This window comes from Onychomys torridus, chromosome 9 (genome assembly GCF_903995425.1).
Source record: "Onychomys torridus chromosome 9, mOncTor1.1, whole genome shotgun sequence".
NCBI classification, from domain to species: domain Eukaryota; kingdom Metazoa; phylum Chordata; class Mammalia; order Rodentia; family Cricetidae; genus Onychomys; species Onychomys torridus.
The window spans coordinates 76,306,678-76,378,766 of record NC_050451.1 but is presented as its reverse complement, the minus strand read 5'-3'; the positions used below and the strand labels follow the sequence as shown (position 1 = coordinate 76,378,766).

General features: G+C 36.3%; 1 non-coding gene across 1 annotated transcript; it reads right to left on the bottom strand.

Moving 5' to 3' along the window:
- Positions 1–53,005: 53,005 nt before the first annotated feature.
- Positions 53,006–53,112, bottom strand: LOC118591708. The gene has a single exon (XR_004945998.1). It is a non-coding gene; the product is annotated as a U6 spliceosomal RNA (small nuclear RNA).
- Positions 53,113–72,089: the final 18,977 nt, after the last annotated feature.

Sequence of the window (72,089 nt, the reverse complement as noted above, 5' to 3'; positions counted from 1 at the left end):
TGTATAGCAAAAATATTTCTTCAGAACATGACATAAATGGTATATTCAAGAACTCACAGTAGATGTGGTTATCTGCACAATTGTCCTGTAAAAGTTCCTTATGGGTGCAAGAGAGGCATATGAGACTACACTTCTTCCTGAGGAATTGTGGGCAGCTGACTGAATATTGGCATTATTGGCAAATGACTGAAAGCCATTAGGCAACTGTATAAAATTTTTAAAAATTGAAAAAAAAATAAAGGTTAACACAGATGCTCATCCATCAGAGCTGTTGTAAGATAACTTCTCCAATTTTATCTTCATTGGAAAGGTATATTACGATGCTTACAGAGACAATAGACCAGGTGTCAAATTCTCAGAGATAAAATGTCATCTAATTAGTCAATCAACATAAATTATTAAGTGAACAGATATATATTTCCCCATATTTACAAGGGAGATAACATAATTTAAAAATGAAACTCCTTGTACTTTATAAATAGAAATAAATATACAGGAAATATGAAATAAAGCATTTGGAAAACTTATTGTCAGAAAACAACAACAAAAAGTTTAACTAAAGAAAAAAGGTTTTATAAGCCCTGAAGGAAATGAGAAGTAATAAAATTGATTTGTAATAAGGGTTAAATATTGTACTTAAAATATTGCATATCATGTTTATAAAAGTGTGGTTATAATGCGATGACATTGGGAGTAATTAATTTTAAAATGAAGAGATTTACATTTTAACCAAAGGAATAAAAGTAAAAGCAAGAAAGCAGAAAAAAAAGAAGTGCTTTTGTTGTTAGTCAACTTGAAATTACATAAATAAAAATCACCTTTAAATAATAATTTTAAGAAGCAAACAGAAGACCAGGCTTTGAGGATTACAGGTAGAGAGACAAATATGGAGGGAAATCCTGGATGGCTCCTCTCAGGAGCACACAAACTCAGTCTGTGGACTCCAAAGGAGTATGGGGTTACAATTTTTCCTTTCAGGTTTAGAATACAATACTATCAAACTTTAGCAAAGCTAAACACAATGTATAATATACATGAGTCAATGTAGCCAATATGTTCAGTCAATGCCTTTAAAAACTGGTTATTGTGCTGGGCATAGAAGTAAACTCCCTTTAATTTTCTTAAGAATTATTCTTTAGTTTGAAAGAACCAATAAAACTCTTTGTATATAAGGTGGGATTTGCAACTATCCCATCAACTTTCCACTGTGACTCTCCATAAACATCTGTACTCCAAACAAGTAAGAACCTTATGGCAGATAAGATGCTTTCCAGAGGTAAGTGCTACAAATTAAAAAGCTACTTAGTGGTACAATATTTATAACATATAAATTACAAAATAAAGGATGATTACTTTCTTTACAAATGATGAACAAATTTAAATATTTGATAACATTTGTTTCTGATATTCTTTAGGAAAATGAATTCATTATAACTCCTAAGACCAATATTTCTTAAAGAAGCAAGAAATGTATGTACTGGACACTGTGGACTAGACAGTCTCCTGAGAAAGATTTAAATTTACTTGTCAGCACAAGTAAAATACAATTATTATGTTAATTAACCTAGACTATGTAAAAATAACCCTGTAACTATGCTCCAAGAATAGCACTGATTTTCATTTTGCAAATATACTTTCTTTCATTTCTAATTAGGCTTTGTGTTTTCTTAGTGTGTTTTCCTGGCAATGTGAGTTTTTTAATTTACTATTGTATAAAACAGACTTTGGAAACAGTCGTGCAAAGTCTTTGAAATAATACTATATAGTATTATTTTAATGCTAAGATACCTGGTGAAAGCCGGGCAGTGGTGGCACATGCCTTTAATCCCAGCACTTAGGAGGCAGAGCCAAGTAGATCTCTGTGAGTTCAAGACCAGCCTGGCTACAGAGTGAGTTAGTTCGAGGAAAGGTGCACAGCTACACAGAGAAACCCTGTCTCAAAAAACAAAACAAAACAAAAGATATCTGTTGAAATATGATGAGGGATAATAACACTAATGCTAATATTAGTACAATGATTGTATGTGTGTTCATTATGGACAAAATTTCCTCCAGAGAAAACAACTGTAGAACAGTCACAGAAAAAAGGTACCATTGGGCAGTGGTGGCGCATGCCTTTAATCCCAGCACTCAGGAGGCAGAGCCAGGTGGATCTCTGTGAGGTCGAGGCCAGCCTGCTTTACAGTGCAAGATCCAGGACAGGCTCCAAAACTACACAGAGAAACCCTGCCCCCACCCCACTCCCCAAAAAGTGAAAAAAAAAGTACTGCAACTGGATGAAGAGTAAAATAAGCTAAGCGAAGGAAGACAATCCGATGAACACAGCTTTTAAAATTATGAATGGAAGGGTTGTGGCTATAATTCAAGGTTTAGCACTTGCTTAGTATGTTTGAGACCATGGGTTTAACCATCATGAATGCCAAAAACTAAATTCTGAAAATAAATACAATTTCTCTAATGATAATTTCCTCCTAGAAAAATCATCTATCCACTATTTTCCCCTTATTTTATTTCTTTATATATGAGGAATAGTTTACTTCATGGAATTTTATATTTAAATTATAAAATTCTAAAGTTTTCAATCTCAAATACTGACAGTGCTAATTCTAAGCCATGTGCTGAAAGCATCTCTTCTTAAGGCTGGATATGGTGGTGGAGGCCTATAACCCAGTACTCTGGAGGCAGAGACAACACAAGTACTACAGATTCAAGACCAGCTTGGTGTACATAGGCACAGACTAGGCATTGCTATATAGAAGACACTGTCCCAAACAGTTTTCCATTTATGATACTTTGAGTCTGTTGTTTTCAATAGTTTCAAGTTCAACTTCATATCTACTCCCCCTTCTTAGTACTGGGATTTTTTTCTGCCTTGAACCTGTGCAGGTTTTGTACATGTTGCCACGGTCTCTATATATGCATCTGTCAATATCTGTACTGTTGTGTGTGGAAGACACTGTTTCCTTGGAGTCATATACCACCTCTGGCTTAAAAAAATTTTTCCCTCTTCCTCTTTTCCATAGATCCCTGGGAGTGAATATATTCCATTGAAGACTGAGTGCTCCAAATCTCTCACTCTCTGCAAATTATCCAGTGAAGTCTCAACCCTAAACAAGAAACTATTTATAGGTGATACATGTTAGGAAAAAGAAAATCAGTTTTATCCAATTGAGTGTCACTGGGCACATCAACAACTTTTCAGGACAGACTATTTGCCAAGGAGTAGTTGACCAACACAAAATGAACTCCATATTTTTCTGCACTTTTCCTTTTTTTTTTTTTGCTTGCTTGGGTACTTTTTTGCTTATAATTTTCTTCAGTTTGCTTGTTTTGTGTTCGCAGTTTTTTGTTTGATCGATGAAGAAAAGAAGTTGGATGTGTAGAGAGGTAGGGAAGAGTACAGGGAGGGATAGCTTCAAAATATATGAAAAAAATGAAGTAAAAATTTCTATTTTGTAGATTTTTCTTATAAGTAGCAGTTGACATATTCAGTGCAAGAACTCCTATAACCTCTATTTGGCTTCTTGCTACAATACTTACCTTAAATGATGAGCTCAAATTGAGCAAAAACAAGTATTTTGTATGTGCTTGATGTCTCAAACTGACCCTTTAAGAGACTATTTCCCAACAAAATGAACAAAATGAACTGTAGTGTATCCCCATCGCCTTTTATCAGTATATTCAGCATCTGAGTGCATACATTTCTGTCATGAATAGCTGAATAAGTTGGCCTATATGACACCTTTGAATATTAGTCTGATAGAACTTGGGTGAAGTAAACTTCATTTTTCTTTGATTGACTCAGGAATTGCTCTTTAAGTTTCTATGGCATATCAAAGTTTCCACTAAAAATATCTTGGGGGAAATTCATCAGGTCATTTGAAAAGGATTTCTAAAAGACTGTACTTACGAATATATATATGGGTAAAGTCTCAGAAGGTATGCAAACTGTCTCTTAGAGCCAGGAAGAATTATAAAATATTTTGTATTTTGTTCTTCCCCTTTCTTTGTGAATACTCAGTTGGCGTGCTGTTATTCCACATAGTAAGCATTTATTGTTCTAATCAGTAGGCAGACTATTCCCATAAAGTTGCCGATGCCTTAAGCCATGGAACCTGTGAGTATGCTCTATTATATGATAAAGGGAAAATACATTTACATCACAATACAATTGACAAAGAAAGGTTTTCCTGCTATATGTAGCCCAGAAAATTCCCTGGCAGATATAACAACTGCTCTAGTTATTCTTTTCTGTTGCTGTGATAAGACACCATGGCCAGCAATAGAGACAGTGTTCGCCAAAAATATTTCACTATCCCAAAAAGTACAAGAAGAGTCCATAAAGGAAAAGGTTTAGCTTACTCATATATATAAAACATTGTATGTGAATAAACATTATAATAGATATTTGAACTGTTCTCTCTAAAAGAAAAGCATTAAATAGATGCCTAATTATTTGCTAAGTGAAGGAAAGTAAACAAATCTTAGAATAAGTAACACAAATAGAAATGGAAAATAAAGTGAGAGACTTGTAACTCTGCTGGATAAACAAATTCACACTAGTTAATGAAGTCACAGTGTTACATAGAGTACTGCAGTTGTTTTTATTTCTGTGAAAGCTTTTGCTAGTTGATTAGCACTGACATGAATAACATTGGATTTGAGAATCCAACTCAGAGACAATTTAGAATGAGATAAACTCAGTGACAAATATTTGTAATTGAGATAAGTTAGATGAGCATGAAGAGATTGCATTGTAAAAGGTTGCTGGAATTAAGAAAAAGGTATATGTTAATGTATGTCTTTTTATACCATTACAGAAAAACACCTGTGTCTCTAGCAGATAAGTCTCCTTAATTAATGGATTATCTAAAATGGTTTATAATCTCTAATTTTAAAAAAAATAAGCAATCATCTTGGAAATTTTTTCTCCCAAAGCCTTTTTATTCCAATTTTTATCTGCCCTATTTCCAGTTCAAATATTACACATTATATACAATACATGTATAGAAGAAGATGAAGTTCATTAGAATCATTGTTTTAGATGGCACACTTCCCAAACCTAACACATGTTAGAGAACACATTCTGCAATAATAAATGATATCACCCTATAAATGTAGTCCAATACATTGGGATTGATATGTAGTCTCTTCCCTCTGATAAGCTAGAGCACAAAGCAGTAGTCTCTCCTCATTTTAGAGGAAGGCGGAATCACTTCTTAAACCTGCATATTTCTTTGTCATTTTTGATAACTGAAAGGTGTTTTTCATAAATTTTGATATGGAGCAAAAATGGGGACACAGGTTCAGATAAATGAAAAATGCAAACAGAAGAAAATATACCTAAAAGATAAAATTTCTACACAGTAAATGCAGAAAGAATTGGGACAGGGATAAAGATAGGACCTAAGAAATAGTGCATGACACATTTCAGAAAGAAATTGGATGATTACATGTGAGGCTAAATATTTGAATTCTAAATAATGCTCCCTCTCTCTTTCTCTCTCTCTCTTTCTCTCACGCACACAGACCGACAGACAGATACCTGGATACACAGACATACAGACACAGAGAGACAGACAGACAGAGAACAAACACAGAAACAGAGAGATATAGAGACAAGGATAACATGCCTTTCTCATAATCTGTGTTTGTTATCACTAGACAGAGGAACAAGCTCTGGTGAGAATGCTTTTTCATAAAAAGAATTTATACTTTGAAGATGCTACATTTTATAAAACTCTGCTAACTATTTTTCTCTCCCGTGAGGCTTAATTGTTGATTAAGTATTAAGGTGGATGTGCGGATTCTGCCTCCTGATGCATGTGAAGACCAGTTTTCCTAGATGTATATGCTCTGCAAGTCATTTTGGAGTAGGAATGAGTCTCGGCTATGCCGTTAATTAGGTGGTTAAAGAATAAGCAAAATTGCTTCTCCCAGATGTGAAAGTCATCAGTGGAAGAAGAGCATATGCTCATAGTTCCAAAACGCTAGGGTCTGCTTTCTTATTCATGATTCCATCCAGCTGTGCTCTCATCTGTCAGAGTGAATACTAGCCTCATCTATGACGGTTCTGTTTTTCTGGATGGAATTACTTTGCCAAAGTTCTCAGTACCTAAAAGAATGCCCCATGTGGGTTTTGGGGAAAGAGATCTTTGTGCCAAAGAATGGAGTGTTTGGAAACTAAGCAACCAAGGACATTAGAATCTCTTCTCTGAATGTTTTCAGGCTTCCCTGGAGCATGGATGAGTTTTCACAATTCTCAATTGGTGTGACAATGAACCACCACTTGGAAAAGACTAGAGCTTTTAAGCATCTTGACAAGGAGATAAGTGTTGGTTAGCACATTACTCCACAATGTGTGACATACATATAAGCAGATAGAGCACCCAAAAGCATTTTTTGACATGAATAATCCACAGTCATCCCCAGACATTTCAAATCAGGAACTTAGCAATATTCTTGGATGATTTCTCTAGATACTCAGGATAAAAAAATAAACATGGTTGTAACACTTCCTCTCTAATTCGTAAAAATAACACAAAGCTGTAGTCAAAAGTTTCCTCAGTCCCACCCGGCCCCGAGGTCCAGCAGCCACGTACAAAATAATCATTCAGAGGCTTAATATTAATTACAATTTTGTGATCTAAGGCAAGCTACCTTGTATGTGTTAAATTAACCCAATTCTATTAATCTATACTTTGCCATGTGTTCCATGGCTTTACCAGTGTGCTGGCCTGTTGCACCTTATGTGACAGGCTGGTGTCTCTCCTTCCTCCCTTTCTTCTCTCCCTATATCTACTTGGATTTTCCACCTGCTTCTAAGCTGCCTTGTCATAGGCCAATAAAGCTTTATTTATCAACCAATCAGAGCAACACATATTCACAGCATACAAAAAGACATCCCATAGCACTTACCCTTTTCTGTCTAATCAAAAGGGAAGGTTTTAACTTTAACACAGTAAAATTATATATTACAACAGTTATCAAGCAAGAATAACAGTTATAATATCTACTCTATTTGTATTTGGCAAAATTAATGAAAATATTTTATCATCTAATCTATATTTGTGAGTCTAAAGTTTCATATATAATTTTTAACATAACCAAGAAAAATTATAATTACAACTATCTAGTCTTAAACTATATCAAAGACCCAGAAGGAAATAATATTATCTAAGTAAACAGGAAATGTATTGTAAGCAACTTCTAAAATTCTGCAAATGACAGAGACAAATGGCTGCCTGGACAGTCACCCAAAGTTTCTCTGCAGTGTGAGGCATCCATATTAAGCCTATAAGACTAGAGTCTCTCAGTCACTTCTCCCTGTGTCTTGTAGAAGGTAAAGCGGGAACCTAAAGGACCATCTTGCCTTGTTCTGGCAAAATTAATGGTTACTTTTCCATGGGTCCTGCATGTCTAATCGATATAACATTTTGTCAAGCAGTCCAGGCAAGAACACTTTCTTGTCCAAATGGCTAACTTTTGCCATAAGAAAAGAAAACTCTGTATAGAGTTTCTTTAATGCCCATCATCTTGTTTAAAGTAAATTGATGCTGCCAGGAGCAGACATGTCTCATTGTCTACAAAGTCTAAGTTTATAAAACATTTTAAATACAATATTCTGTAGGCTTTTGAAGAAGACCTTGAAAACTTAACTAACATGACGGTAAGTTTTATTATCATAGATGATTAGTTATTAATCTGTATTTCTTAATTATACATTGCAATTTTAAATGAGCTTCATAAACATAATACTTTAAACAAGAGTAGCAATATACATACAGTATAACAAATTAACTTTAAATCTGTAACAATCTAAAATTATTAGTGATTTTAAACATTTTAAACAAGTTGTTGCTCTTTAAATAGATTCAATAATCTACCATTTCATCCTATCATATCTATAGCATCACATTTTCTTCTTTAGAAAAAGGTTGCATTTATAATCAACACTCTTTAAATAAAAATAAACATTTACAAAAAATAATTTATGAATTTAGGCATAGTTTTTCATACATACTACTTCTTGCTGCTTGGGAGTGCTGGCAGTCTTATGGAAATCCTGAGAAAATTAAGAATTATGGTTGTAGTCTGTGAGGATGGATCTTTCAGGGAGTCTTTGCTGATCAAACCATTTTAATCTGGAAGCAACCCACAGCTTCTCATCTTCTTTGGAAACAAAAGCATAACCTCTTTTTCAAATTACCTTAGACACAAATTTGGGGGTCAATATAACTTTAATACATATATATATTAGTTTATCTGAGTAGCCTTTACAATCAAATGTCTTTCTGCAGGTAAAAGTCCCAAAGACAATATAATCCAGATTCTCTGTGTGATTTCCATCTTTATGTGGCTCATTTTTTATATTACTTTTACTGTCTCTTTAAAGACTTTATTTTTTTAATTATCTATTTCTTTATTTAACTATTCTCTTTTTCCTCTCTCTTTCAAGCCTATGTACATTTTTACATATAATGCAAACCATTTAGAGATTTATTCCATTAGAATCTATCTTTTGTGTATCTATAATCCTTTTCTGATCATTGCAAACTGCAGCATGGCTAAGATTGAAGCAGCAGCCATGGTTGCTGACTCCACCCACTTCAGCTTTTCAACATGGTTGAAGTACCCAAGAGAGCCACACTTACTCTGCCAACTCTGGGATCCATGCTGCCATCAGGTAGCGTGCAGTTGGCCCATAAACCCTTTTTGTCCGTATGAGAAAAGGCTAAATTCAATATGCAACGTACTGTGCAGCTAAGAGACACCTCTGTGTACCAATGCAGGAATCTGCCATGCTGCGCTCAAGCTCGAATGCTGCAGCGTCTAGAGGCCGGCGTGAAGCATGAAACAGGAACCTTTTTTTTTTCCCCCCTTTGGTCCCATTTTAGAATCTCTTATTAAGTTCTCTCATGTTTTAGGTGGAAACTTGAGCCAACATGTTGGGTAGCCAAATGTAGCTAGAAGGTTTTCTCTAGTCCTGCCCTGCCCCACAGTCCTGCAGCCACTTGTAAAATAATCATTCAGAGACTTAATATTAATTACAAACTGTATGGTCTATGGCAGGCCTCTTGCTATCTAGCTCTTACATCTTAAATTAACCCATTTCTATTATTCTATATTTTGCCACATGTTTTGTGACTTTACTGGTCTGCTGGCACGTTGCTCCTTGGGCAGCAGGCTGGCCTTTCTCCCTCCCACACTTTCTTCCCTTCACCTGCCTCTAAGCTGCCTTACCATAGGCCAATGCAGCTTTATGTATCAACCAATCAGAGCATAACATATTCAGAGCATTCAGAAAGACATCCCACAGCACAGAGCATTTCAAAAGACAACAATGACAAATAATGACTGGGTTCTTCCAGAGTTCCCATTTCATTTGTGTGGTATTGAAGATGAGAATCTGTTTTTTTTTCTAGAAGATGTGTTTGTATATTTATTTTATGCATATATGTATATCCCTGCATGTCTGTAAGTACACGATGTTCATACAGTGCAAGTGTAGGCCAAAGAGGGCATCAAATTCTCTGGAACTGGAGTTACAGCACTGAGCCTCTGATTGTCAGTTCTGAGACTGAACTGAGATCCTCTGAAAGAGCAACAATTGCTCTTAACCACTTAGAAATCTCTCCAGCCCATTCATCAGAGTGTTTAGAAAGTTCCCAAAGTGATTCAATACATAGAAAACTTTGAAACTCAGTAGTTTATAGTCTTGTTCTCATACTTGGCCACTTTCCATCAGTATGGTAATATGCATATCAAATCTATTATAAAAAAGAATATCAAAAAAGACTATATAGAGACTTAAATCAGCACTAAAATCAGTATTTTTCTTTCACATAACCACCACCATCATCATTACCACAATATTGGTATAACCCTCACCAAGAGTAAACATATTAACTAGAATGTCTGCTCCTGCAATCTGGATATTTTCTTCTAGGATGGATTATTTGCTGAAATGTAAGCCTAGTAAGCATAGTAATTCTATTGTCTACTTGCAACCCCAACTGGCTCCTTTCCTCCTTATTGCAACAATCTCAAAACCTAGTATAGTGACTGACACACAAAGTAAATACAAGAGAAATATGTGTGGAAAAAATGAGTTAACACTAAGTGGCAGATAGTTCTAACACATAAACTAGAGTGATTGTGTCCTTTAGAACTCTCCTGTCCTGACCTTTGAAGGCAGTGTCATAGTAGCTGGGAGCTACATCTGCAGGTGCTATTATGAAGATCTGCAATGAAAATAGATCATGACACAAGAATTATGAACCAAAAGCTGTGGAGCTCCCAGCTGGATCAGGCCCTCTGGATAAGTGAGACAATTGAATAGTTTGAACTGTTTGGAAGTCACCTAGGCAGTGGGACCTGGACCTGTCCTTAGTGCATGAGCTAGCTGTTTGGAACCTTGGGCTTACACAGGGACACTTTGCTCAACCTGGAAGGAGGAGACTGGACCTGCCTGTACTGAATGTACCAGGTTGAGCTGAATCCCCAGGGGAGTCTTGGCCCTGGAGGAGATGGGAATGGAGTGGAGGGGCTGAGGGGAAGGCAGGGGCAGAGGCAGGAGCGTGGAGGACAGGGAACCCATGGCTGATATGTAAAATTAAAACACAAATATAATTAAAAAAGAAAAAGAAAAAGAAAATAGATAATACCTGTGATGTCATTTTACACATGTTTAGTATTTGAATAGATAACAAGACATAGGCCAGAGTGCACAAGTGAGGAACAGACATAGAAGTCTGTCAAAAAAAAAAAAAAAAAAGAAAAATATATAACCTTTAGGAGGCTTTCATTTCCATAGTTGTAAACTATTTCAGTTATCAAAAGAAGTGTTTGGCAAAGAAGAATATAAAATATAAAATGAACTAAGAGGAAAGTATAATGTTAAAGCAATGTAAAAGTTAATTCTAGACATAAACCTGAAGCAGGGGTTGGAGAGAGATTCTGTCCCCTGTCCCATCAACACCAGAGACAGGGAAGAGAGATGACCACAAGGTCTGAAAGGCAGGAAAGCTGCTTCTGCCTACCACCAGCTGCAGCCCTCAGGAGAGCAAACCCTATATATCATGTGGGCAGCACCCACATTGGCACCCCATTGGCAGAGGTATGGGTGAGCCAGCTCCGAAGTTATGAGCATGGGAGAGCTGTCTCTATTACTCATCTATTGTGTAATGGTATGGGTGGGGGAGAGATGCCTGCCCACCAATCAATGCCTGAAGCAGGTAGGAGAGCTGGCCTTGGGGTCATAAAGTTAGGAGAGCTGCCCCTTTCCGCCACCAGCTTCAACACTCTGGAGATGAGGCCCTGCACCTCACTTGGGCAGCACAACAGAGCCAACCCCATTGACAGAGGTGTGGGTGAGCCAGCCCCGAAGTTGTGAGCATGAGTGACCCCTATGCAATGCTTGGGCAACACAGTCGAGCTAACTGAATGTGTAAGCGTGAGAGATTCAACTCTAAGGACATGAAATCAGAAGTACTGGCCCTGGGCCTTGCTCATTGCTGCAAGGGATCAACTCTCCAGGCCAATGCAGGGGAGCTCACCCTGGTGGGAAGGACACAAGGGCGAGCTGGCAAGCTGACCAACCCTGCAACCACCCAGGCCCAGAACCAGAGTTAGGTGTTGGCCTACCCCAACACCCACCCCATCTGGGATCTGCTAGAGCACATGAAGAGACCTCCCCTGCAGACCCAAACTTGAAGGACCTCCACAACACAGGGCAACAGCTGAAAAGCCAAGGGAGTTCCAGTGAGGGCAGAGCGTAGATAGTGTAGGAGAAACCAGAGGCCTTAAACCAGACCAATGACTCTTTGCAATGAACACTAGCAAGCAAAGATACATGGACAAAAGGTTTAACTGTATGGCTCACTGTGTCACACTACAGAGTCTATGACAAGATTAATTTTTTTTCTTCTCTATTTTTTTCTTTTTTCCCATAAGTTCTATTTTATTTTGGGGGGTAGATTGCAAGGGCAGAAGGCAAATATGAAGGGATGGAGAAATGAACGGAATAGAGATGCATGAGATTAAAGACATAAACAATAAATTTTAAAAAGGAAAGAGTGAAATAATATAAAAATAAATATAAAATAAAAACATAAAATGAAAAATAAATATTTTTCTCTTATTTTTCTTTCCATTAATAATAATAATAATAATAATAATAATAATAATAAAGCAATGTAAAAGTGAATCCTAGGCATAACCCTGAAGTAAACTAAAATAGAATTTCTACCAAAAAACCTCATAATTGTTAAGAATCTCACTAATTATATGATTTATTTTATATAACTGAAATGAAAATTATTGCTTAATTTGCTGGAGACTAAAAACATTGGGCCAGTGAGATGGTTCTTTGGAGTAAGGGTCCCTGTCCCACAACCAGGGGGCCTTAGTTTGATTCCTGCTACCCAGGTAAAATGGGAGGAGAGAACTGACTCCACAGTGTTAATCTCTGGCCTCTATGTACGTGCTATGGTACATGACCTACACACACACACACACACACACACACACACACACATGCATTCACAGGCACATAATACACAACTACAATAACAATAATTAAAATTAAAAGGAAATGATTGAGCATATCCATCAAGGAAAAAAACCTCTGTGTTCACAAGCTAAGTCTTATAACCACTGGTATTAAAATTTGGAGAAATTTTCACAATTATCTATTTACCACATTTCTCCCAAATGTCCACCTAGAATGAGCCTGGGAAAATAGCTAGTACTATAGAAAATGATGCCAAAAATAGCAGTATTCCATGTTCATATCATTCAAATATCAGTCCCCTGCTAATTTCTCTTCTGTCTGCTCCATCCTCTACCTAAGGAGGGACAGAGAGTAAGGGCCTCAGGCACATAGATATTCGAGGGTCATATGTTTTGGATAGTCACAAGTTAGCACCAAATTTTATTGAGTGAATAAATACAGATAATGAGTATTATTTCAGGTATCAATTGTTTTTAGTGAACATGGAGACACTGTATCAAGATATGAAATCAATTCATAATTTAATTAATTTTCAACTCCTCTGCAGAGAGTTATTTTTAAAATACCCTTGTGAAACTATTTTTTGGAGACCAGAGTTGAGTTAAGGACACTGCAATGAAACTTCAACTTAATGAGATAAATGTCTTAATGGGAGATAAATAAAACTAAAAGAATTGATTCGAGCATTTGGTTTACAATATTTTGTGTGCAGCTGGTTTCAATTTTGAAATTATTAATAATCTCAGGGCTGAGTACATTTCAGTGGGTGTCCACATGTATTGTCACAGAAGAACAGGCAGGAAATGCAGACTGAAAGGTCTGGGGACATGGGAGGACAGAAGCATCATCTGTGCCTTATTTCCCAGACTTTTCTTTTCTTTTCTCTGCCTCCTGCTCTCTAATTACATCCAAATGGCTCCCTCATTTGTTTTCCTGGCCACTCCATCTGAGGCATGCTGCCAGCAATCTATGCCATCTCATTCTGGCTTCTCCCTTCCTTATTTGCACTGCTAACCTATGGAGATTTGCAAAACTATAGGACTTATCACTTATGTCTCACACCTGTCATACTACTTCAGGTAGCCACATAAAAAATTATTATGAAGAAAAATAAGTCTAAGATAGTGAAAAATGTGCATGCACACAAAAATCAAGTATGGATATTTTTACTTCATGAAAATATGAGTAAAGATATCTTCTTCTAATAGAAGTTTATGACTATCTTGAACATTATACAGATCCGTAATTTCAGGGGGCCCAAGCTGCTACAAAATTGATGTAAGAACAGATAAGTAAAAATTGGATTTACTTTCTCTGGAGAGTTATTAGTCAGTGCGTTTACATTTAAAGTGGACACACTCCTTTACTTTTTCACTTCCACTTCTAAAGTAACAGACAAAATCACTAGTAATTCAAATCTAACAAAAATCTGGCTTCTCTCTATAAGCTTACTTACTGCAGAATGATGAGTAATGAGAAAAACCTTAATTTCCATTCATGCATAATAGGTTGAGTAAATTAGTGTGTGTGTCCAAAATAAACTATAAAAAACTCTGATTTTATAAAAACATATCCAATCACAAGCCCCTAATAACTTCCCACTACTCTGTATCACTTTTGTAATAATAAGTGATCTTAGTTTTCTCACATTAGTTTATTATACCTGTGAAAAATATGTCCCATCAGTCTAGAACAAAGAGTCCTTAAGCTGGTATATATGCAACAGGAATATGTATAGAAAACAGAAATAGCATCAGATAGGACAGTAAAGCTCATATCACCAAACATTTTGAATATTATGAAGGAGTTGTCCTAAAATATATGCAGACATTGGAGTCCAGCAATGCCGATTGCACTTAGCCTAGGTCTGTTATGTTCTATCACTGTTTCTTTACAGTAAGCATGGTCTGTGTATCACACCAACTATGAAGAAAATTGAGAAAAAAGACAAACAAAGAAGAAAAAGGAAGGGGGGAAGAAATAGGAAGGAGATAGATTAAAAAACAGAACTCATAACATCTTTGAAACCACCAGCTCCATCTGTGCTGTGGGCTGCCTCCCAGCTATGTTCCAACACTGGAAGAGTGAACATACCCTCCTGTCCTTATTCCTCCAAACTACTCCCAAGAATTTAATAATGGTTTCCCTCTTGATTGTATTCTCAGAAGTCTCAACTTGTGCTTCATTAGAACTGGTTCTGGATCTCCACACACTCCATCGCACCCCAGTCTCTGCAGCTTGTGACCACTTACTTGTCCAATTAGTCCTAGTTTCTTTTTTATTTATCAGAAAAGTATTTTCATTCCTTAAATTCTTAGCTGAGGAGTCCACCTTTTCTAGAAAGCTTGTCTCTGAGAACTCCTTTTCTTCTAGTGAATAATGATATATTTCAGCACTGAAGCAATTAATGGGAAATTATTATAAATCCAAGCTTTTCTTATGCATAAGTTTCATATCAAAAAATACATTCATCAATGAAAAAGGAACTGTGTAGTTGAAGAAAAGTAATTATTTCTTCAAATGAATTCAGAGATATATTAGAGATCAGCATTTGACTTTTTAAACTATCAGATGAAACTTTATCTTTGCAGTATTTCCCTTTATATTTTACATGAATTGATTTACAGAACTTAACACAATTTTTTATGATATGTTTATTCTCTTTGTCATTACTTGGACATTGACAAGATAAACTTCAATCCCTAGCTTTGAGTGATACTCATATATTTCTGAATACAGATTATTAATAATTTTAAACAATTGAGCTTTTATCCTCAATAGAGTTTATAAAATATTTGACCTCAAGTAAAAATTATGTTTCAAGTAGGCATGAAATAATGAATTTAACAATATATACTGAATATATATGCAGGAGCTGTAGAGGTGGCTTAGCTGTTAAGAACATATGCTGCTCTTGTAAAAGATTGAAACTCAGTTCCCAGCGCTGATTCAATTGGCTCACAAGCACTTGTAACTCCAGCTTCTAGTAGAATTGTTACTTTTGGTGCCAGTAAGAATCCACAACCCCCTCACACATACATGCACATAAAAATAAAAGAACTATTGCACTTTGGTGTAGGATCCTGAGTCAGAACCCATTCTTTCCAGATCAATAATTGCTTCCGAAAGTTATAATTTTGCAGTTTTGAATACATTATGTTTCAGAATCAATTGCTCGTTTCAAACACAAAAAGGTAAAATAATACTAAAAAGGAAATTAAATACAGTGAGATAATTTGTATATTCGAAGTGCCTGACTGGTCTGGCAGCCTGTCGCTTATGGTTAACCAGAAAAAAAAAAAAAAAAAAAGAAAAGAAAAAGAAAAAGAAAATGAGTTCTAGTGAAACAGAGGACATGTAGCAAATGCAGAATTTTAAGTTAATAGAAAATGAATAAGGGCAGACCAATAATTGAAGGACTTTTTATGAGAAAAAGTAAAAAGAAAAATTGGAAGAGAGGGATGTATGAAAGTTTTTTGGTTTTTGGTTTTTGGTTTTTTTTACCTTCACATCCTCAAAGGGAGAGAAGCACACACACACACACACACACACACACACACACACACACACACACACAGAGAGAGAGAGAGAGAGAGAGAGAGAGAGAGAGAGAGAGAGAGAACATGTGAAACAATAAGGAGGAAGACAAAGAAACAGAGAAGAATCACTCCTCTTCAGTTGTTCAGGATTGCTTGACATTCAGAAAAGAGGCCAGGTCAGTGGCTATGGGCAGCATGAGAAATGCTTCATAAAGAGGAAGAAGCACAAGAAGGGTCCATTTGATGAAGAAGTTAGGACTTGTGGGAAGTGAAGTTCCCAGAGGAAGCAAAGAGAGAGCTACACCAGTGTCAAGGGTTGCATTAAGGCCAAAGCACTGGAATTGTGACTGTGTACAAGTTCAATGACAAGACCGACCGAGTTACCTGGAACAAATGTAGCGCCTTTGAGAGTCATTCATTGTTCAGCTTCTTCTCACCTAAATTTCTTACTACTACCACAGACCCAAAATGTACCCTTATGAAAATTAATAATGTCAACAGATGGGACCCAAGGCCTAGAAACCCCTCTTTTCTATAATCAGCCTCCCTAAAGTGTCTGCCAAGATGTTTGGAGTGTCTTGAGTTGGATTTAGAGTCTTTGGGGTACACAACCAAAAGTGGTACAGCTGGATCAGGTGGTAGATCTATTTCTGGCTTGTTGAAGAACCTCCACTCTGATTTCTAAATTGGCTGCATGTGTTAACACTCCTGTATGTGAGTAAATGCTCCCTGTTCCCCACGTCCATGCTAGCATTTGTCATCATCATTTTATTTTTTTTAAATCTTAGTCATTCTGACTGGGATAAGATAAAATTTTAAAGCATTTTTAAGTTGTATGTCCTTGGAGTGTAAGGATACTGAACAGTAAAAAAATATATCAGCCTCTTGCATTTTATCTTTGAGGAATCTCTGTTAATTTTATGCTGATTTTTATTGGGCTTTTTATTAATATATGGGTTTTTTTTAGTTCTTTGTATATTCTAGATAGTAACTCACTACTATCATACATATCGCTTATAAAGATTTTTTTCCCATCTTATACGCTTCCTCTTCTATCAAATGTTATTGACTTTTGGTATATTTCAATTTCATGAGGTCTCATTGATGAATTGTTGTGTAATGTCTGCACTATTGGGGGTCCTTTTCAGAAAGTTATTTCCTGTGCCAGTAAGTTCAAACATACCACAGACTTTCTCCATCAGATTCAGAGTACCAGACCTCAAGTAGAGGTCCTTGATTTATTTAGAGTTGGTTTTGTACAGAGTGAAAAATAGGGATCTAGTTTCATTCTTCTACTTGCAACAATTCAGCTTGACCAGCACCGTTGAAGATGCTCTCTCCACTAAGTATTTTTGACTTTGTTGTCAAAACTAAGGTCTCTGTAGGTCTGAGGGCTAACATGTGGCTTCCCAGTCCTTTCCCTTTGGTTAAAATATTTGATTTTATGTAATTATTATGTTGTTTTATTACTAAAGCTCTGTAACACAACTTGAAAAGTGGAATGGTGATAATTCCAGACATATTTTTATTATTCAGGATTATTTTGACTATCCAGTATCTCTGTTTTTCCTTGTGAAAGTTAAGATTTTTTTCAATTACTGTGAACAAATGAAATGGAATTTTAGTGAGTATTGTAATGAATCTGGAGATTGCTTTTGATAGAAGTGCAATTTTCACAACATAAATTCATGAGCCCATCTTCTGGTACCATGTTTGCAGAGGCAATTATAACGTCCAAGAAATGGAAACAGTCTAGATGTCCTTCAGTTGGTGAATGGATAATTAAAATGTGTTACATTTAATCAATGGACTACTCTTCAGCTGTTATGAAATGAAATTTGGACCAAATGGAGAGGGGGATGGCAGAGGGGAGTAAAGGAGGGGTATGGGGAAAGATAGATAACAATAAAGGCCATTTGAGAGATTGTACAGAACACTAAAACAGTGGAAGCTTCTGAAAATGTCTGCACATATGAAAGAAATGTAAATGGAATCACCAATCAACAGGGGAGACAAAGCCCCAGCACAACATTTCTTGCCATGAAGTGAAACCCCTGTGCCAGAAATATGTTTTGTCTAACTGGGTTGTTGGGCAAAAGGAACTCCATGTAAACCCCTATATGATTGAGGCTGTTGTCAAGGCTATTGGTTGCTTTCCGAAAACTGATCAGAGGACCTATTTCTCAATAAAACACCTACATATCTTAAAAAGACACATTAGTGAATGTTTCTCTAATGTGTAAATGTTATCTTAGAATCCTTAGATGCACATATTTCATTTGAAATGTCCATAGAGGTAAAGAAAACATTAAAGGGTCATAATGGTTTCCAAAGAAGATGAGATAGAATTCAGTGACATGAATGGGAAAAAATAATGAAGTAGAAAGGCTTAAATGGGTTTTAGGCTGGAATAGAAGTGAATATAAGTGTGATAAGTAGCACTATATACATTTCAAAAAGTTATACAGAAACCTACTACTGTAGACGTTTCCTAAAATGTATACATATATTTTACATATAGTGCAACTGAAATAAAGTTGCACTATAATGGGGCAAGAAAGCATCCGTTAGATACCACAGCCTGACAAACAGCCCAGTGCCAAGACTGGGTTATCTCTTTTGAAGTTATTTGCTAGTGAAGTTCAATAGATCTGAAAATATTACAGGCTATTGCAGATACTCTTGGTGAACCCCCAGAACTTGACAGTAAAACTTCACTGTTAAAGGCATCATATATTTGAGTGGTAGAATATGAAGACATCAAGCTGGTACCCACTTGGAAGCTTTAACTGTGCTGTATGTATTTCAGAGTATTGGAAGGTGGTATTCATATTATATTGGAGGAGAAAAGTAATCATCGATCTTACCTGCTGTGATCCCTGTGAAATACAGTGATTTCAGGCCTGACACGATATGTTCACTGATCACCAGTGGTGTGAATGCCATGAGAATAATCAACCATTTTCTCATTGGTCCATTCTACAATGAAATCCATTTTTGACACCTTTATCATGTTTAAGAAGCTGTGGTTAGACAGGTGATCATGGGCTCTAAGAAAGAATATAATATTGTTCCGCTAAATGGGCATAGTATCAAACTGACTCCTAAGAACTTATGATTATACACATATATTAATATATTTTCAGCCCTCATCAGAGAAGCTTCTTTTCACAGCAAATTGTGAGCAACACAGAACCACAGCTAGCCACGTTGCAGAAAATACAAAACTATAGAATGATCACCCTTATTAGAACATATATATCACATGACCTGCCCCCTCCTCCCCAGAGCTCAGGGATTGAGGGAGGAGTGGTAGATAAGTTCAAGTAAATAGTGTTTTCTGCACACAGCAGGACAGTTGTACATATACATTCACAGTGGGTGAGGCAGCATGCAGAAGATCTGGGCAATTTCAAGCGAGAAAAAATTCTAGCATAGAGAGGGAGGTAGACACTAATTCTGATCTCCAGTTGAGGAACTGCTGGCAATTCATATCTCCTGGGAGAGAAAGAATCAGTTCTCTCTAATGGTGTGTCCATGGTAGGTTGGCCATGCTCCCCTGGATCTATACACATCCAAGAGTACATGGACAGTACACACATTAAAAGAAATGACACAAAGTTTGATAGATGGAGAGCTGGGACAGGTCCTTGATTTGTTCAGTGATGCAAGTATGATCTAAATACATTGCATAAAGTTATCAAAGAATTAATTTTAAAGGTGGCTGCCTAATGACTTCTGTTGTCCTGTGCCACAAAACCTTCATGCAATGATTATCAGATGGGAACATGGAGTTTTGTATAAATTAAATCAAGGTTCTTGAGTCATGGTCACTCTCATTTGGCTAACAAATAAACTATCCTTTATTCTCCTTAATGTGACAGTTTTATTCTTTGCTTGAAAATACAGTTAACTAATCTCTTTGTGAAGCAGGAACATGATATCATCCACAGAAAATTAAGGGGAAATGAAAGCTTTTAGAAGTTTTTAGCCATGGAGGATATTTGAAATAACAGCTTTTAAGGGAAAAGTATGGGTAGGAAAGAGGGGAAGGTTCTGGGAGGAGCTAATGTTAGAGTGCAAATATGATCAAAATATTGTATAGGACATTATCAAAAATCAATAAAAAATATTTTGAAGGTGTAGGAGGAAAAGGAACAAAAGAGGACTTGACCATGCACTTGCTTGATCTTGGGGTACAGATCATGCACACATTCTGAATGGAGAATATAGACATGTTAATACCAATTAAGGTTGATAGTTTGCCAGACGGGTCTGTGTTAAATCCTCTATCTACGTTCTGTGGTTGTTTAGCTTGAGATTTTTGTTGGATTCCAAACAGTGGGAGTGGGCCTGTGTAGTTGGAAGTTTCTCTGGTCCCAACAGGCCCCAGCAATCCCATGGCCTACTTATAAAATAATCATTCAGAAGCTTACATTAATTACAACTGCTCGGCCATTAGCTCAGACTTATTACAGACTAGCTCTTGCACTTAAATTAACCCATAATTCTTATCTATATTTAGCCACATGGCTTGGTAACTTTTCTCAGTTCTGCCTTGTCATCTTGCCTCCTCTGTGTCTGGCTGGAGATTCCTGACTCAGCTTTCCTCTTCCCAGAATTCTCCTCTCTGCTCATTCTGCCCATACTTCCTGCCAGGCTACTGGCCAATTGGTGTTTTATTAAACCAGTGTACAAGAGCATTATCTCACATCAGGGATGTCTCTAACATTTTTGCCTATTCTTGGGACTCTTTTCCTTCTACTGTGTGTCCAACCTTTATTTTAGGGTTTATGCCAAGCCTTATGGTATCTTGTTATACCATGTTTGGTTGATATCACTGAGTCCTACTCTTTTTTTTTTTTTTTGAAGGGAAATGGAGGAGCAGTGAATCTATGGGAGAATGGAGGTAGAGTGAGGGTCTGGTAGGAGGGAAGGGAAGGGAAGATGTGGTTGGGATGTACTGTATGAGATAAGAATGAAGAAAGATGATGAAAAGATGGAAAATAAGATGAAGAAACATAAAGAGGGTGTTTGAAGTAATAAAAAATATAACTTAGAAAGTAAAACATATTAATAGTGACAAGAAAGTCCCTATGAAAAAAATTAAATTACCATGTGGAGTAAAACATGTACATTGTAATATGAGTTACTTTTATTAAATTATAATAGATTAGAAGTTTATGACATGAATAAAACCAACTACTTTTTGAAATACATTCAATTTTGGCTCATTTTATGGAGGAGAATTTAGACAGTGGAACATCAGCAGAAAATGAAATGAAATGCCAGAAAACTGACTACATTTCCTACAAGGAGGTGAATAATCAAAGATGGTTCAGGATTCCAGGTAGGAGAAAGTTGAGGTTCGTGTCATGTCTTCAGAGAATGAATTGGAAGGATAAGGAAATTTGAGAGTGACAGTGAGAAATACCTATAGGAGAAAGCATTATTTTTTCATTTAAAAGCACGAAATTTTATGCTTTTTACTATTCTCTAATAAGTTAGTACAAAATTCATAATAAGATATTTCCAAAATGAAAAATAAATCACAATGGCTTCATGAATAATCTGATTTTATATTAATTCTCTTAAAATTAATTTTATTCCAGTCAAAGTTTGTCAGTGCTAAACACTAACACTATTTTATACTAAAATTCTTCTTTCTTTTATGGTCTTTATACTTATCATTAAATTGAGTGGATATTTAAATTTATATAAGTGGTTTTATTAACATTGAAAGCTATTATAATTGTTATCACAATTGAAAAGTGGTATGAATTGTGTTTCATTAAGTCACTGTCTACTTTAATATTCTATGACCCAAGCACTGTGGATTTTAAAGTAGCAGATGTTTCAAGATGTTACAAGAATTCTTGCTCTACCTACCCTCACAGTAGTAACAATGCACTTTGCATTTCTTGACTCTGAACCAGAAGTGATGTAAGAAAATACAGAAATAAGTGGGCTGTAGAGCAGCAAGACTCTGCCAAAATCCTTGTTCCCTTTCATTAATGATGTGAAATAATAAGCCCAAAAGAACACGAAGATGTTAACTGTTCATCTTGGGACTTATATCTCAAACACCAATGTTAGAACATTCTTCTGTTCTCAAATGACCACTGGATTTCACAGAGCAGGACTCAGGAGTACCAGTCTGGTGTCCTCCTTCAGATTTAGACTCAGTGAGTAGAGTTTCTCTGTGCTTTCTGTTCTAGTGTTCATCTGAGCCAAGAAAATGCCTGGTCCTGGAATTAGGAATATCATTTCAAAGATGAAACATGATTCAAGGCTAGTGATGGCTACAAGTGTTCACACTAAATTTTTACAGGGCAATAGTATGCGAAATTCCTTATTTCCAAGTGATGGCATTTAGCAGTTAATTGGCAATACCTACTAGGGCTGACAGGACTCTATTTGTCTGAGGCAGTGTGGATCAATACTTCTAAAGTCTTTGTGAACACGTTATACACTAGATACCATAAAAGGGGATTGTACATTTTTATGCAATGTATCATGTCATTCTTATGTCTTATGACTTCAGATACACTTTATATTCCCAAGAGATTCCTATCTTCTCATTGAACACTCTTTGCATCAGAATTAGGTTCTAATCTAAATTTACTTTGAATAGTCCAGATTAAAATTTTCACTAAAGGAATGAAGCTTAAAATAAAAGTTAAATTGAATAATACAAAGCTAAAGTAATATTTTTGCACACAGAAGCATGTGAGCAATATCTAAAAATGAATAGATATAATATCAGGCTAGTTAATGCCAGGAGAGGAATAAATAGGAAAAAATTATCTCAAGAAAAATGATCCTCCTATGAGTGAGTACATACCATGTTTGTATTTCTGAGTCTGGGTTACCTAACTCAGGATGATTTTTTCTAGATCCATCCATTTACCTGCAAACCTCATGATGTCATTGTTTTTCTCTGCTGAGTAGTACTCCATTGTGTATATGTACCATATTTTCTTTATCCATTCTTCAGTTGAAGGACATCTAGGTTGTTTCCAGGATCTGGCTATGACAAACAATGCTAATATGAACATAGCTGAGCAAATGCCCTTGTGGTATGATTGAGCATTCCTTGGGTATATGCCCAAGAGTGGTATAGCTGGGTCTTGGGGGAGATGGATTCCCAATTTTCTAAGGAAGCGCCATATTGATTTCCAAAGTGGCTGTACAATCTTGCATTCCCACCAGCAGTGGAGGAGAGTTCCCCTTGCTCCACATCCTCTCCAGCATAAGCTGTCTTCTGTGTTTTTGATCTTAGCCATTCTGACAGGTGTAAATTGGCATATCAGAGTCATTTTGATTTGCATTTCCCAGATAATTAGGGATGCTGAGCAATTCCTTAAATGTCTTTCAGCCATTTGAACTTCCTCTGCTGAGAATTCTCTGTTTAGTTCTATAGCCCATTCTTAATTGGACTGTTAGGCATTTTGATGTCTAATTTCTTGAGTTCTTTATGTATTCTGGATATCAGCCCTCTGTCAGATGTGGGGTTGGTGAAGACCTTTTCCCATTCTGTTGGCTGTCGCTTTGTCTTGTTGACCGTGTCCTTTGCTCTACCAAAGCTTCTCAGTTTCAACAGGTCCCATTGATTGACTGTTTCTCTCAGTGTCTATGCTACTGGTGTTATATTTAGAAAGTGATCTCCAGTGCCAATGCGTTCACGAGTACTTCCTACTTTCTCTTCTATCAGGTTCAGAGTAACTGGATTTATGTTGAGGTCTTTGATCCACTTGGACTTAAGTTTTGTGCATGGTGACAGATATGGATCTATTTGCAAACATAGGAGGATATTAGATGTAAAACAAAGATGAGTAGACTGCTACACAACTCCAGGGAGGCTACCTAGAAAACAGAACCCTAGAAAAGACCCAGGGATCACCCAATGAAAGAGAAATGGATGAGATCTACATGAACAACCTGGACGACAAGGGGAGTAATGAAGGGCAAGGTTTGAGGGAAAGAAAGCTTAGGGGAGCAGGAGATCCCAGATGGATCAAGAACAGAAAGGGAGAACAAGGAATAACAGACCATGATAAATGAAGATCACATGAGAACAGGAATAGGCAGAGTGCTGGAGAGGTCCCCAAAAATCCACAATGATATATCCTCTGTAGACTGCTGGCAATGGTCGGGAGAAAGCCTGATCTGACCTAGTCTGGTGATCAGATGACTAAACACCCTAACAGTCGTCTTGGAACTCTCATCCAATAACTGATGGAAGTGGATGCAGAGATCCTCAGCCAGGCCCCAGGTGGAGCTCCAGGTGTCCAACAGTCGAGAAAGAGGAGGGACTGCAAGAGCGTGAATTGTTGAATCCAAGATTGCGAAAAGCACAGGGACAAATAGCCAATTGAAAGAAACCACATGAATTATGAACCAATGGCTGTGGAGCCCCCAGCTAGATCAGGCCCTCTGATAAGTGAGACAATTGAATAGCTTGATCTGTTTGGGAGGCACCCTGGCTGTGGGACCAGGACCTGTCCTTAGTGTATGAGCTGGCTGTTTGGAACCTTGGGCTTACACAGGGACACATGCTTAGGCTGGAAGGAGGGGACAGGACCTGCCTGAACTGAATCCACCAGGTTTAAATGAATTCCCAGGGGTGTCTTGGTCCTGGAGGACATGGGAATGGAGGGGAGGGGCTGGGAGGAAGATGGGGGGGGGGGCGGGAGCGGGGAGGACAGGGGAACCCATGGCTGATGTATAAAATTAAAACACACAATAATAAAAAAAAAGAAAAATGATCAATATGAGAAAAGATAACTCAACAGACATATGCATTAAGTGTAAACCAGGGAAATGTGGAATTAGCTGGGAGGTTGTAGCATAGATCTTAAATCCTAGCACTCTGGACGCAGAGGCAGGCAGATCTCTGAGTTTGAGGCCAGCCTGATTGACAGATCGAGTTCTAGGACAGACAGGGATACACATATTAACCCTGTCTTAAAAAAACAATAACAATAATAAATAGTGGACTTAAAAGAAAATAATAACCCTTGAGTGCCCATTATGAAGAAACTGTGGGAACTATAGAGGAGAAGCTGAAGGTGTTCTGAGTTCAGCTATGAGTTAAATTCTTCAAGGAATTAAAATATGTGAAGACTGCTACTACTCCAATCCCCTGAAGTGTACTAACTTTTGCTTCCTGACATTCAAGAGTTTAAGAATCCAAAGTTTCTACATCCAACCTCTAAATTTTGAATATTAATGAAGGGCCCAAGGGGTTGACATTTTATCAAATCCTTGATATAAACATTTGTATATTTATCATCTATAAAAGATGCATTATATTTTTATAATTGATATTTATTTTGCTATCATAATCCCTGACACTCAAATTTCAATGAAATGCCACATATGTAGTACATAGATTTTCATTGATTATGTCACAGTTCTATATCATATTTCCTTTATTTTGAAATACAAAAGTGAAAAACCTTTTTCTCTTTTATTCAAATCATCTGTAATCTCTTCTGTAGAAACCACATTGATCAGAATGTGTTTGTGTCAGAACATTGTCAAAAATATGATACGTGATGAACAACGCCTTAGAGAACTGTGAGAGACGCTCCAGGAAGAGATGCAGAGGGCCTTTGACCTCAGGTGTATTTTATTCCCTAGGTTGTTCTTGGACATGATTTTGTGCCTCCTATGACAAACATTTACATTAAATTCATAAGACATATTTATTCTTGCTGGATGTCAGAACACAGCTATCATACTCAGTCTGGTTGGTGTACCCTGAATCTGGATAAGGCCTCTGCCTTGCTTCAGTGCTTTCCCACATATAAATCTATAGTACCTGCAGTTTAAATTTGTCTGTCTTGAGAAAGTTCTAGGAAAGAGTTGCTCTGTGAATATTTAGTAGATACTTACTGACATTTATTTACATGTTTTTCTGATCACATTTTTCTGAATTCAACCTTCTTTGGATCATTGCTTTTTTTGTTACATTGGTTATAAAAGTACACTGAAAGTGAAGTAATGTTGTCTATAGATTTAGACTGTTGTAGATGAATTTCTAAGTGGTCTTATTAAATAAAAAGCATAGAGCCAAATATAGGAGTGAAAGCCTTCGAGATCAGGATAATAGGAAGAGTCACCAGCCAACCTTACCTCACTAGCTCTGCAGCTTCCAAATGCGAGTTACTTCCTATCTACGCACATCTATATGCCTTGCTGTTCTGCCATCTGATTTGCTCTCTGTCCACCTACATCACTTCCTCTTCCTACAAGCTCTGTCACTTTCTGTCTGTCTATACAGACCTCCAAACCTCCATGGTTAACAAACGTTAGAATTGAGGCATATGCCACCACACCTGGCTCTGTTTCCAGTGTGGCCTTGAACACAGAGGTTCTGCCTGCTAAGTGATAGTATTAAGGGCATGTGTTACCACTGCCTGACTTCTTTGTTTACTTATAATGGCTGGCCTTTTTCCTCTGATCTCCAGGCAATCTTTATTTATTAAAGCACACTTAAAATATCACCACATTTCAGCACAAATAAAATATCACCACAGTTTGTCCCATTCTTTCAGGTCCTCAGACCCCAGGTCTCATAGACAAAGATAAACATAGGTCAGAGAAAGCTGACATGCTTGCAAAACTCTGTATGCAAACATTTAGCTTTAAAAGGCATATGCAAACTCTTGTTAATTGACTCATACAAGATTTTCACTGTGTTAAAATCTTGTTTATAGTAAATAAAGCAACATATACCTCAAACCTAACATTCTAATATAAAGGTTATAATTTTAGTTGAAATCACCTAGAATTTTAAACAATATTAAAATTTACCCTCTTTCAAGGGATTTGAACACATTGTTTGACCTTGGTGGGTCCTTGGTTCAATATTCCATGACTCCATCAAACTTACATTTGTCGTACATACAAAACAAGCACCTTGTGGATTTCTACTACCAGTTTGGCATGGACCTTGTCCCCCATGGTCAATAGTTGCAACAACCTCTCTATGCTGAGCACTTGGCTGTGACACTTGAGGGCCAGGGAAGCCTCTTCATCAGCACTCTACCTTCAGGCTCTCTTGTTACAGATGAGCTTGCATATCACAAGTTGGCCCCTTTGGTAGGTAGGCTTGCTACCAGGGCCCTTTTCATATTGCCCCAACAAAAAGCAGGAGGTTTTGCTCTACTAATTGCATCCACTTTTTCAGCATTTTCTGTGTCTTTGAGGTTCATCAAGCTCTTTACACTCCACAAACATGTACATTTTCTATACATGTCTCTGCCATCTGTTTATCTGTCTTACTTTAGGTCTGGATGAGAGCATAAGCAGTAGCTATAACACAGCCTAAAAGGTATCCTGTCTTGAAATGTCTAATATCAAACAAATTAGTCCATTACCCTTAGCCTAGAGTTCACTCAGTTCTCTGTAGACAAGCAGAATGCAATAAGATGATTTTTTTTTTCTGCCAGAATTTCATGTGAATGGCTTCAAGCCCAATTCCCAGTGAAGTTTTTGAATCCCCTTAAACTTTATGAGCTGGGAATCCATTTTCTGTATTTTTCATTTTTATCTTTTTAAGTGCTTTTGTCTTCCAAGTTTCCACTTTGTCTTCAAAGTTGCCAGAAAATGGCTCACTAAGTTCTGTTTAAATATTCAAGATTTTTTTCTGACACCTAGTCGAAATTTTTACACATCCCTCTTCCAGAAAATGTCTTCCAACGACTAAGAACTACATGGTCAGATTTGTCATAATAGCCGGCTTTCTGGTGCCAAATTCCTGTATTTGTTATTTGTATTGTTGCTTCCACAAAATACTCTGGCAAAAGCAACTCAAGGAAGCACACATATTATGTAAGGCTCACAGTCCCCGTGTGCAGCGGTCATTGCAGGGGAGTGACGACGGCTGAGGAGCTGGAAGCCGCCGGTCACCGTGCATCTGCAGTCCTCGGTGAGAGTGGGAAATGAATGCTCTCTTCCGCTTTTCATTCAGTCCACGACCCTAGCTGATGGCATGGTGTATTAGTAGGTTTGGTACACCTTCTTACTCTAATGAAACCAATCTAAACAATCCTTCACAGCTATGCCCAGAGGTTTCTCTTGGTAACTCCAGATCCTGCCGAGTTCACAAGCAATCTGAATCATCCCAATCACCACAGTTTTGAAATTGCTCCATATGCTCAATTCCTTTACCTGGAAAGTGGAGTAAGAACAGCCATTACTTCCAAGGTTTATTCTCAGAGCCCACTGAGCATCCCTTGCTTATCAAAAGTACCTGGCATCAAGTAAGCAGCATAAAAAATTTAAATTGAAATGAAATGAAACTGCACTGAGTGTCCCAGGGAAACTCCCAGCGTGAATTCCTTGCTTTCTCCGTTTACCTGGCTGTGAGAACTCACAGCGTTTCCTATTTCATCTCTGTGGTTTCATTTTGAAAAGAAGAATGCTGCTGTATCTCCAGAGAATCGGTTGCCACACATGCTCTAACAGCCACGTGTTTTCTAGAGAGACATGCTTGATGCTATTTATGGTCTCTGAAGGAAATCTATGCTTGTTCAGTATCAAAGCATTGTGGTTGGATTGAGAAAGACTGATTTGATTCTCTAGAACAAATTTCTCAGTAGGCTCTCCCCGTCTAGATTATCAAAGGTTTTATATAAACGTTCTCCTTTACATTCTTGACACAGAACATATGAATTCTATGCAGGCAGATGACCAAGTAGGATTTCTATCATCTACCTGGGCTGTAAACACAGAAAGATTTTGCTTCTATATATTTAGGGTCCTGATGCCATTCTAAAATAAAGGTGCCCCAGACCTAGATCCACAGGCAGACTCATCTTCACACTGCCAACAAAGTCTAGACAGAACTTTCCATACACTGAAACTCAATTAAGACCACACTGAGCTCACTGTGCATTTCCTTATATGTCTCCCAAATACCATAGATTGCACATTCGGTAAGATCATTCGAGTTTGTTTGTACATTAGGATTATATTTTCTCTACAAAATATCACTGGAAATATTTTCTAATGATTGCATAATTTGTCTAAATGAAATGGCAGCAAGTCTAGATTATAACAAAAGAAATTGTTTCAAGTTTATACAATTAGAACCATGGATTTTTATTAAACTATTATTATAATCATACATAATGTTTAATTTTAATTTGATCACTTCAGAAATGTATATTTTAATTACTCTAGCACTATTTATCTCATCAATCTTCAAGTAACTAGTCATTTGCTTTAATCTTTAATAAAAGGACTTGTTATTCATGTTAGGGAAAGAGACACATGATAAAAGATGTAAATAATAAATAAATATCTCAGGAACTTTCATTTTAGTTTTAAAGTGTGGAGGTATTTTCTTGGAAAAGACACAATCAACATTTTCAAAGAACTAGCAGCTTCTGTTCAAGGTAAAAATCATTCATTTCCTCTGAGTCTCTTTAGTACATTGTGTCCACAAGAGGAAAAGCAATAGAGTATCTCCATGGCAAAGAATATCTTCATGATCTGGAGCATTTGTTTTTGGAAGCACTTTGTAATTCTTGGTATCAGTACTGAGGTTCAGTAAGTGGCATAGAACACATTTGAAACAGTGCCTCCCAGTATTACTTGAGCTAGATAATTGCATGTAAGAAAATAAGGATCTTTAATAACCTACATTTTTATAATTACTTTTAAAAATCTGCTTTCTATGTTTCATTGTTTGAACCACTCTATTTTTAAAAAAATTCTGTTCTCCCTGTCTTCCTAATACTATGACTTAACAGATTTGAAGCCTTTTCCCTTATTTCTACAACTGCCTAAAATAAAAAAAAAAAATGTTCAGGTGAAGCCAGGAATATATGGTGTTTAACCGATGAATTTTGAGGTTAGCTGCTCCTACTCACTGAGACTAACATTCAAAATAAAATGAATTATAAATTCTGTTCTCTCCTTAAAGGATAAAGTTTATTATTATTTTCTGGGCAATAAGTCTATACATTAAAAATTTATGCCTAGCTAATTTTTCTGGACTACTAAGTAACATAGAAAGTAAATATGAATCGTTAATGATTGAAATAGAAATTAATTAAAATATTTAAATAACAAAGAAATTGCATTTACTGGGCATCTGGTATTTGGTAAATACAATTAAGTTAGAGGCTTATCCAAGTATTCTGAGAATGAACATAAAAAGCAACATATGCCATATTTTAAAAAGTCTCATAGGAGGAAGCACAGCACTGATGACAATAAAATTAAATAATATTCAGGAATGCATACAAATGGTTTATGTAAATCAACTGTTAAGTCAATGTTGGCTATTGCTTTAAGAATAAGGCATGTATAATGACCTTATACTGTGAGGTGGGATGTTTTCCTTCTTTGTGTTTGTTAGGTAGCAAATTATGGCATTAATGTTTTCATCTCACCTAACTAGTTGTGAAAATATCTCAAAAGAAAACTAAAATAGGCACTAAAAATGAATTTGTTGTGGATTATTAAACTGATAATGTTTGAGGATATTGAATGTATTTCTTAAAGAAATATGACCAAACATATTTAAGTTGATAAACACTTAAGAATCCTGCATGCACCTCTGTGTCCTGAAGGGAAGTGAGATAGTTTACTCAACATGAATAGGAATTAGAGTTTTGTGAGGGCTACCTTTGATAAACTTGGCTTTAATAAGATTTATCTTTTTTAAATGTCTTTGAGTATAGTGCATGTATATATGTGTACCACATGCATGCTGCATGCTTGTGAGGCCCTAAAAGGGCAATAGATCTCTTAAAACTGAATTTACAGGCAATTTTGAGCAATTGATCTTATACACTGCAGTACCAACCTGCCTTGGAAGCTATGTCCACTGGTATAATAGTGACATCACTGTCACAAAGTAATTAACTGCATTATTTTTATGTTTACAGCCTGCTCTACAAAAGGAAAAACCATGATTGATAGTCTAATTTTGTCAAAAGCCCATTGCTTTAGGCTTTAGGATAAAACCTATTATTATTGTTTGGTTAAATGATCACATTGTCAAATTGCTTTCTAAATATGTATCTTTATACCTATACACTTGGGCTGCTTTCAAACATTGTCAGAGAAGAAAGAGTCTTAAAAAGAGGGATTGTCCCAATAACTGATGGAAGTGGATGCAGAGATCCTCAGCCAGGCCCCAGGTGGAGCTCCAGGTGTCCAATTGTTGAGAAAGAGGAGGGACTGCAAGAGTGTGAATTGTTGAGACCAAGATTGCAGAAAGTACAGGGACAAATAGCCAAACGAATGGAAGCACATGAATTATGAACCAAAGGCTGTGGATCCCCCAGCTGGATCAGGCCCTCTGGATGGGTGAGACAATTGAGTGGCCTGGACTGTTTGGGAGGCATCCAGGCTGTGGGGCTGGGACCTGTCCTTGGTGCATGAGCTGGCTGTTTGGAACCTTGGGCGTATGCAGGGACACTTTGCTTGGCCTGGAGGAAGGGGACTGGACATGCCTATGCTGAATCCACAAGGTTTAAATGGGTCCCCAGGGGAGTCTTGGCCCTGGAGGAGATGGGAGTAGAGGGGACGGGATGGGGGGAGGGTGGGGGTGGGGACAGGGGAGGGAGGATGGGGAATCCATGGCTGATATGTGGAATTAGAACACAAATATAATAATAATAATTATAAAAAATAATAAAGAGGGATTGTCTATATCAGGTTCACCTGTAGACACTTCTATAGCCGATTATCTTGATTACGCTAATTGAAGTGGGAAGAGCCACCACTGTGAGTGGCATCATTTCCTAGAAGGATGACTCTGAACTTCATAAAAGTGGAGAAAGTGAGATAAGCATGAACATACATGCATTAGTACTAATATGGACTGTGGGTGTGATTGGCTGTTTACTTCCCTATAATCATAGACTGTAACTTGAAACAGAATTGTAAGCTAATTAATCCATTTTCCCCTTTAAGTTGTTTTGGTCAGTATGTTTTGTCCCAGCAACAAGAAACTAAATTAAGACAGAGCCCAAGTGGCAAATTTTATAATTACATTGTATTATTATGTATATTTTTATTTATCATTCAACACTATTATCCTTTCACACTGAATCTATGTAACTGAAGTTTTGCTGTGTCCAACCTGGCCTGTGGTTAGGAAAAATCTTTCCCACTCACATCCCCCAAGTAAACACACAGAGGCTTATATTATTTAAAACTGCTCAGCCATTAGCTCAAGCTTACTGACTAGCTCTTACTCTTAAACTCAGCCCATTTCTGTTCATTCATATGTTACCACGTGTTCTGTGGCTTTACCTGTGTGCCATTACATGCTGCTCCTTGGATGGTGGGGTGGCATCTCCTGACACAGCCTTCCTCTTCCCTGAATTCTCCTCTTCTGCTGGCCCCACCTATATTTCCTGCCTGGCTACTGGCCAATACACACTTTATTAAACCAGTATATCAGGCATTATCCCACAGCATTTCCCCTTTTCTGTTTAATTAAATATAAAAGGTTTTAATTTACCATAGTAAAATTACATATAACAAAACAGTTATCAAGCAAGAATTACAGTTACAATATCTAGTCTATTTATATTTGACAAATTCAAAGAAAATATCCTATTTAACCTGTATTTGTGAGTCTAAGATTTCATATCTAACTTGTCATTTACCATAAACAAGGAAAATTATAATTTTAACTATCTAGTCTTCAACTACATCAAAGACCTCAGGAGGGTATAATATTACCTAAGTAAACAGGAAGATCATTGTAAGCAGCTTTCAAAAATCTAGAATGACAGAGACAACCAGCTGCCTAAACAGTCATCCGAAGTTCTTCTGTAATGTTGGGGCATCCATTTTCAGCCCCATAGGCCTAGAGTCTCTCAGTCACTTTTCTTTGTGTTCTGTAGAATGTTTGGCAGTTTCTTCTGCAAAGCAAGAACTTGAAGGACCATTTCATCTTGCAAAGTTCAGTGGTCACCCTCCTACGGGTCCTGCATGTCCATTTTATACAACATTTTGTCAAGCAGTCCAGGCAAGAACAGTTTCTTGCCCAAATGGCAATTTTTGCCAAGAAGATAAACTCCACATGGAGTGTCTTTGATGCCCATCCTCCTCTTTGAAGCAATTGGTACTGCCAAGAGCAGATGTGTCTCATTGTCCAGAAAAGTTGAAGTTCTTAAAACATTTTAAATGCTATATTCTGTAGGTCTTTGAAGGGTTTGAAGATTACCTACCTAATTGAATTATATCTATGTATACCTACAAAACTTAACATAACTACAAGTTTGATTATCAATAGATAATTAACCGTTAATCTGTATTTCTCAACTATACACTACAATTTTCTCTGAATTTGTCAAAGCAAATTGACTAGACATTGTTGATGTTTTTATTCCTTATATATGTTGTACATAGTTATTATACTTATCATATATAGTTTTTCTTATATTAGTTAAAACTTTTTTATTTATTTTTATTTTTATTAGACAAAAAAGGGGAAATGTGCTGATATTTTTTTGTGCCGAAATGTGGTGATACTTTATTTATATATTAATAAATAAAGTTTGCCAGGCAGTGGTGGTGCATGCCTTTAATCCCAGCACTTGGGAAGCAGAGGCAGGTGGATCTCTGTGAGTTCAAGGCCAGGCTGAACTACAGAGTGAGTTCCAGGAAAGGCTCAAATCTACACAGAGAAACCCTGTCTCAAAAAACCTAAACAAACAAACAAACAAATAAATAAATAAGTAAAGTTTGCCTGGAGATCAAAGGAAATAGCAAGCCATTTTAAGTAAACACAAAAATCAGCCAGTGGTAGCACATGCCTTTAATCTGATCACTTGCCAGGCAGGGTCTCTGTGTGGTCAAGGCCATACTAGGGAACAGAGTCAAGCATGGTGATGCATGCCTTTAATCCCAGTACCAATCATAGAGACCTGAAGGTCTGTACAGACAGGCAGTGACAAGGAAGTGAGGTGGCTGAGCTAAGAGCCAATGACAGGGCAGAAAAGCAAGGCAATAAAAGCTTAGGCAGACCAGAAGTTGTGGCTGTTGAGTTTTTGGAAGTTGCAGAGCTGGTGAGGTAAGGTTGTTTGGTGGCTCTCACTCTTTCCCTGATCTCTACAGCTTTCACTCCTATATTTGGCTCTGTGGTTTTTTTTTTTATTTATTTATTTAATAAGATCATTTAGAAATTTAGCTACAAATCTATAATATATTAATCTCTATATGCATGACTGTGTAAACAAAAGAGGGTACATATATTGTTCACTTAGTTGTCTTTTAAAAGCCTATGTTTGCAGTGATGGGGTAAAAAACTACTGATAATTGCTGTATTTCTTTGGTCAAGGTACTTTTTAACATCTGATGGTATCAATTTGTCTATCTGTTACTTGCCACACACCACCACAAAACTGATGTAGTACAAATAGAACACATTCGTTTATTTTATGGTATATTATGATATACCATTATGATCTACAGCTAAAACTATGCAATTTAATTGATAAAAAGAAAAGCTTCACAAATAAAAATTCTGATGTCTGGTTGCATACATACATAGTTAACCTGGGATGCCCGAGTATCATGAATTATTGATTGAACAACTGTGATTTAGAGTATTATTTCAAACACAAAAGTATGATTTGTAGAATCATATTCTTTTTAAAAATTGGCTATTTGAGATCCTTTAAATTTTTCATACTGTTTATAGAAAAAAAAAGTAAATTTCTGGGAAGAATTCAGTTGGCTTTAAATAAAAGGCAGTCTTTAAATCACCACATTTGGATTCTTGAATGTGTCCTTTCATTTACTTATATCTTCTTTTATTCCAAAATATTTATTTCAGGATATATACAATTTTCAAACTTTATTTTTAAATTAAGACTGGTATATTTCATTCCTTTAATATTATTTAATGTGAATTGCTTTATTGATTTCTCTGTTATATTTTTCATTGCCCACAAACAGAAACCAATTTGAATTGTGTATATTGATCTTCAGAATACAGTTAAGCTCTTTTAAAATTTGGAATCTGGAATACATTTTAAAAGCTGTTTACAGTAGTTCACATAGTTACAGTAGGATTTCTGAAGCCTACCAAGTACTTAAATAGATTTTAGGGTTAGGCAATTGAAGAGAATCGAATTGCCGAAGCAATGGTCCTACTCCACTTGAATTTCGTCGATTGGAGAGCATTTCAATAGTGTGCTAACTGTTTGACAGTCAGATGAAATGGACAAAGAAAATTACAAGAGAAAAACATCTTCAGAGTTCTTGAAAGAGAAAAAAATCAAATATAGCAAACACAAAGAATTAAAAAGAGATTGCTTTTCTCTCATAACTACTTATGCAACAATCTGTGAATAATTGAAGCCCAAATAGAATAATCATTTTACTTTTGTGTCTCTAAGGTCTTGAAGGATAAAACCCAAACATTTATTACAAATTGTCAACATTATACATAGCACTCACCTGTCAACAGGCATTCCATTAATGCATATTTAATGAATAATGAGTGAATGAATTGTGAGTTTGTCAGAATAAATTAAGTAAAGTTGCACTTGAATCCAGTCACTACCTGAATGATGTAATTAAGTATTGTTCATTTAAATAATTTCAAAGTGATTCCCAATGCTCCATAAAACAGTCAGCTGAGAATATGAGAAAGACCTGTGCTCAGGCCTCCTCTGAGCCTTCTCATTCAGGGACTAGAGCTCTGTTGAATTTACAAAGTTTCATAATTATTATAGTTTGTTGTAAAATGTGTACTGATCTTTACTGTTGGCCAACTCTCTTGATTTTCACTTTATACATAATGTTAAAATTAGAAATTATTTTTTATCGCCATAGTCATTATGCTTTGCTACATTCAGATGAATGGCCTCTTCCCACAAAATGGGATATGTTTGGTAAATAGAACAGAAGGTTCAACAACAATCCAGTCTTTTTATGGTCACCGTTTAATTTCAGTTCACTATACTCTAATAATACAGAGTTAATTTCTAATAGCCATATAAGGTGTTTTATTTGTAAGTCAAAAATAAGTGATCCAAAGCAATTTTAAAAAGTAAAAAAAAAAAAAAAAAAAAAAAGAAAAAAAGAAAAAAGAAAAAAGAAAACAAAGTGACTGTAGCCAAATTTCTAGTCAGTCTTATCAAATAAAAAACATGGAGCCAAATAAGGGTAAAAGCCTTAGAGATCAGGGAAAGAGTGAGAGCCACCAACCAACCTTACCTCACCAGCTCTGCAGCTTCCAAAATGCCATGACTTCCTTCCTACCTAGGCTTTTATTGCTGTACTGCCCTCTCCTTGGCTCTTAGCCCAGCCACCTCACTTCCTTGTCACTGCCTGTCTGTACAGACCTTCAGGTCTCTGTGATTGATACTGGGATTAAAGGCGTGTATCACCAAGCTTGGCTCTGTTCCCTAGTGTGGCCTTGACCACACAGAGACCCTGCCTGGCAAGTGATCAGATTAAGGGCATGTGCTACCACTGCCTGATTTTTGTGTTTAATTAAAATGGCTTGCTATTTCCTTTGATCTCCAAGCAAACTTTATTAACATACAAATAAAGTATCACCACAAGTAACCCTAGACAATGATACTTTTTCACACACTTTTCTTTGGAAACTGCTATGTAACAATTCAAGGATAACATCACCCTCAAGGTTATTAGCTAGCCACATAGGGGAAAGTATCTCCTTAAGCAGCCAAAAAGCTATGACTTAAGGAAATTGTGCTTCGGATTTCTCAGGTCCATATATTTATAAATCACCTCAAATCCATGCATCTTGATTAAGAAAAGGTATAATAAAATAAATAATAAACTGTATTGAATAAGCTTCTCTCCTCAGATTCTAACATGCTGCATACACACAGAGCATAAGTGTGGTAGTTAAACATTTCAAATTACTGTTTGATTTTATTTTTGTGATTCTGGGGATTAAACCCAGAGCCTTATGCTATGTAAGGACTCCACTGAGCTACTTTATCAGCCCAAGTACTAAGTTTTAATTGTCAATAATTCATAATTATTGCTCCTTCTTGACACAGTTCTTATGTATGTAGTCTGAGTTATGTATAAGTTTTCTCATTAGAAAGGAAAAATAGGTTAATATATGTTTAGGGCATCCATAGAGCAATCTTAGCACTTGCAATTCCTACCTTGATTCCAAAAAAAGTCTCAGATACACTGTGTTGAGAATGTAAAATTCAGCAAGAAGAGGAAAAGCCTCCATCCATCAGGTTATTCAGGAAAAATTCCATAAAGTATATAAAATATCTAATTTTAGGAGATTCCTTCTGTGAGTTATTGGTTAGTCACTAAAGTGGAAATGACAGAAGTGCTTTTCATACTGCTGGTTTTAGAAAAACTCTGTTTGATTACCACACTAAATGACTGTTTCCTGGGATGATTTTAAATCTTTTCTATTCTTGCAGGATCCAATTTAAGTGTAAAACCCATGGGCTCTATAAAACCTTAACACTGTACTGACATTTCTATAACGGTACAAAACAGGCAACTGGCGATTACCTTCCTTTATGGAATTGGATCAAAAGTAGCAGTTCCCTTTGCTTCACTCCCACTACGTAACCAGTATGCAGTTCTATTTCCCCACCCCAAGAGGCCACTCCTTGTAATCTTTGTAATATCAGTTTGACAACCTTGTCAGGTTCCCTGTTAGAAAGAGGAGGACAGATTACAGAGTAAGAGAAACGAATGACAAGATGCCTTCTTATTTCTATTGGAGATGTCTTTTCTAAACTGTTTTATTAGAGAATTCTCTCAAATAAAATATGACAGGATAAAGTCATATGAAGTGGTATAACCATTCATATCATCAGTAGGAATGTGTCATGTTCGAGAAGATGAATGACCGTCACAGACAGTTAGACCATGCATCGTTTTCCTTTATATTCTACTTTCAATGGCTAGTTTGAGGTGTGTGTAATAATACTATATTGACTCCATTATTACAGGCTTCAATCTCCTTTTCCAAACCTTGTGAGTTGGTTGTATATACAGACTTTTGAGTTCACTCAGATTAAGTTTAATCACTACATAGGTGGTTTTTTTAATGTTTCATTTTTTGTTTGTTTTGGATGAATTTAGAAAAAAAACACTTATTCCTTGATTTAATACAGATAAACACCACCTATAAAGATAAGCAGGGCCTACTCCAGAGTTATGAGAAAGCATACCGTGAGGACTAAGGAAAGACCTATGCTGGGCAACTTGCACCAAATTGAATCCAAAAGTTGATAAAATTGCAAAATGCTTTTTTTCTTACTGCTGGAAAGTACATTTTAACCTCAGTTACATTAAAATGTCAGTCTTTGTCTCATACTTTCAAATGAAATATGTTTACATAAATAAATATAAATATAGTTTAACACTGTATTTTATATAAGCAGATATCTAGCCACTTTGTATAAGAATATGTAAGCTATTTTTATACATAGAATTTGGGATAAATTATTAATGTTCCAACAACATATATTGAAGAATTCCAATTATCACAGAAAAGCTATGTAGGCATTCTTTATTAACAAAATCCACTACAACTCAGTCCCATTTATTTTGGCAAAAATTTGTCAAGTATATGTTATATGCCAAGTACTTTTCTCTTAAATGAGACAGGCATCTTGAGACTACATACTGCTCTCCTATTGAAATTTTTATTTTTATGGACATTTGTGTGTGCAAGTATGCAGATTGTGCACTAATATTTGGATGTCAGACATTGTCATCGGTTATCTTCTATTATTGCCCCCACTTTATGAGTTGAGACAAGAACGCTCTGTGGACATGGAGTTCCTATTGGCTGACCAGTGAGCTTCTAAGATCCCCCTCCTGTCTTAGTCTCTCAGGGCAGTGATTACTGGCTTTCAGAGTCACACCTGGGTCCTGATGATCCTTACTCAGGTCCTTGGGCATAAGCAGCTAGAACACTACCAACTAAGCAATCTGACAGCCCACTTGATATTGTTAAAGTCAACCATCTGGTGGATAGAATTAAAGGTCTTTTTACTCACTTGATTTGTACCCAGGATTGTGATCCACGCCATTAGAAAGGAGTAAAGTTAAGTCATGCATGGCGTGATGTTCTTACCTTTGCTACAACGTTCTGTTTACCCTACAACCGACACAAAGGTAATTTTGCTCTCACCACCCTCATCACTCTCCCTGCAGTCCATTAACGTCAATTTATGTTGCACAGTTGTGTCTTTATTTAGATTATAAATGCATTAATAAATGGAGGCTGTTCCTTAATAAAGATTTGGATCTTTTTATAACTTAATACAGGTCCTGGGAAGATAGAAACTATTTTATGATAAATTGACACACATTCAAGTATGGTGCTCATCATAATAGATAACAGTGTACTTGGTCATATAAAGATAAATACTAAAAATATTATTAAAAGACCTAAGTAAAACAACAACAACAAAATCAGTGTAATTTAAGTTTTGCAATATTTATATGTCTTAAGTATGAATGGAATTCAGAAAGAAGATAAATTACTAAGTTTCTCTGCAGCTGACCATCTTAATGGAATATGTGAAAAACAAATCTTTTTATCCTTTATATCCCATGTCTTAACTATTTCATAATGAAATGGAGATAATTAATTCTTTCATATCATCTACTCAAGAATGATTTCAAGAGGATATAGTCAAAGAGATTTTTTCAAAGAAAAGAAACATTCACACTCTACTCTAACAAACTAAGACTCCTAGCAATAATGGAGAGGGTGCCTGAACTGGCCTTCTCCTGTAATCTGATTAGTGAATACCCTAACAGTTACCATAGAACCTATATCCAGTAACTGATGGAAGCAAATGCAGAGATCGACAGCCAAGCACTAAACTCAGCTCCTGGAGTTCAGTTGAAGAGAGGAAGAAGGGATTATCTGGGCAAGAGGGGAGGGGCGTTCAAAATCATGATGGGAAAACCCCCAGAGACAGCTGACCTGAGCTTTTGGGAACTCATGGACTCTGGACTGACAGCCGGGGAATCTGCATGGGACTGAACTAGGCCCTCTGAATGTGGGTGGCAGCTGTATGACTTGATCTGTTTGTGGGGCCCCTGGCAGTGGGACCAGGACTTATCCGAGTGTATGAACTGGCTTTTTGGAGCCTACTACCTGTGGCAGGATACCTTGCTCAGCAATGGGGGAGGGGCTTGTTCTTGCCCCAACTTGGTATGCCAGGCTGTGTTTACTACCCAAGGGAGACCATACCCTCTCTGAGGGATGGATGGGGTTTGGGGAGAGGTGGGGAAAAGCAGGTGAAGGGGGAACTGTGGTTGGTAGGTAAACTGAAAAAAAATTTAAGTAGAAAAAAGATAAAGTTACTGAAAGTGAGCACAAACATTGTTCTGCGGGTGAATAAATCCAAATAGACCGAGGTCTGAAGTCATGGGGCTCATTGACAACTGCCAGTGGGCAGAATCAATTCTTGATTTAAGGACCTACCAAATACCAAACCACTACTGACATTTCTATTGATACCATATACAATACTAGTGTAATGTCAATGGCTATTGATGGATTATCTATGATTTTATAAAAATAAAATAATGACTAGAAAAAAGGGAAAAAAATAACATGTGCTATAACTGTGAGGGATATCTTCACAGGGCACCAATCTCAAGAGTGAATGGCTAATCTCTGAGAACACTCTGGACAGACTTCTTATTTTTAGTGGAACTATGAATTCATGTGTATTAGGAGTAAATATGAATGAGAGATGATAGATTGCTACCAACACATTAGTTCAGCTTCAAATCAGCTTCAAATCTGCCATTGATAACTGGGACTCAGGGCAGTATTGCCCATGCCAGACTGGCAGAGAAGAACACAAATTGTCCTTAGCAGAATTTACCATGTCACAGAAAAAAAAAAAGGAATACAACTTTCAATAGATGTATTATCAAAAGACAAATTTAGAAACCAGAAAAGCAACAGAAAATTTAAATGGATCTCAGTACTCTATTGAAGTTCTCAGTTATAATTTTAAACTATAAACTGCAATAACCGATTCAAACATCATCGTCCAGACTTTATTTGTAGACACTCCTCTCTATTCTTTTCATGTCAATAAACAATTGTGTTTATATTAATATTCTTGAAAATGAATATTAAAGAATATATTTAGTATAAATGAAAAAGATAAACAGAACAATATGATACAAAAGATGACACACCAATAAGGAATGTCAATGAAGATGAAGCCAAAGGTATCAACTGATAACAGAAATCCAAGTTCCAACATGTGCACAATATTTCAGATGTAAACAAACTCATTGTCCCAATAATAAAAATAGAGTGGTTTGACTGGAAAAAAACTTTTAATTATACTTTATTTAGAAGAGGCATGTCTAAGTGGGTAGAAGCACAGATGGAAACATTTAATCCATAAATGATCTAACATAAACAAATAAATCCTTCCATAGTTGTCCTATCAAAGGATACAGCAAGGCAAAACATATCATTAGAAATGGAAGAATAAGGGTTGCGTGGTCTAAAACAATCAATTCTGCATGTACCACTTTAAAGTTCACAGTTATACTGTTTCAAAACATATATTAGGAAACTCTGAAAGAAAACTAGAAATATTGCACAATGAATGAAAGAGTAATAAATTCTGCTCTCAGGCGTCTGATGCCATATATGGACTCATGCATAAACTTATAGCCAAAGCTGTGCCACAGAATGTCATATAGATGGCTCTTGAGAATGAACATCCCGGGTTTCTAGTGTATGCTGACTTATGGTGTTAATTTGGCCAACAAAGCTGACTTTGAGTTACCATCAAGATATCATTAGCCCAGAGATGGGAAAGTCAACGTAAGTCCAGAAAAACAATTTGAGTTGCTAAATATGGCAAGAAATATCAAAATCATTAGCAAATTGAATATTAAGCAATAAGAGTTCATAGCCCCCACCACTAAGTAAAATATACCTTATTACAAATCACAAACATTTATCACTTGCCTATGTTAGGCAAAAGATTTTATTGGATGGAAATAATGCAAGATGTTTTGATAAAAATGAAGCAAGACTTTATATTTTTTTTAAAAAAATATCTTTATGTACTTCAAAATTAATAAACCACTGATTAAAAATCATCACAAAAGTTTGAAAAGTTTTTGTAAATGTTCATGAAAATAATATGTTAATATGTTATAAAATAGATATAAATGGAAATCTATCATTATGTGTACATGTTGAAAATAAGAATGTTAACACTCAATGGGGTAAGAATCTATCTCAAGAAGTTACAATGAGGAAAATGAGTCATTGATTATAAAAATTATAGCATACAGATCAAAAAGGCTAATTACTAAAATAGAAAAAAATTAAATAGAAGAGTATTGACAAAGCCAATCAAAGCACTGGCAATGGTGGGGGGAGGATGATCAAAGGGAAATGGTTTATTTGACAGCCTCACAGATCATTTAATTGAGGGTGACATTGTATAAACTTTTCACTTTGCAGATTTCTTTGGCCAATGCAATGTGTCACTTTTGAGTAAATATTTAACCCATCGGATATACATACATGCTTACTCTGAACTAAGCCTTGTTCAGAGAGCAGCCTCTGAGCCTACACAGGTATGCAAATGTGGACCCTATAGAGAGTTAGACAATTCCAGATGGTCACATAATAGTTTTTTAAAATGCCATTCCTCATTGCAAGTTACAGAGTAGGAATTTTGTTTATATTTATTCATCTTCTACATTATTTTTCTTCCTTTACATCCTCTCCTTTTTCTTTCTTTCTGTACTTTTACTAAACAATAAAATTTTATTTCTTAGTGAACCAATTGACATAAAGGACATCCAAGGCAAGGAAAGTAGATCACTCAGTAAAAGTACAAGTTGTGCAAGCATGAGGACACAATTCTTACCATCACCTTTTAAACCAAAATGAAAAAACAGACCCTTAGGGGGCATGATGAAACTCCCAAAGAATCAATAGAGAAGTTAAATTATACATAAATTATATATAACCAAAAATCTATCATCATAGAACTTATATACTGAGAAGACTGGCAAAATAAGAGAAACACCTGGGAGCTGGCAGGCCAGCTAGGCTGGAGTACATGGCCTAGCAAAAACAAGAAGGATCCAGTCTCAACAAGGCAGAAGTCAAGAGTCACTCAGGAAAACTGACCTCTGGTCTTCTATTGCAAGCTGTGGAAGTAATGTATCACATGCACAGAGTACATAAATAAACATAATGAAAACTGAAGATTACTCAAGCAATAGTAACTTGGGGAAATGCTAAGGGAGTCATAATATATTGTTATGTTCTCACTTGAATGCACGGATTTTGAGGGAACATAAAAGAATCTCATCTATAAAGATAATGTTAACGACGACACCAAAATAACAAAAGCAGAACAAGTGTGCTCATCTGGCTATGGAAACAAGCTTAGCTAATCTATTCATAAAAACAGAGAAGTGACTGCAAAAATGGAGTTCCACAAATTTGTATGTTACTCAAAGCCTGAGGCATGTTTGAAGACAAGCACAAAATTGTGAGATTATTTTAATATGATAAACTCATTCTTTGTCCTAGTTTGTCTTCTATCCTGTGATAAATAACATTATTACATGAATTGCTAAACGATTTTATTTTAAAAAACAAACAAACAAACAACAAGCTTGGAGCCAGATATTGGGGTGAAAGCTGAAAGATCAGAGGGGTAAAACAAACTAACCACAAGTTCTTACCACTAGGAAATCCTCAGCCCAAGAGAGAGCTACTTCCTGTATACTTACACCTATATACCTTTCTGTGCCCTGCCATCTTACTTCCTTTCTCTGTCTAGCTACATCACTTCCTCTTTTGGCCCAGCTCTATCACTTTCTGTCTGTCTGTACAGACCTCCAAAACTCTATTGTTAACTAGTTCTGGGAATTAAAGGCACATGCCACCACATCTGGCTCTGTTCCCAGTGTGGCCTTGAACTCACAGAGATCCAGATGACTCTCAGCCTCTGGATTGCTAGGATTAAAGGCATGTGCTATGACTGCCTAACCTCTATGTTTAATATAATGGCTGGCTTTTTCTTCAGATCCCCAAGCAAACTTTATTTGTTAGAGCACAAATAAAATATCACCACACACCTTGACCAAAAGCAAATTGATAGAGAAAACCATATATTTGGATTACGGTCTACAGTCCATCAAGTGAAGCTAAGCGCAGAACTCAAGAGTTGAACCTGGAGGCAAGAACTGAAGCACAAGCAATGGAGTGATGCTGCTTACTGGACTGTACATTGTTGCTCAGCCTGTTTACCTATACATTGCAGTACCACCTACCCAGGGTGGAACTGCCCATAGTGAGCTGACCATGCCACATCAACCACTAAGGAAGAAAATGCCCCCAAAGACTGGCTTATAGGCCAAACTAATAGAGACATTTTCTGGCATGAGATTCTTCTGCCCAGATAGCTCTAATTTGTGTCAAGTTGACAACAAACAAACAAATAAAAAAAAATCTCATTTCCAACTTCTAAACCAATCTCCAGTAGTTGTATAAATAGAATGAGATATTTCAAGCACAGCAACGACTGTCAGTTATTAAAAATTCAATGCTTAACACTTTGTAGTGTCATCACTGTTCTTTTTTTGTAATAGAGAAACTTTATTCATTTTTTAACTTTTAAACATTTTAATTAAAGAATAAATGTATCTTTCCCCTTCCCCTTTCCTTCCAACAGCTCCTCCCAAATCCCCTCCCTTCAGCTCCTCTCATGGATCACTTCACACTCAAGATGATTGACTCTTTTCCTTTGTTATTGTTACATATATATACATATGTATTGCATAAATATACAAATAAAACCCCCTGAGTGTGTTTTATTATTTATGTCCATAAACAAGGTAGGAACCATGGTGATAGCAAGAGACATGCTAACATGAGAGGAGAAAATCTCCTAGTGTCCTCTAGACAAAGATCTATAGGCAAAAATGACTAATGAGAAAGGGAAATTAGCCTCTCTCAGGGAAGAGTCCACACACACACACACACACACACACACACACACACACATCAAAAACTATTCTTGGTAAAATTCTTATGTAGTAATAATCTAAGATGTCTATTAACCTCCTTAATTTTACTGTCAACTAGACATGACATGAAATTATCCGGAAAGAGGGAACCCCAACTGAAACTTAATTCCATTAGACTGGACCCTGGCAATGTCTGAGAAAGGTCTCCTTGCGTGATAATTGGTATGGAAGGTCCAGATCACTGTGTACGACACTAGCCCTAGGCAGGTGGGCCCGTGCAAGTTGAGCCAGGAAACAAGCCAGAGAGTGAAATAGCAAACCTCATTCCCTGGTGGTGGTTTCTTCCTCACTTCCTACCATTACTTCCCTTAAGGATGCATTGTGACCTATAAATGCAAGTCAAGTAAACAAATTCCTCTCCAAGCTGATTTTGGCCAGTTTTGTTTGTTTGTTTTCTTTTCTTCTTTGTGACAGGGTTTCTCTGTGTAACCTCCCTGGCTGTCTTAGAACTCGCTCTGTAGACCAGGCTAGCCTTGAACTCATAGAGATCCACCTGTCTCTGCCTCCTGGGTACTGGGATTAAAGACATGCACCCCCAGTGCCTGGCTTGGTCAGTCTTCTATCAGAGTAACAGGATGCAAGGAGAACAGGTACTATTACTCTAGTAGTATTTTATAGAGGAAATGCTGATTGATGGATTGATTATGGTCCGTGTGGGATGGGAATTCCTTTGAATATGAAAGCCAGAGGTTGATGGCAGACAGCCTCTTTTATCACTCTCTGCCATATTTTTGATACACTGTCTGAACATGAAGCTCACTGATTCAGCTAGATGCACTGGTTGTGCAGTTCCTGGCAATCTTAATGCCCTTCCTGTCCCTAGAAATGGTATTACAGGCCTTAGTCACCACTCCAGGCTTTACCTGGACACTAGGAATCTGATCTCAGATTCCCATACTTCCACAACAAGCACTTTCCTCACTGAGCTATCCCTACCAGACCCAAAGGGGGAAGATTTAAAATGGGTCAAGCCAAGAAAAATCCAGAGCCTTCTGCTACTGCCCCTTTCCCTAGAAGTCTCCTTAACACTCTCTTGGGAACATGAATTTTTTCACTAATAAAAGTAAATAATAAATAAATAAATACTGGAGATCAGATACTGCTGAGAAAAAAAAACTTTTTTAGTATTTGAAAATAAGTCATTTTAATAGTTTGTTTTTGAGACTATCCATGACATTAATATAACACCTAGCATAACTAGGGAGTCCCTACATTCTATATATCTGGATGCTTCACGTTCTGCTTTATGTGTTTTTATAATATGCCTTGTAAAGTACTATCTATATGTGTATTTACAATTAGATAGTCCAGGGATGTGGCCTTTTTTTTCCACACTCCTTTATTAAAACAAATCCACATAGTAGTATGAAGTTTACACATACAAAGAAACATTTGTTAATTTTGGGGAGAGAGAAAAAGCCATGAAATCTCCTCAGACAATTTTGTGAAGAACTGGTTAAAGTGAAGGTAAGGACAATGTGTATTTCTGTAAGTAGTATACAGATGAGATGAAGTGGGCTTTGTGATTCTACCAAAACAAATAACTAGACAAATTAAAAATAAAATATAAAAACCAGAAAAAAAATCAATGTTAAAATCCCTAGGTTTTTAAAGGTACTAAAATAAAATTTCAATTAGTTTCTATTTAGAAAAGCAAATGCAATGTGCATTACCTGGGAAGCCAGAGAAATAAAATGCACCTCTTTCCTCCTATGAGTCATCGGGCCCCAGGAAATCCAAAAATAGGCAGCATATCTTTGATTTGTTTATACTCAGATGTTTCTCTAAGCAGAAGCCTGTAATTAACTTCTCCATGGCATTCTACTGTGGAAGAATACTAGTGTGGCAGAGATAAAAATCTCCAACAGTACGAAATAATGAATTTTTAAGCATTATATGTATATTTATTCATTGCAATGATGTAGAATTTCCATATAAGGAAACAGCTGCCTCAGTTTACACATACTAACGTTAATGAGGAATTATGTTTCAAGGTTCCCCTGTCTCTGCCTGCACAGGTAAGGACAAACCTAAGAGCATCTGCCAGAGGAGGAAGGAGGGGGAAATGTCCTGGCAAATGTGAAGAATCCTTATATTCAGGTGCTTCATTTCAAACCACTTGGCATTTCCAATGACAACTTGTGAATTTTCAAGTAGTTGCCTTGGCTGAGTTTGAGTAACTCACAAGTTCTGTGTTATCATCTATCATAGGCCACGTAGTGTATGGTTTATCCTAGGTTATCCAGACTAACAGATCATCCAAGAATTGTGGGTGATAAAAAACAGCCTAGCTAAAATAAAATAAAGACAAATAAGTAACAAAAATTCAGGATCAACAGTAAAAATAAACTACAGATAGAAAGGTATACACAATGACTATCAAAAATATTTTGTAGTCTTTTCAAACCTGATGTTAAAACTTAGAAAATAAAATTTCCCTGTCAGTGACAAAATATAAAATTAAAAGACAAACTACAAACTGAAAAATATTTTGATAACTTACAAAGAATGATTGTTCCTAGTACAGAAGGAACGTGTATTTAAAAAGTATGCCAGAAGGTACAGACAATAACAGTGTTTTGCTTCCTCCCCTACTGTCCCCCCCCCCCATTATGTGAATTACATTTAACATTTTAACTCCTGGAAGGAATTGTTCCTGAGAACTAAACATATAATCCTTTTTTCAGCATGTTATCTGAGCAAGTGCTGCTTCTTTTGAATTTCTCCATTTCCTCAGTAATAGAGTAGTGGGGTATGTTAGTCACAAGTCAGAAAACATTGGCAGCTACAATACAGGGTGCTAGGAAAGGGCTTACAAATGTAAGTCCAAGTTTTGCCTTGACATTGCTTGGGTGTCTTGTCCTAGGAAAACAATTGCACGTTTTTGAGCTTCATTTTCTTCTCCAAAAGCAAATGATATATTTGGAATGACGAATAATGCAATATCATATCATATTCTGCTCATTTATAATACAGCATCACCTGTTAAGAGCTACAGCCATGGCTATTTCAGTGATAAGATTTTCAAATTGTAAAATCGGTAAAATAGTGTATTATAAATGAGGCACAGAGAGACAGAGACCGAGACAGAGAGAGAGACGGAGAGAGGAAGCAATGAACGTTCAAATGGCATATAACTAGAAAATAGAATATTGATTCTAGACTCAATCCAACATTTCAATATATACTCTCATAGATTTTCTATAGCTTTTTATGGGGATATTATGTTTCCCCAAAGAAATAGGGAAGAATTTCAAAGAATGTAAATTTTTGTTATTTCTATACTACCAAACAAAACAATATACATAGTACTCATGTTTCCAGTTTTGTAGAAAAAAATGAAAATACTGTTTACCCAGTCTTTAAAATTTAAATGTCTTTTATCTGTAAGACTCTCTAAAAGGTACTTATATTTTGTAATTCAGTTGAAGCATTATGAACAAGCATTAACTTTGTTATAACCCTGATATTTACTTCTACCTTGCACTTGTCTTGCAGACTTTCTTGGTGAAATACACTTCTGAGATTCAGTTTTCTGTGGATATGTATATTTATGCTAATTTGGTAGGTTGGGCTACTTAGTCACTTTGGCTTCACATTATCATGCTAAGGATATCCTTATGACAAGGAACACTGAAAGACAGAAATGTTTCTCTTCCTTAGGTAAAGGTAGTTTGGGTTGAAGTCTTAGAAGACATGAGCTGGAGAGCCAGCTCAGCAGCTAAGACTACTTCCTGTCTGGGTCTGTGGTATCTTTTACTTTACAGCCAATATGCACTTATGAGTGAGTACATACCATGTTTGTCTTTGTGGGTCGGAGTTACCTCACTTAGGGTTATTTTTTCTAGTTCATCCATTTGCCTTCAAATTTCCCGATGTCATTGTTGTTTTTTTGTTTTTGTTATTTGGGTTTTTTTTTTGACAACATTGTGTGAATATATCACATTTTCTTTATCCATTTTTTTTTTGTTTGTTTGTTTGTTTTGTTTTGTTTTTTTTTTTTTCTAGATAGGGTCTCTCTGCGTAGCTTTGCGCCTTTCCTGGAACTCACTTGGTAGCCCAGGCTGGCCTCGAACTCGCAGAGATCTGCCTGCCTCTGCCTCCGGAGTGCTGAGATTAAAGGAGTGCACCACCAACGCCCGGCTCACTTTATCCATTTTTTAGTTGGGGGCCTCTAGATTGTTTCCAGGTTCTGGCTGTTATGAATGCAGTTGCTAGGTGTAACTTGGTCTACTGGTGGTTCTCCTTGGAGTGGGGGCAGGTGCTGCCCCTAATGCTTTAGCTATCTTTCGGGAACCCATTCCTCATACTGGGTTACCTTGCCCAGCCTTAATACAAGGGAAAGAGCTTCCTCATATTGTCACTTGATACGCCATGTTTTGTTGATACCCGTGGGAAGTCTGCCCCTTTCTGAGCAAAAACAGTAGAGGAATGAATTGGGGTGAGGGCAGAGGGGAGGTGGGGGAGGGGATGAAAGGAGGAGGGGAAACTTGTCAGGATGTAAAATAAATGAATAAATTTAATCGATTTAAAAAATTAAGTAAAAATATAAAGAAAAAGAAAGTTTCCTGCTTTTCAGAGCACCAAGTAGGTTTTTCAGCATCAATGTTTGTCTGGTGGCTTACAACCTTCCATAACTTCAGCTCCAGGGAACTTGGCACCCTATTTTGTCTTGCACAAGCACTTACACATATGTGTGTGGCACTCACACAGACACACTCAAACATATAAATAAATAAATAAAGTAAATCTTTACCCAGAAAATTAAAAAGCTTTGGAAGATAGATACAGGGTTTCCTTTTCTCCAGAGTGCAAGAAGGTCATATTTATTATTCAAGGTACTATAAATAATACTACTTTGATACTTAATTTTATGAGTCAACTTGGCCTGCCAAAGTATTCCCAAATATATGCCAAAGCAATATTTCTAGGTATCCGTGAGAGTGTTGCCTGAAGAGATCAACTTAAATTGGTAAACTCAGATGACCTCATTTTACCGATGTCAATAAGCATTAGCCAAACACGTGAAAGCTTCAATATAACAAAGCATTCCATCTCCTTTTAGCTAGAACATTCAGCTGTCTGTCCCCACATAAGAGTCCTTGGTGCTTGCATCTTGGAATTACAGCAGCAGCTGTGTATATCTGAGACTTTTGAACTTTTATCAACACCATCAACTTTATTCTGGAGAGAGAGGACAATTTACATTGAGTTGTCTTGACCTCATAATCAGGGAAGCCAATTACCATAGTAAGTACCTTGACGTATATTTACATATCTTGGGTCCATTTTTATAGAGTCCTGCTTGGCATATTATCCCACATCACAGAGCAGGCATATACCTGGTGCCTGAGTTCATGGTTACTAGTTTGTAGTACAAGTAATTTGTGTCCATGTGTCATTTAGTGTTCTGTTCCTGTTCTATGGGTGTTGCAGTTTTGAAAGTTGATAAAAATCCCTTTCCTTTTATTGTTGTCAGAAGGAAGGAATTCTTTATTTCTCAGCCAAAAATCTTGTGTCTTCTACTCCAAACCCCATCTGTGAAGCAATAGGAAGCTATTTGTTAGATTGTTGTAAGAAAATTTTTGAATATTTGATGTTTTTAAAATGTAATTCTACAAATTTTAAAAATGAATTTTGTATGATTTATGATATAGCTAAACAATAAAATATTTAGAACCAATTAAACAATTAAAAACACAACGTGAAAAATGATGGCTCTAAAGAGACATTCAGAAAATTTGATTTATAAGACTTTCTAAGAAGCAAATATGATCTTCTTGTTGCAATGATTACAAAGTACCTCTGGAGCTATGGTTAATTCTAAAGAAAGTTGAATAAAATGTTTTAATTCTGAGGAAATACGAATTTGAAAGTAGGTTATCAATGTTATTATAATGCAATAAAATAGAAAAAAGAATGTTGTGCTATTTATAATATCACAGACTCATGGATTCTATGTTTATTTTGCAAAGAAACTATCATTAAATTTACTCCCTGTGCTGACTATAATATTTTCAGAAATAAATCCCAAACAAAATTATCACAGGTAGCATGTTATTCAATCATCTCTGGTCAGTTAAAATGAGTTACTATTTTACTACACAGAAGAAGAAAATAAATCACTGCTCTAGGATCTTAGATTATTGATATTTTGTTTTACATTTTTAATCCTCTTAAAAAAGATTAATATATTATTCTTATGACCACTTTATATTTGACATTTATTATAAATAAAAAAAAAATCAAATCACCATATTCATATTTTTTGAGAACCAATAATAGACATTAATGCAATTGTAACTTCATTGCTTTATGATTAAATAATATAAGATCATCTTTGGTATACATACACTTTTATTATAATAATATATTGCAATTATTGCATTAGATAGCTTGATAATTAACGCATTAAAATAGTGCTTCCAAGAGAATCACAGTATAAGTCAATAATAAGCAAAGCTCAAAGTTAGATAAATAAAATTTTTTCTAAATGTCACTTATTCTAATATGCTGATGAATTTTGATTCATTATTCGCCTTTACTATCCCCAAAATTATTACTGTTCAGAATATGTTGATAAATGAATATTTGGCATAATATTTTTCAAATATCGAAGAATAGCTGAAATTATACTAGTTCTTACTGCTACAGTCATAATGAATAGTAAACATTTCAAATATATTAAAATCATGAAACATTGAATATTTTAATGATTACTAAGTAAATATATATGTATTTATCAGAGATTTCTAAAATAGTTTTTGTTGTTGTTGTTGTTGTGATTGGCTTAATCATTCCAAAATCTTGATGTATCAATTTAAACCATAGCTTGATTACTATATATAGAATAATAATCAGGTATATATAATGTATTAATTTTAAGTATTCCCTCAGTCAAACACAAGATTATGTATTGATAATAGTTTTATTTAGTTTATAAATTTAAATAGCAAAACAAAATGATTTAAATAAAAGATAATTAAACTAAGAAAGTGGAGAGGAGGCTCTGCTACAATGGAAGGCAAGATTATAGTGCATCACAGAAATCATTTGTAAGAAAAATTTTATGAAGACAAAAGTTGAACTCAAATTCTTTGAATATTCTGCTGTGAAAAGGTTTCATTTTTATTTTTCCTTTCTTTATGAATAAGTCCTATATGTGCATTGCCAAAGAATTTCGATGCACAAGATTTAAGATACGGATAGTTCCTAATTAGGGTCTCTTGATTCACTCAATTTGGAAGCAGCTCTTTTTTTCTTTTTCTTTTATTCTTCTTTCATATATTACATCCCATCCACCATTTCAAATCCCTCCACTCCTCCCAGGCCCTTCTCCCACCTCCCTCGGATCCACTATTTCTGCATTTTCTTTGGAAAAGAGCAGATCTCCAGGGATATAAGCAAACATGACATATCAAGTTACAGTAAGACTAGGCACATCCCCTCATATCACGGCTGGGCATGGCAACCTAGTAGGAAGAGAAGGGTCCAAGGAGCAGGCAAAAGAGTAAGAGACAGACAGCCCTGCTCCCACTGTTAGGAGTCCCACAAGAACACCAAACTACACAACCGTAGCATATATGCAGACAGAGGACCTTAGTCTGACCCATAAAGGCTTCCTGATGGTCAGTTCAGTCTCTGTCTCTATGAGTCCTGGTTAGTTGATTTTGTGGACTATGTGTTTGTGATGTCCTTTACCCACCCTGGCTCCTACAACCTTTTTTTTTGGGGGGGGGGGTTGGTTTTTCGAGACAGGGTTTCGCTTTATAGCTTTGTGCCTCTCCTGGATTTTGCTCTGTAGACCAGGCTGGCCTCAAACTCACAAAGATCCGCCTGCCTCTGCCTCCCGAGTGCTGGGATTAAAGGCGTGTGCCACGACTGCCCAGCTAATATGGAACGCTTCACGAATTCAAGTTTCATCCTTGCGCAGGGGCCATGCTAATCTTCTCTGTATCGTTCCAATTTTAGTATATGTGCTGCTGAAGCGAGCACCTTACAATCTTTCCTTTCTCTTTTCTGCAGGATTCCCTGAGCTCCACCTAATGTTTGGTTATGGGTTTCTGCATCTGCTCACATCAGCTGCTGGATAAAGCCTCCTCTCTGATGACAATTATGCTAGACTCTGGTTTAGGAGCATAGCAGAGTACCATTAGGAGTCATTTCATTGACGTTTTGTTTTATTTTGTTTGTTTGTTTTGGATTTCCCAGTCATGGTTTGCTTCTATCCTAGGTCTTTGGGCTATCTATACTCTGGTTTGTAGCCTCCAGGCAGTGTCAGGCGTGGATCTCAAACTGGCCACTTCCACAAGTTCTATGCTACCCCAGCACATCTTGCTGGCAGAACAAATTGTAGGTAGAAGGTCTTATTGTTTAGTGTCCCAAACCCTCTGCTGGAAACCTTGCTTGGTTTCAAATAATGGTAAGTACAGGCTCCATATCCCTTATTACTAGGACTTTTCTCTATGGTCACCCTCATGGATTTCTGGAGTTTCCATTGCACAAGGTTTCTATCTTGCTCCTGAAATGTACCCCACCCCCATTCCAGCTGGGTCTCCCAGTACAATCTCCCTTCACCCTCCCTCCTGATCCTTTCTGCTCCTATCCCCATGGTGCCCTCAGTTCATCCACAAAATCTATTCTATTTCCCCTTCCCAGGGAGATCCACATATCCCCCCTTGATCTCTCCTTGTTACTTAGCTGTGGTGATATACCCCAATAAAGCTTACCTGGGAGCAGAGGACAGAGCCAGCCACTAAATTAGACATAGAGCTCAGGCAGTGATGGCACACACCTTTAATCCTATCACTCAGGAGACAGTTCAAGGCTACACTAGGCTACATAAAAGAAACAGAACCAGGTAGTGGGGACACATGCCTTTAATCCCAGGGAGTAATATGTCAGGACACAGAAAGGAATATAAGGCATGACAAGACAGGAACTCACTCTCTTGAGGCTGAGAATTTCATGTTGGCAAGCTAGTGGCTGGCTCTTTTGCTTCTCTAAACTTTCAGCTTTCACCCCAATATCTGGCTCTGGGTATGTTATTATAAGACCTTTAAGATTCATATTACACTTAGCCTTCCTGGGTCCATCAACTGTAGCATAATTATCCTTTACTTTATAGCTAAGGTCCACTTACAAATGAGTATATACCATGATTGTTTTTCTGAGTCTGAGTTACCTCATTCAGATTGAGTTTTTTTCTAGTTCCATCTATTTGTTTGCAAATTTCATGATTTTATTTATTTTTAACAAGCTGAGAAATACTCCATTGTGTAAATGTACCACATTTTCTTTATCCATTCTATGGTTCAGGGACATCTAGGCTGTTTACAGTTTCTGGTTATCGTGAATTAAGCTGCTATGAATACAGTTTACTAGTGTTCTTGTGGTATGATTGAGCATCCTTTGGGTATATGCCCAGGAGTGGTATAGCTGAATCATAAAGTACATAGAGTCTCAATTTTCTGAGGAACAACCCTATTGATTTCCATAGTGGCTGTACAAGTCTGCACTCCCCGAGGCAATGGATAAGTGCTCCCCTTGCTCCACATCCTTGCAGCAGAAGCTGTCACCTGTATTTTGATGTTAGCCATTTTGACAGGTGTTCTGTCAAAGAATCAGTCATTTTGATTTGCATTTGCATGATGGCTAAGGATGTTGAACATTTAGGTGTTTCTCCATCATTTGAGATTCCTCTGTTGAGAATTCTCTGTTTAGCTCTGTAACCCGTTTTTAATTGAATTATTTTGTTTGCTGAAGTCTAGTTTCTTGAGTTCTTTTTAAATTTTGAATAATAGCCCTCTGTCAAACGCAGAGTTGGTGGAAATCTTTTCCCATTCTGTAGGCTGCTCTTTGTTCAATTGAGAGTGTCCTTTGCCTGAACAATACTAAACTTTATATGGAAAAAAAATGTAGCTAAAACTCTCCTGCAAAATAAAACAACTTCCAGAACTATCACCATCTCTGACATCAAGCTCTACTACAGAGTAAGAAATCAGAAAAGAGGAGGGAGAAGCCTTAGTAAAGTAAGTTATCTACACCTTTGTGTTTGCAGTTCTCCATGATTATTATCACATGGTTTTTTTGTTTTGTTTTTTGTTGTTTGTTGTTTTTTGTCATAAAAACAGACAGGTTGATCCACAGAATCAAATCAAAGACCCAGATGTAAATAGACACACCTATGGACATTTAATTTTTTTGATAAAGAAGCCAGAATCATAGAATGGAAAAAAGAAACCATCTTCAACAAATGTTGCTGGTCTAACTGGATTTTTGGATTTTAGAAGAATACAAGAGATCCATATATTTTCTCATATTGGATTTTCCCAGCTTTAATACAAGGGGAGGGAGGTGCTCAGTCTTACTCTAACTTGATATGCCATGCTTTGTTGATACCCATGGGAGGCCTGCCCCCTTCTGAACAGAAGCAAAGGGGGAGTCCATTGGTGGAGAGGGAATGGGAGGAGAGGAAGGAGGGGGAACTGAAGCTGGGATATAAAGTAAATAAATTCAATATAAAAATATTTTTTAAATGAAGAAAAAAATTTATATACCAAACATCCACATGAATGTACACACACACACACACACACACACACACACACACAAACTCACAAGAAGATACACTGAACCTCTGAACCTGATAGAAGGAAGAGGAAATGGAGAATAGCCTTGAATGCATTGGCACAGAAGACAACTGAAAGTTTCCTGAACAGAACAGCAATAGTGAATACACTAATATAGACAATTAATCAATGGAACTGGTCATCTTCTGTGACCATATTGGCACCTAGCCCAATTGTCATCAGAGAGGCTTCATCTGGGAACTGATGGAAACAGATGCAGACCCACAGCCAAACATTAGGCTGAGTTCAGGGAATCCTTCAGAAGAAGAGGAGAAAGGTGTGTAGGACCCAGAGGGGTCAATGACATCATGAAAGTCTCATAAAATCAAATTACCTGAGATCAAGGGGCTCACAGAGCCTGAACCTACAACCAGGAAGCCATCATGGGATTGACTTACACAGTCTGCATATATGTTACAGTTGTGTAATTTGGTCCTCTTGTGGGACTCCTAGCAGTGGGAACAGGGGCTGTCTCTGACTCTTTCTAGCTTTTAGGACCCTGTTCCTTATACTGGGTCACCTTGCCGAGCTTTAATACATAGGGAGGTGCTCAGTCTTCCTGCAACTTGATAGGTCATGTTTTGTTGAGTGCCATAGGAGACCTGCCCTTTCCTAAACAGAAATAGAAGAGGAGTGGGCTGGAGAGCAAGAAAAGAGGGGGCAGTGGAGGGAGAGGCACTGGAAGAGAGGAGGAAGGATAAAGTGTGCATATAAAATAAATAAATAATAAATTTATTTTTTAAAAAACTGGGACCTCACAAAACAGAAAGAGCTCCTTTCTAATGAAGAATCTAGAATACTCTTTGCAACCACAGCTAAGTTCCTAGGTAACAACTTTAAGGGTCCATCTACAACCTAGCTGAGCCTGAATGTCCATAAACACATGTATACACATTAAAATATACCTATATACATTTGTATATATGTGTATGTATGCTTTTAAATCTTTAAGTAATTTGTTTTTCAAGAATGTTTCCTACAAAATGGATTTCTTTTGGTACCTTGAAAATTGCCCTGCTCTTGTTTGATTGGTAATGAATGGTCTGTCATGTAGAAAGGATTATGTAAGGTAAGTTGTACCATAAAGAAGGATTTCAGTGATAATCTTGGTGTGCCAATATGATCTAAACAAATGTTAATTGTTTGTAACTGAGGAAAGTTTAAGACTAAAACATTGGCAAAAACACAAGGTATTGAATATATTAGTGTTAGGAACTTCCCCTGGTGTGTACATGAGGTATACATAAAATACAAACGAATTTTACATTTCACCTTGGGCAATAACCTCAATATAACACATTCTGAGTATAGGAAATTTCCAAATTCCCAGAACAACCAATATCTGAAGACACCTGGTACCTATCTTCTTAAAAAAGAAATATAGACTACACATATCCAGATTTTGTATATCAAGTATTCATAGATATTTTATATGTTTTATTGCTTACATTTTGGTGCTGTGAAACACCACCATGATGGTAGGGAAGAGAGGAAGCCCACAATGGAAAAATTCCTGAGCTAATGTGCATTGCTAGCATGGACACAGCCATGTCAAAGCGACCAAAGCCTTGAACATGTGGAAAATTTTCAAAGCCATTTTCTCTCAGTTTCCACAATATAGGCTAGACTCAAAAGGGGTGAAAAAGCTTTGAGTGGGGTGTGGGCGTAAGTGTATGCAGACAGTAGCAATTGTAGCTTCTGCTTCTGGAGTGTTAGATTGCTTGACTACGGAGCCGTCCAACCAAGACTATCTAATCACTTCCCTGTACTGAACCTAATAGATACTATGGTATTCAAGGTGTAGTGGTAGCAGACTCCCAGTTTTACTGTGCCTGAATCTATGGGTCTGTCCTTTCCCCATCTCATTTCTCACAGCATATGATGAAAAGTGACTTAGGGAAGACAGAGTTTATTTGGGCTTAAGATTGCAGAGGAATACATACAGGGGCCTGAAGTCAGAACTGAGAGATCAACCATTGTCAGACAATAGATTGTGAACTGGAAGTGGATCTCTTAAAGCCCATCCCCAGAAGTAAAATCTGCTGCAGAACTTAATAGTGTAAAATTTTCATATCCTCCTCCAAACAACACCATCAGCTGTGAACCAACTGTTCAAGCATATCAGCCAGTGACAAACATTCCTCATGTGTACCACCATGTGTATATGTACATGTGTATATGTACATAATATATATGTACATCTGCATATATACATGAACATTTGCTAATATTTCCGGTAAATTGAATGTTACATTCTGCAACGTTTAAAAAAGTATCTCCTATTACATGACAACATTAATTTTACATTTGGCTAAATCTACAGTAATGACTCAAGACAATGTCATCATTAAACTTTGAAAAGTTAAATTCACCTGAGGGAATTCATTTTATGGTCCTACAATCATGGATAAATATCATCTATAAGTGATATTCTATGCCCTTAAAAATACTTGAAAATTATATGACAAAACAAGAAGAGAAAATGGATAAAAACCCAAATCAAAATGTATTTTTTTATTATTGAAAGAAAATGCAAAAGCATGATCATCACCTTATTGTCTGTTTCATACCTTAGACAATTGGGAAATTTGTAATTTCAAGTACATTGTGTATTTCTTTTTAAAATTTTTGGATAGAGATATCACAGTTACTAAAAACAATAGGAATTATTGCAATTCTTTTAAAAACCACATGGAGGGTGTTGTTTTCTTGATAAACAGAGAGAAAGCTAATTGATCCCTTTTACTTTATAAAATCTGTCTGCTGTCACTTTGAGTTTCAGACAAAATAAATCCCAGCGAACATTTGAGAAAAATAAGTTTTTAGATTTGGTCTCCAAACTTATCCTCATGGTGTATTCTAATGGCACGTTTTAAACAAAAAAACAAAACAAAAACAACAACAACAACAACAACAAAACAGCTAAAGCTTAAATATATATGAACAAGTCAGAAATAGCATGTCCCAATGTGTCATTACTAATTATTATTTTAACAATGAACACAGTCCAGATTGCCAATCATTCATTTGTTAATTTAGATGTTGCCAGGAAGCCAGCTATTATGTGTCCTACATACTTGCTCTCATAAGCTGTCAATCTAAACTGAACCAAATGATTCAAAGAATACACATATATTCTTGTTCAATTTAAAATACATATCAATAAATATGCAAAAGAAATATCAATATTGAATTCCTTATTTCATCCCAGAAACATTCACATGGTAAACTGGCTTTGTGGTATTTGAAACTGCACAGTGGTAAAAGTAAAAATAAAATAAAAAAATAAAATAAACCACTACTGTATCTACTAAATTTGAGATTCTATAAGTTTTATTATAACTAAATATATGAAGAAAAACATGCATTATTCCCCATGATCATCTATCATACAGTACACATACTGGAAGACCACATGCACAGACATCCTTGATTAGCCATCAAATATCAAGTATCTGTTTACAGGTTTTTGAATATTTGATATCTGCCTTGCTGATGTTTTTCATTCATAAAGCTGTACATTTCAGAATAAAACTCTCTATCTCCTGTTGGAGTAAAGTAAGTACCCTCTTGTTCCCTCTAGCTCTATACAATACTTTTTTCAGCACTGAAACAGGATTGGGACTGGAAGTGGGGGTCTGTTACTGTTTAGGATTCAAGAATATTAAAAAATTATATGTAGAATTATTATTTCAGTCTGAGTTTTTAGGGCATGGCATCCAGAATATTCTTAATATAATTACTAGATATGATATTGAAGAGTTTATGTTTGAGAATTATAAAACTCTGAGAGAGAAAAGTGATATTAACTTTTAGCACTTATCAGAGGAAAATTCACAATAAAAATGAGTATATTGACAAAGGACAAAAACTTGAATGAGTAATCTTTAATTTTAGAGTTTTATTCTGCTCATTAATTTGATTTAACATATATATGTCAACTAAATGCTTTCTTAGTGATATGTTCATCATTTTAGTTTTCATAACATGTTTCTCAAAATCAGGGTGCATTGAAGATCATAATACTTATCAATCCCATAAATTCCTCCTATAAAGTCATGTATAAGAAGATAAAAAATGTAAGAAGTCCACTAGCTGAGCATCTAGTATGTGCCAGATTCTTGGCATATTTTAACTGTTTCAATATATTTTACAGGTGAAGAAACAAAATAAAAAAAATAATAAATGATTCCTCTGATGTTAGTAGGATTTTAATGTTTTAATACCAATATGGGCACTTTACAATATAATACTTTGGTTTTATCATTACTATAGATCAATGAACTAGACTTTCTCAATGGAATTTTACTGATGAGGAGACTAAAGTATGTAGGGACATTGTTATACTAGTGGTCACATAGTGGTTAAAAAATAATATCAAGCATAAATATTTAAGGGAAATTCTAAAGACAATAGGTTTGGAATTTCATTCTTTCCCAAAACAGTTTTGGTGTTAATTAGATTCTAAAAATTTTCTTTCATCACTGCTTTAAATTCTCCCACACTGGTTATGATTCTTTTAATTTCTTGCATATCTGTCAATGTATCATCTAGCTAGCTAGCAACTATCTAAACATAGACAATGATGTGTATATATGTGCTTACATATGTAAATATGAATATATATAGTATTACATAATATGTAACAATTATGATCCTTTCACATATAAGTTAAACTTAATATTCAAGACATGAGAAAAATTATAAATGAAAAATTTTCAAACAAATCAAAGACAAATGTTCAACTTACAAATAACAAATTAGTTTTGTTTTGAAAGTCCTGAGAAGTAGGTTTTTTTAAGACTATAAAAAAGAAATACAGCTAACAAAATTGGGGAAGACTATAACTGGATCAAAAGGCTATTGAATATCTACCTATGCTGTTGAATGTTTTGATGAAATAATGCAATTATGTACTCCTTTTTTAAAATTAAAGCATAAATATAAAAAAGTCACAAATGAATCATGCTAGTCATACAAAGCATAAATTCAAGCTTGTCTTTGATGTCTTGACTTTTTTGCATTTGAGAGAGATTTGCAATGGGACCATCTGCCAATTTGGACTTTTATCCTCATTTTCTTATTCTTTAATACACAAATGGCATAAAAGAACACAGAAATTGAATCATTAATAATTGGAATGTCACACTGCAGTTCATACATAGATTTCCAAAGTAAGAATTGATTAATTGATACATATGTTTGATTCTTATATATAGGCTGTCACTGGTAGATGGATTAATATTACCTTAGCTCATAACAAACCCTTCTGAAAACTACTACGGATAAAATTACACTAAATTATTAATTGTGTAGATGGCCTGAGTTTAATAATGATTCTGAGCTGCTCACATTTCTGGAAACACTTTATGCTCAGACCCATGGCATTGCCAGAAACAATTAAAGGTCTCGAATTGAGAAGGTAAAGTTACATGGAACTGAAATCATAATTAGTCCCTGACCTGCTTTTGATACCAATTAAGTTCTAACCTTGTATTTTCTCCTGAATAATGCAGGCATGCCTTTCTTTTCTTTTCATAAATATTCTTTAATATTTACTACTAACTGATGACTTGTGCCACATGGCTGTGACCTAGAGGCATCACTAATGAGAATTTAATAGTTCTTAACAGTGTGTGATTAGCCAGTTCTAGTGTTAACAGCCTGAAGAGGTTAAACTAAGTACAAATAAATTAACCATTACCTTTGTTTTTCAAATAACACACTGACACTATTCGTTTTAACCTGATGGGGGGGGGGAATGGAAAATAGCTATTGTTTCTTCTCTGAGACATCTGCTGAGTTACATTGCAATAAAACTATAACATGCACAGAATAGTTTTGATATTGAAATTCAATATTTGGTAACAAAACTTAGCATGAACCTAAGAACTAAAGAGGAATTAACTGAAGATATCCTTAGGAGAAATTTGTTGTACATGTATACTATTAACAAGTAAATGGCAACAGATTTCCTAGTCAATAAAGTGGAAGAAGAACAGTAATTTATGACTATCAACGTGACATCTTTCAAAGTTTTACTGGCCTGAATTTTGAATATACAGTCATTATGGTTTAATTCTTTATTTTAATCATAACTTTCATTGATTCTTTGGGAATTTGACACCATGCACCCCAACCCCAATAAGTTCCCAGTCCCTACATATCCACTCTTCACTCTTGCTGTGCCACTATAGATTTTTTTAATTTAAATATTTATTTTTAAAAAAACAAGCAAACCACTTCACTCCTCCATCTTTCCCACATCTCCAACAACTCTTCATTCATCTTAATGGCATTGGGATGAATCAGGGGAGGTCCCAGGTTCCTCCATGATGACTGAGGGATCCTCTACTTTCTAAAAATACAAACAATTCTAGTTAAACAGACTTGTTTCTTCATATGAAATATAATTAAGTTTACTAATTTCATATTGTGATAAAAATACAAAAAGACATTTTTTTCAGATACTTGTCAAATTTCCAAAAAGAAACAAAAATATTTTATCAAACTTTTTTCATTTGGCTTGAAAGAATACAATATCCAGTATATCCACATGCATTTTGAGAGAAACTTATGAACAATAATTTATAATTATCCATGGTAGATGGAATGCATTATAGGGATATAATTATGATGGAATACAAAGGAACAAAATATGTGGTGTATGTTCTTAAAACATACTTCAGTCAAGAATAAGTAAATAATTATAGCACAAAAGGAGAGATGAACATATAAAGCAGCACTTTATCAAATATAACTATGCAACATTGAATATCATTAAAATTATCACTGCCTTCTACTGTTTTTATAATAGTGATCAACATAGATAATAAACTTCATTCATATATATGACATAGCTTAGGTATGGGAACCCAGGTATCTTTAAATTAGCCCCTGTGCATTCTTGGAGATTACAGGGTGAACATAAATAAAAAACAAAGGAGAGATAAGAAAACTCAAAATAGGAAGCTTGTTCCTGCTGGCTAGGATTCACAGTGCTAGATGGTGAAATTCAGCCTTCAAATGGACTAAAGGTATTGATAGTTTTACCCAGTTTTGAACTTGATGATCTACAATATCAAACATGGGTAACATGTGCCCATGGGCACATTAATGGCACAACTACTATGAAAGTAACCCACCACTCTCTGATTGGATCGGAGTCTTGCTTCTGTGACTAAAGAAGTGTTACACCCTGAGGGAAGTGTGTTACTCTTGCTTAACTAAGTTGACATAACATCAAACTGCATTCCAAATATGTATGACTACACCAACACAGAGGGTGTCCTTTTTTTTCATCCTTAATTAATCAAGCTTGTCTTTGCAATGAATGGAGGTGAATGTGGAAGGCAAAGACTGCATAAGACGCTGAGAATAAAGGAAAGGTGAAAGTTTAGTTCTAAATAAGGTACTATCCAACCATCTCAAGGCTAACACTGAAGAAAAAAGGGGACAGAACAACTGTAGTGACAGAAGGCAAGGAAAAGGGCTGTAAAGTTTATCTTCTAAGCGTGGCATGGTGCAGGTAATCACACATTCATAGAAGCTTTGGTTACTGGCCCTTGGTCTACAGAAACTCTCCCTGCTTACAGAAGCTATGGATGGAAAAGAGGCTCACAGGGCCCTAACACTTAATCTCAAACTATTAGCAACTAAGAGGTTCGAGAAAACAGGGAGGGATAGTATCCAGTACTCACCAGTGATCCTGCCAGACTCCAAAGGATACTTTCAAATCCATGTACACATGGAAAGTCCTTGTAAAACTGAGTGGAAAAATAAAACAGTCATGAATATATGAAGGACATTTGGGGGAGCAGGGGTGCATTAATCAAGGTTCTCTACAGTTATAGGACTTATTGAATGAATATGTGTGTGTGTGTGTATGTGTGTGTTTTATATGTACACACACACACACACACACACACACACACACACACACACACGGGATTTAGAAGAATGGTTTACATGCTGCAGTCCAGTTAATCCAATAATGACTGGAGGAGAACAGAAAGTCCAAAAATCTAGTAGTTGCTCAGTCCACAAGGTTGTATTTCTCATCTGGTCTTTGGTATATGCTAGAATCCCAAAGAAACAGGCTCTCTAATGCTAGCGAAGGAATGGATTTGCTAGGGTGAAAGCAAGCAGGTAAAGAGCAAAAGCTTCCTTCTTCCACATCCTTATATAGGATCCCAGCAGAAAGCCCACTTGACAGGTGTGTCTTCCCTCAAGAGCTAAATCAAATGTGTGTGTCTTCCTACCTCAAAGGTCCAGACAAGAAGTGGAGTTACCCACTTCAATCCAAGCAAAAAGTCTGCCACGGTGCGCCCTCCATTTCTGGATTACAGTCCGTTCCCGATGTAATCAAGTTGACAACCAAGAATAGGTATCACAGAGGGCGACATAGCAGGGGTAGGAGACAAGTAGAGGAGGGTAATTATACACATGTGTGAAATTGTCAAAGGACATAATGTATTAATAATAAGAGCATTCATAACCTAATTTAGGGGCATCAATGTTCAGATGCATAATCCTTTTACAGCACCACCTAGTGGACTGTCCAAGATATTTATATGTTTGGACATTGGTCGAGCTGGCTCTTGGAAGCTGTTAGACCTCCTTCTTTCATTGCTATGAATGAGTAAGCACCTGTCTGACCCAAACCCTACTTTATGGGTAGTCACTGACCCAAAACTATATTGGTACTGTCACTAATGCAAAGGTGTCATTTGATATCATATTTCTTTCTTTCTTTCTTTTCTTTTCTTTTTTTGTTTGTTTGTTTTTTTTTTTGTTTGTTTGTTTTTGTTTTATCGAGACAGGGTTTCTCTGTGCAGCTTTGCGCCTCTCCTGGAACTCACTTGGTAGCCGAGGCTGGCCTCGAACTCACAGAGATCCTCCTGGCTCTGCCTCCCAAGTGCTGGGAATTAAAGGAGTGCGCCACCACCGCCCGGCGATATCATATTTCTTATTTTCCAAATGCGCAAAACATTTAGCAATGACATAATGCAATGTGAGAGTATCACACTACTCTAAAACATTATTCTTTCTAGTACCAAAGGCAAAGAAAATGAAATGGATTTAAAAATAAACAATACTATGCAAATATTTGCTGCAATTTTGTGTCTTAGGAAAACTTGTTTTCTACTGTTCTTCAGTTATAGTGTGAGCTTAATAGGGCTAACATTTTAATCTAAATAAGTGTGCAAAATGACATTCTTTTATTCTTCTTTGAACTTTGTCTCCTTGCTTAAGCATTGAAAATTTAGTTTTCTTCTTCTTTCCCTCTCCTTTTTTTTTCCAAAAGAATTTCATTATGTTAGTCAGGAACAGAACACACTATGTAGCCAAAGTTGGCCTCTAACTCATTATCCCTCTGCCTCAGCAATGTGAGTACATATTAATAAGTATGAGCCCCATGCCAGCTGACCAATTCTAATTTTGTTTTAGAATAAAATTTAAGACTGCATTTATTTAAATAGGGCTTGATTATACATTTTTTTTTAATTGTCAGAATCCTAAAGAGTGATACAACATAAGACAAACATTGCCTATCAATTCCCAGAACGCAATCAGTTCTCTCTGATAGAAAGACTTCAAAGCAATCAGCTTGCTGAATCAGGCAAGTGCAGAAGATTGATTGCAGTCAGTTATCAAACAGCTGTTATGTCATATCATGAATGATGACAGCACATGCTGATCACATTAGGATGAAGGTCAGATTCTGTATTTTCAGACTCGCTTGTGAGCCAGGACTAAAGCATTTGTCAATATCACTCATGAAAAGGGAGGAGGCAAAAAAAAAATTGCATTTAATGGATAATTCCACACACCCACCATCCTTACAAAAACATGAAAAATAAATTGAAAAAAAAAATCTGTGTTCATTTAAAACAATGTCTAGTGACCATTGACATAAATCAATTTTCAACAAGTACAGCTGTTTGTAAGCCTAGCTCTTGACATGGTTAACCTTTCCAATTAAAACAAAAGAATTCAGAAGAGAAAACTCATATTGAACCACAAAATGTAGCCTGGCAAGAGGTTACTCTTTAAAACTGACATTGGCTTTCCCTCAATGTCATCACCATCAGCCTCAGCCACTTTAATGTAACTATAAACTGTCTGTGTGATCATTTTTGTTGAGTTCTAAAACTTCACGGTTAGACTGAATGGCTTACTTTTGCATCCACACAATGAATCTGTATATGCGATGGGAATTTAATATTTCTTCTGTAAGATAACAGGGAGAGTAGCATTAAATATGACATTAAACATTCTAGATATTTTCATTTTTATCCTATTCCAAGTACAATGTCAGAGGTAAATATAGTTAATTTTGCATCATGGAGTGATTTGGGATCTGCTAGGATTAAAAAATGTTTTTTAGTGGAAAGTTTTTCCTTATGTTTCATAACCAAGGCATCAATTTTTCTTTTTTCCTTTCTTTCTGTTTTTCAGAACCATCTTTCTTGTATATTACATCACCTTAGCAAGATTAGTTAAGAACTTGTGTAGATAGCCCCTCCATCTGGAGCAATAACGAATTGGCACACTGTCCACGGAAATTCAAATTCCTAAGTCTAGAATCCTCCAGGTATCTAAGTATGTCTAGATAGTCATCTGGCCCAAATTCAATTTTGTGCCTTGCATGTGGCAATAACTTTTATCCATTAAAGGTGGTTTACTAGGTCCATATCCAATGACCTTATATGGACTAGTAGTTGATGATATCAAAATACATAATACAAAACCTTGAGTGGTAACTAATGAGACAAAAATATGTATGAAAGAGAAAGAAACTCAGAGGGTGGAAAAACAGACTTTTCAGCTAATAAAAAGTAAAGGAAAATCCACAGGAGTTAGATTAGGAACCAAATAATATAGAATTTGGAAAAAAAAAAAAATGAATGAAGAGCTTTGTACCTGGAACAGTGGATGAGAATCTAAATAGTGAAGAAAAACTGACACCAACCACAAAACCAAATACAGGGTAAGCAAAAGCAGATGAATCTAATATAACAGCCCTAGTATTAAAGCCTCATCCTCATTAACCTGGCAATAGTAACATGAGCAACTGATTCCTCCTCTAGGCACACCCTCTTATTATTTTCCTTGATTTAACCTTATTTCCCTTGTCTGAAGTCTTCTAATACTTAGAATCAATGTTTGTTTTTGGCAAATATCTTCTATTATACTGTTTAAACTTCATTTCCTCAGTAGTTCTCTTGGAGGTGCTGAATGTAATCTGCATCTTCTTAGAGTTGTTTACATTTTAAAAGTACCTGTTACTAGATACACTGAAAATTTTTCACCTGGGATATTAATGTAATATAAATTAAAGCTCCAGGGTTGAAAGTTCATATGATTCATAAATATTCATTCTACACAATAAATTTCCCCCCAATATGTACCACCCTGTGAAGTAATAATACATTGCTCATTCTTTGCGATGTGGCTTGCTGCAACTCCTACTGGACAAGAGAAAATCCATGCCAAATTAATGTAGTGTCTAGTCATGTGATTTGCTCTGACATGTGGAAATGAATGATCTTCATCCAAGTAGAGGCCTAGGGAACCATTGTGTGGTTCTGCCAAGTCTTCCTCTTTGGCACACCATGCAAATGTCAGTCCCAGATGGGAGCTTCTCCTTCTGTAACCTGGACTCAGAAATAAAATGGCACGTGGAGCAGAGGAAGAGGAATGGCTCGTGAACAGTTAGCATTAAACATAAGAAAAAAGTTTGTCTAAATGACATGCACACACACAGCCCATACACACGTACACAAGGGAGGGCCAGGTATATTGAAGCAAAGTAATTAATTTACTGGAATACTCAGCATCATGTTTATAATAGTATGTTCTACTACGATCTATAGGTCAAGGATTGTATTGTGCTTGACTAGAAATCAGTAGGACCACAAGCTATAATGACAGCCACTGAGAAAAAGTAAATGAAAGGAGAAATAATCTAAAAAAAAATAAAAAATCTTCGCACAAGATTATATAGATGCTGAACTCAGGAAACATGAGAGCAGAAAATATGCCCTGATCCATGCACGTCACTAAGCAAAACACTATTTTTCTGTGAATGTCACAAAATCCTTTCCTAAAATGCAAGCTGTACCTTACCATCTGCACTTCATAGACACATTCCAACAGAGGGTATGTGTATAACTGCCCAACTACTTAAGAATTTAGGATACCAAGCAAAGTCCCAGGTCTCTCAGTGTCAAAGCATCCCATCACTCGATCATCAGTTTTCACATACTTGAACATAACTAGTATGAGGAGATCTGCTGTACTGGTATTTTCTTCTTTCATTAAAATATATATCCTTTCGAAATTACCAAATACAGATAAAGAGATTAAATGTAGATAATAGTGAATTTCAGACCCTCACAGTTACTGAATGTTAAAATATATGTGCCCAAATAGCTGATAATTTAGCCTACCAACTGGCAAAGTAGCAAAACAAAACAGGAGGTTACTTATAAATGAAATTGCAGTGAAGAATATCGTAGTTATTGACAGTATCCTTATGCTTTGCTTATGCTACATCAGCATTAACATTACTGATAAACCAGCACAGTCCTGCAAGAGACTGAGAGCCTCAGGGTCCTGTGAAGCCAGAGTTAAACTTTTCTACAGCTGTGGTCACTTGAGCAGAAAAGAAGAAAAAACTTTCATGCCAACTATATACCTAAAATATTCATATTAACAGTCTTGCAAGTTTAATATAAGACGAAACTTATCTTCTTATACACAGACTACTCTGTTGTGCTTGACAAATTCAACATTTAAGAAAACTGTGCTCTTGCACTCTGCATAAAAAATTTAAAAACTATATGAAAAATATTTATTATTGCCCTCATTTACCTTGTAGTTTAATTAAAGAAAGTTTCATTCTCTATCAGTTTAATGTCTGTAGTCTGTTGTGTTATAGTATATGATAAGAGGTCCTCTGACAGACATAAATAAAAAAAGATTTAATTTACCTTGACTCATAACTGTTTATCTAAATATTATTTTTAAATGTGTTGTATGTTTTATTCATACATGCATACATAATTCATAGCTACAAAATATTTCAACTTCATAGTTCCTTCAAGTAGAATTCAGAAAACAATCTTAATAATAACAAAATAGAATGACTTTAAAAATAGTAAAAAAGGAAGATATAATGTAAATAGAAATCATTCTAAATGAAATATACTCTAGTAATGTCACATCAGCTGACAGTTTCTAATTTGAACACATTCCTGTGCTTTTTTTTTCTCTTTATTAAGTAAAATTACATTATAAGAGATGTTATAATCAATATTTAAATAGGGAAAACATCTAAAATCCAATAATTCCAAGTGGGAATGGTAAGAAAAATTAGTCCTTTCCTTGTTTGTCCTTAAATAATGTTAGAGTCAGATTTTCTTTAAAATAACTATTAAAAGATAAAAAGTAATTTAGACACTTTATCTATTCAGTTAAACTTCAGTCCTTAAAATGACAGACCAAACCTGACTTTGCCGAGCTCTCTCTTCACTCATTCTTTCTCATTACTGTTTTACTGAGAAGAAATCTTACACAGAGGTCCATCCACTCTTGTGGGCTGCAAGATTCAGCTGTGTATTAAAGCTATACTTTGAACGGCCAAGGGTCTGTCAAGAGGCAAAGCCGTTTATTATGAGTATTTGGTGTTATGTAGCCTTTAATATTCCAGCTGTCTTCTATGAAATTCTTTTTTTTTAATTTTTCTTTTTTAAATTTTCTTCTTTATTAAGAAATTTTCTACTCACCACATACTATCCACAGATTCCCTTTTCCCCCCTCCCACCCCCCAGCCCTCTTTCCCAAGCCACCCTGCATCCACACATCCCCCAAATTGAGGTCTCCCATGAGGAGTCAGCAGAGCCCAGCACACTGAGCCTAGGCAGGTCCAAGCTTTCTTGTATGCCTAAATATTTTCAGACATGCCTAGGTTACTAATGTCACTCACCCCCCATAGCTTTGCTCCTTGTGCAAATGAAGCTTGGGCCATCTCCTGGCCTTGAGGCTCAGCGCCTCTCCAGAGCTGAGTTGACTGAGAACAAAAGATGTTTTTACATATCAAGGTGTAAGGTGGAACAACATTCCTGAGGAGGGGAGAACAGTGTGCCCAGGGAAAGAAAGGGCAGTCATTTTCTGTAGAAACAGACAGAATGGCATGCCAAGAGAGAAGAGAGGAAGACGGAGGTTCCATAGCAGGTAAGCAGACTTCGTGTAGAGTTCCCTGAGTAGAGAGTAGTGTACATGGAGAATGAGAAAACAGAGGATGAAGATGAGTCTGGTAGCATAGGAGTTTAGTCATTATCAGGACTATGAGCTAGGGAACTAGATGGAACTGAAGCTATAGAAACAGGATTTCATCCCATAGAAATAAAGTAGATGGATAAAGAGCCTGGTGTATCTACTGTTATTTCTGCCCTGAATGCCTGACAGAGCTATGTTAGAGAACAATGAAAATACTGACATAGTAATGACAAAATGGTTGAGGGTTGGATTAAATCAAGATTGAAAGAAATTCCAATACATAGAACTAGAAAAGCTTGCATATATCAGCACACTAATTAATTTGCTGGTCTAGTATATTGTTTGAAATGTTATTTATATATTTTTAGAGAAAAAAACAGATAAGGACTGAAAACTTGACACAACCATAATCATTCCAGCTTTCAGGACACTTAACTCAGCTTCTGATGCTGTTTTCCTGAGAAGGTTATTTCTCAGGCATTCCCTTGTGATCATTTAAATTATGGTCATGATCATGGATAATCTCCATAATTTTTGGTAAAGGCAGATTAACTGCAAATGACATTTGTATTCAGATATAGAATCTAATTTTGTGTTGGGTCTTGCTAAGTTATTTGTCTTCATAAAACATTATGGCAGGATTCCAAGGGTTAATAAAGAGTTGCATAAAAGGCATTTCCTTCCTCTCATTTTTTAAACTTTTATTCTTCTCTCATATATTATATCCTGATGGCAATTCCCTTCCCTCCATTTCTCCCAGTCCCCCTCCACTTCTCTCCCCAGATCAACTCCTCCTCTGTTTCCAAGAAGAAGAAGAAGAAGAAGAAGAAGAAGAAGAAGAAGAAGAAGAAGAAGAAGAAGAAGAAGAAGAAGAGGAGAAGGAGGAGGAGGAGGAGGAGGGAGGAAGTGGAGGACTCCCAGGGATATCCACTGAACATGGCCCATCAAGATATGCAGATTAATTTCTAAGAGGTCTTATTAAATAAAACAAACAAGCAAGCAAACAAACAAAACATGAAGCCAAATATAGGGGTGAAAGCCTTAGAGATCAGGGAAATAAGAACCAGCTAACCTTACCTCACCATGCTGCAGCTTCCAAAAGTGAGCTACTTCCTGTCTACCAGCTTCTTTATTGCCTTGCTGTTCTGCCCTCTCATTGGCTCTTAGCCCAGCTACCTCATTTCCCTGTCACTGCCTATCTGTACAGACCTCCAGGTCTCTATGGTTGATACTGGGATTGAAGGCATGTGTCACCATGCTTGGCTCTGTTCCCTAGTGTGTCTTTGAACACACAGAGACTCTGCCTGCAAAGTGATCAAATTAAGGGTGTGTGCTACCACTGCCTAACTTTTGTGCTTACTTAAAATGGCTTGCTATTTCCTCTGATCTCCAGGTAAACTTTATTTATTAATATACAAATAAAATATCATCACAAAGATACAATGAGAGTGGATATAAACCATCATATCACACTGGCTGTGGCAACCCAGAAGGAATAAAAGGGTTCCTAGAACAGGCAAATGAGTCAAAGATAATCTCCCCCCTCCCTACACACACTCTCATTATTAGAAGTTCTACAAGGACACCAAACCACACAACTATAAGGTATTTCTAGAGTACCCAGCTCAGACCCATACACAGTACATATTTGTCCCTTCAGTTTCTGTGAGCCTCTATGATCTCTGATTAATTGATTTGGTAGGCTGGGTTTTAGCATTGTCCTTGACCACCTCGGGCTCCTACAGTCTTTCCTCCCCATCTTCTGCGGGGGTTCTCCTGGTTCCTTCTAGTATTTGACTGTGGGTATCTGTATCTTCTTCCTTCCGTTTCTGGATGACTTTCCATCTGAAGCCAATTAGGATAGGCACTTATCTACATGATTATAGCAGTCTCTGAGCTGTCCTGACTCTGGTTCCTGGCCGTTGGTCCAGGCAGTGTCAAGCATAGACTAACTTTCATGGAGGGGCCTCAAGTTGGATCAGTCCTAGGTAAGCCATTCCCATACATTCTGTAGCACCATTTCCCCAGCACATCTTGCAGGCAGGACAGGTTTTA